Source organism: Benincasa hispida, chromosome 3, assembly GCF_009727055.1.
Source record: "Benincasa hispida cultivar B227 chromosome 3, ASM972705v1, whole genome shotgun sequence".
NCBI classification, from domain to species: domain Eukaryota; kingdom Viridiplantae; phylum Streptophyta; class Magnoliopsida; order Cucurbitales; family Cucurbitaceae; genus Benincasa; species Benincasa hispida.
In genome coordinates, this window is record NC_052351.1 from 51,192,676 (window position 1) to 51,264,764 (window position 72,089).

General features: G+C 32.6%; 4 protein-coding genes across 12 annotated transcripts; 3 read left to right on the forward strand and 1 right to left on the reverse strand.

The window, feature by feature from the left end:
• The first annotated feature begins 3,383 nt into the window (after window positions 1-3,383).
• Window positions 3,384-8,366, forward strand: LOC120074715 (plant cysteine oxidase 2-like). Its single transcript, XM_039027936.1, has 5 exons — window positions 3,384-4,179; window positions 6,059-6,180; window positions 6,794-6,950; window positions 7,049-7,252; window positions 7,949-8,366. Exons 1-5 carry the CDS (start codon window positions 3,948-3,950, stop codon window positions 8,071-8,073), a joined length of 840 nt encoding a protein of 279 aa, XP_038883864.1. The 5' UTR covers window positions 3,384-3,947; the 3' UTR covers window positions 8,074-8,366.
• Window positions 8,367-18,859: 10,493 nt separating this feature from the next.
• On the forward strand, window positions 18,860-25,120 carry LOC120073805 (probable inactive leucine-rich repeat receptor-like protein kinase At3g03770). 3 transcript variants are annotated; one of them, XM_039026656.1, is made up of 9 exons: window positions 18,860-19,285; window positions 19,516-19,925; window positions 20,203-21,694; window positions 22,404-22,537; window positions 23,278-23,518; window positions 23,652-23,851; window positions 23,949-24,001; window positions 24,248-24,359; window positions 24,549-25,120. In XM_039026656.1, exons 3-9 carry the CDS (start codon window positions 20,359-20,361, stop codon window positions 24,816-24,818), a joined length of 2,346 nt encoding a protein of 781 aa, XP_038882584.1. In that variant the 5' UTR covers window positions 18,860-19,285; window positions 19,516-19,925; window positions 20,203-20,358; the 3' UTR covers window positions 24,819-25,120. The 3 variants fall into 3 exon arrangements, with proteins under 3 accessions (XP_038882584.1, XP_038882583.1, XP_038882586.1); XM_039026655.1 differs by having other exon boundaries at window positions 18,860-19,925; XM_039026658.1 differs by having other exon boundaries at window positions 18,860-19,881.
• Window positions 25,121-28,127: 3,007 nt separating this feature from the next.
• On the forward strand, window positions 28,128-31,421 carry LOC120074039. Of its 2 annotated transcripts, XM_039027017.1 has the most exons (7): window positions 28,128-28,328; window positions 28,466-28,555; window positions 28,806-28,960; window positions 29,881-30,001; window positions 30,197-30,316; window positions 30,808-30,878; window positions 30,976-31,421. In XM_039027017.1, the coding sequence occupies exons 1-7, from the start codon at window positions 28,221-28,223 to the stop codon at window positions 31,211-31,213; spliced, it is 903 nt and encodes a 300-aa protein (XP_038882945.1). In that variant the 5' UTR covers window positions 28,128-28,220; the 3' UTR covers window positions 31,214-31,421. The 2 variants fall into 2 exon arrangements, with proteins under 2 accessions (XP_038882945.1, XP_038882946.1); XM_039027018.1 differs by lacking the exon at window positions 28,128-28,328 and having other exon boundaries at window positions 28,466-28,550.
• A 2,846-nt stretch (window positions 31,422-34,267) lies between these two features.
• Window positions 34,268-40,377, reverse strand: LOC120073312 (nuclear intron maturase 4, mitochondrial). 6 transcript variants are annotated; one of them, XM_039026076.1, is made up of 5 exons: window positions 40,080-40,217; window positions 39,043-39,136; window positions 37,928-38,046; window positions 34,785-37,647; window positions 34,268-34,664 (listed from the first exon to the last, which is right to left on the reverse strand). In XM_039026076.1, exons 3-4 carry the CDS (start codon window positions 38,034-38,036, stop codon window positions 35,348-35,350), a joined length of 2,409 nt encoding a protein of 802 aa, XP_038882004.1. In that variant the 5' UTR covers window positions 38,037-38,046; window positions 39,043-39,136; window positions 40,080-40,217; the 3' UTR covers window positions 34,268-34,664; window positions 34,785-35,347. The 6 variants fall into 6 exon arrangements, with proteins under 6 accessions (XP_038882004.1, XP_038882002.1, XP_038882001.1 ...); XM_039026074.1 differs by lacking the exon at window positions 39,043-39,136 and having other exon boundaries at window positions 34,893-37,647; window positions 40,080-40,377; XM_039026073.1 differs by lacking the exon at window positions 39,043-39,136 and having other exon boundaries at window positions 40,080-40,377.
• Window positions 40,378-72,089: the final 31,712 nt, after the last annotated feature.

The following is a 72,089-nucleotide window of genomic DNA, read 5'->3' on the forward strand; positions in this document are numbered from 1 at the left end:
GTCTAATTTTTTTATGAAAATGAGTCCTGTAGGATCCCATCCCGAACGGAACGAAAATTTCCCGATTAGATGGAGAATTGGAGAGAGTGGGAAAAAAAATTTCCCTTGAGCTAAACGGGAGCGGGCACGGGAAATGCATTCCCCGTTCCCACCCCGATTAACTTTTACATATTTATTTAGTATAGTTATCTAATATTGTGTTGTTATTATTATTATTATTATATAAATATTCATTTAAATTTCAAATTTGATTATTTATTGAGAAACATAATGAATATGTTTAAATTTAGATTATATATGTGAATAATTTGATTTATATTTATTTCTTTCTACTAAAAAAAATTAATTAGCTGTTTTAGACCAAAATTTGAGTAATTTATCTTTAAATTCAAATAGTATTTAATTAAAATTTACTCACATTAGTGATTTAAATTAATTGACTTTTTTTTTTTTTTTAAAAAAGAAAAGGTAACGAAAAAAAATTTCTTGCAAGGAATCCCCGCCCCGATCCCTGTGGGAAATTTCACGGGATGGGGAATGAAATGGGGAGCGGGGACGGGATGGAAAATAGCATCCCCGGCCCCGCTCCGCCTCGATCTATTCTCACTTCTATAAAAATATCGATGAAAATATTAATAAAATAACAAAATTTTGGATATTTTAAAAAAATTAGAGAGAAAAATAAAAAATACGAAATAATAAATAAACGTTTTGTATTCTTTTACCAATTAAAATATTTATTAATGTATTGTATTTATATTAAAAATTCTTTATTAATGAAATATTCAATTCACATGTCATAATTTATGAAAGGTAGAAATATTAATAAAAATATACCATAAAGTTTATATATATTTATTTATTTACTAAACCTTTTTGTTTCATTAACAATCATTTAAATCCTTTTTTTTCTAAACAAATGCTAACCCACTTTCTTTGCAAAATCATATAAAAAAGGATTTAAAAAGGATTCAACTATTGTCATATCAATATAAGATGACCAAAAAATAAAAACATTTTATCATTTATGTATATTGATGTAGCTAATAAATAATGAGTGACTGAATTAAGAGCGAGAAAAACCATTTCAAAGTATTTAAAAGAGTTTATGTAAGATATCAGGATCAAAAGGATTCCTTAATTTTGAGTCTATTACTTAGATTTCAAAATATTACATTTTTAGTTTTTAAATTTCGAGTTTAATTTCAATTTAGTTCATAAATTTTAAATGTTATCCTTAAAATTTGAATTTCGTTTCAATTTGGTTCTTAGGTTTCAAGATTTATACTTTTTTGATATCAATATTTTTTTCACTAAATATTCACTCCAATCCTTGGAATTAATGTTTATTAATCAATTTAAAATGATTTTAATGTGAAATTTCAAAATCAATTTCAATAGTGATGAAGAAATAGTAAAATTTAATTAATTATAATATTTTAAATTTCTTTAAATTAATTAATAAACATTAACCTTTAAAGCTAGTGAAAAATCGATATTAAAAATATAAATCTTAAAATTTAGAAATTAAACTAAAATCTAAAGAAAAAAATTATAGATTAATTTGAAATCAAATTTAAAATTTTAAGAACTACGAAGATAACATTTTGAAATATAGAGATCAAATATGGATGTCAAACAAATATTTTTTTTCAATATTTTAAAACTCTAGAATCAAAAAGAACTATTGTGAAGAGCAAGAAAAAAAAAGGTAATTATTCTTTTTTCTTTTCCTAAAAAAAAAAGATGAAGTTTATATTTTATTAAAAAACAAGAATCTTTTATTAAATTAAACTCAAGGCTACAACAATTATTTAGAATGTTGTGCTTTAAGAAATATCTTTTCCCATTAAACCAACACAAAACCACTAACTCAATAGATATGATTATAATAAGACACGTTTCACATTCTCTATCTTGCTTGTCCCAATAACAATCAACCTTTCTAAAGGAGAAAAAAATGTCTATGAAGTTAGTTTTTAACTTTTAGGTGTTTGTTTTATAATATCTTTGGCCATGTTAGGTAAACTATTTAAGATTTATTTAATATCTATTTACTTTTTTTTTATATTAATTTTTGAAAATTAAGCCTATAAAATTATTCATGTCATCTTTAAATTTATTATTTTGTTATCTATTTTTTACCAATGTTTTATAAAACAAAACAAAGTTTTGAAAATCATGACCTTATTTGAATACCATTTTGTTTTTTAAATTTAAATTTATGGATATTATTTCTATCTTCAAATTTCTTTATTTGATATATACTTTTCACCGATGGTTTATAAAAAAATCAATCCAAATTTTGAGAATTAAAAAAAAAAAAAGTAGTTTTTGTCTTTGGAATTTGACTAATAATTAGCTAAGAATTCAACCATTATATTAAAATAAAAAATTGGATGAAATAGGCTTAATTAAAAAAAAAAAAAAACTAAATGGTTACCAAACAGATCTTAGTTTTTTGTTTATAGTTTTTGGAAAAATTATGGTTGTATCCTCACAAATTTCATAGAATGATTTTTTATTTTTGTTAAATAAATACTTGAATTGTTAGTTTAATTCCGAATTCCAAAACAAAAATTTTGAAACTATTTTCTAGTTTTCAAAATTTGGCTTAAATTTAAAAAATACTCATAAAAAATTAAATAAAAAATTCAATAGATGAAAATAATGCTTATAAGCTTAATTTTATATATATAAAAAAACTAGTCCATTTTTAAAGCAAACCTAAAAAAAAAAAGTAGTTTTCAAATTATCTTTCAGAGTAGTTTTTATGTCTATAATATTGAAAATTTATGTATTTTTTTTATAAATGTGAAAAATTATTCCATAGTTAAAAGGAATTTGAGAGGAGATTTTTTATATTCCTATTTTATCCTTATAAATTTTCATACGATTCTTAATTTTTCTTTGTCATAACTATTCGAGATGAAGTGATCATATACGGAATGGTACATTTTTTATGCATGAGTGTGATCTATAACATAAGTTCTTAACATCACGATCGAACAGTAAAAATATATTTGATCGAAAATTACATTTTTCTCTATCTTTATAATTAACTCTAGATTTTCAACTATATTCGACATCTTTTATATTTATAATCAATCAAACAAATAAAAGACATATATATAGAGTCTTACCAATTATATCTATTTTATATTCATTAACCAAAGATTTTTAATAAACAAATAACAATAAAATTCCAAAACTAGAAAATGGTTATAAAACTAAGATCCATAGTAGCATTAAGCAATTTGTAAATTGGAGCTCGTTTCTTGATTCTTCATTCATCTTCAAAGGCGTTCACTTCTTCTTCTTTACCCCCAAAAAGAAAAAAAGAAAATAAAAGGAATCTTTGATTGCCGTTTGTGGAAATACTCTGTTCACACCCATGCAAGAAATCCGCCATTGTTAGGGCTATAAGAGTCAAATTTCACCAGTTGTTTCTAATCCCAAAACCAGGTTCTGATTACCGCCAGTTTATTCTCAATCTTAGGGGCGGCCACCCAACCCCTCGAAGCAGATTTCTCTCTTTCTTCGATTTTCTCTTTATTTTATCCACTTTTTTCTTTCTCCCCCCAGAATGAATAGTCATTCTATCGAAGCAATTCCTCCTGTTCCAAATGGCCCCTGGTTTTCCTTTCTTTCTCCTCTCTTCTTGTTTCTATATAATAATTTCTTATTCCACTTCCTTCTTCTGTTCCCACATCCTCATCTTCTTCTTCTTTCTGACTTGTTACCTTTTCCTAAGTTATTGTTACTTGTTTGTCTCTGATTTCTCTTTTTTCAACGAACCCCATTTCCATTTCTCTTCAATTTTTGATTCTTCTGCTTTATAAAGAGCGACCCAGATCGCTATTCTGCATCCTTCGATGTTTTTCGTATCTGGGTTTTTGATTTTGGGTTGAATCGTTCTGTTTTGAGGTTAATTTTTTTGAGTTCTGATGACGATGGAAAGGAGAGCGGTGAATCGAGGGAGTAAGAGAATTGGGCATGTGAAGAAGGTTCGATATGTTAAAAGGGATATTAAGAGGAGGAAATGTAGAAAGATCAAACGGTCTGTTCCAGTAGTTCCTATGGCGCTTCAGGAACTGTTTGTTTCTTGCAGGGAAGTCTTTAAAGGCCCTGGAACTGTTCCACTGCCTTGTGATGTTGAAAAGCTCTGCTGCATTCTTGGTATAATTCACAGATTGAATCTATTTTCATTTTTTTCATTCATCCTTTTGATTCTTGGACTGTTTGATTTGTCAATGTTCTAAAAATTTCTTGGAAATTAGCTTGGTTTGTTCCTGTTGATCCTTTGATTTCTTTTTTGTCTTTACATTTTTGGCTAAGTGACATGGTTTGGAAAGTTCTGAGGTTCTAGCAGCATTACTATTTCTGGCTACATGCTTATTTTATAGAGCAGCAGTGGATTTTTTTTCCATCATTCTGTTTCTTAAGCTATTTCATGATCTTCCCTTTACTGATTTGTGATATCACATCATGCTTATATGTTAATCTCACCCCTATGCTCTTGAATTGTTTATAGGATTCTTTAATTTTAGACCAGTGATGTTCAAAAAACCCAAAGAGTCAAAAAAATCGATTAACCCAACTCGCGGTTTGTGTCGGGTTATCAGTTCATTTGGATTGGTTCAAATAAATGAAAACTTTATGGGTTGGGTTGGTTCATGGTTAACCTAAATACCCAAGCCAACCCAAACTAATTTGAACTTATCATTAATTTTAAATTGTATAATTTTTTGTACTTATGGTACAATTATATACATATATTTATTTTATAGTTTCATTTCGATAATTTATTCTTTAATAACTCTTAAAAACAATTTTTTTTTAGCACCTTAGAAAGAGAAATTGAGTTGTTAGTTTTAGTTCAAAAAATAATTAAATCAAATTTTTATATATTAACATTTTACTTTTTTTTTTTTAGAACAAACATTTAAATAAATGACCCCGAGTAATCCGAATTAATCCAAATCAAATATTTTATAGTTGAGTTGGGTTCATTTTTAAATAAGAGTTATTTGAGTGAAGAAATTTACCTTATGAATAATTGGATTGAATCTAAAAAGTCATTGAAAGGGAAAAAAAAGGAAGGATTTCTTCTCTTGTGGAAGAGTGGATTATTTTATAAATTTATAGAGATAAACTTGTTAAAATTATCTTTCTGATGCATTACGTTTTTTTTTTTTTTTAAATTTTAATAATAATATCACACACTTCAATGCAGCAACATTTGATTGAGTGAACTTGAAATATTTGATCTTTTTTTTTTTCTTAGCCTCGTGGGACATATTTGAGCCACATAGTTTCTGTTTAACTAGCAGATTTGAAGTATTAAAAAACAAAGGGAATTTGGGGGAATCTATGGTCACCTCACGATTCTCAAATAGAGAATAATGAGATTATGGAATAATAATAAAAAAGCTAAATTATAATGATACTTGAACTTTGCCATTTTTTTCAAACATACCTGTATAATTTTCGAACAAATTTCTGTTTTTAGGTCGGTCACACATCATTTCAAGTCCTAATTTTTGTCTAAATTTTTAAAAGATTTAGTACTCTAATGATAGCTTTGAAACCTTTATTGAGAGGTCAAAGGCAATATTGCAATTTTTAAAAGTATAGGGGTAATTTTGAAGAAAAGGGAAAGCTCAAGGTTATTTTTTATAATTTGACCTAATAAAAAAAAGTAGCAGATTTGTAGGAATAGATTCATCTGCCTGATTAGTATAGTATTTGTTTGCTTACATCGTACACTCAACATACAGCTCTCTCTTTCTCTCTACAAATATTTGTTTATGTTGTGCTTTGTTGTGCCATGGGGGCACATGAGTGATAAGCATCCTTTGATAATTATAATTGTTTCCTTGCTGAAAAGATAACATAACACAATAGAATATGAGGGATTCTGCATCTAAGCACATGGTTTTTTGGGAGAAATTGTAGGGTCCAGGAACATTGGATTTAGAACTTCTGTACTCTGTATTGCTTAGCTTATACATAGTTAAATATTGACCAAATTCTTTTTCTTTTGTCAACGCTGCAGATAATATGAAGGCAGAAGATGTTGGACTTAGTAGTAATTTGCAGTTTTTCAAGCCCAATGTTCCAGTCAAAGGATCCCCTAGAGTAACATACACAACCATATACAAGTGCAACAATTTCTCGGTAAGCATAATGTAGTACCTCTCACTAGTTCCGGGCTGCTTTTCGTCTAAAGTGACCCTTGTTATATTTAAAAGGGCAAGCTTTAATAAACTAGAGATTAGTCAAATTAATATAAATCATGAAATTACTCAGGTGCATCCAAGTTGAATATAAGGAAAGCTTAAAGATCATAAGATACATTAGTCAAAGTGCACAGAATATATAGGGTTGTACTGAGGGCTAGTGGTCAAAGGAGCAAGTTAATAAATTGTGAGATTATTGTTAACTATCTGGTTAAAGCATATATCTTCAATCAAGAGGTCGGAGGTTCAAATCTTCCGTTGAAGTAAAATAAAAGAAAAATTATTGGACAATACCTATAGTGAGCAAGCTTGTGAACTACAATGAGGGGTAAGTTACAAATCCTGAAAAGCTAAATATGTACAGTCAAGAGTACACATTTATAAGCCGAGATCATACCACGAGCGAACTACAAATCTAGCTGAGCTGTGTGTATATTCATTCTCTATAGGATATGTAACACCTATTATTTCAATTTCCAAAATATGTTACAACATTTTATTGCTTGGTTCCAAATTTCTGATGGCTTATTTTTTTCCCCTCTTTATTACAGTTGTGCATCTTCTTCCTCCCAGCAACTGGTGTAATCCCTCTACACAACCATCCAGGAATGACGGTTTTCAGTAAGCTTCTGTTGGGGAAAATGCACATAAAATCTTATGATTGGGTTGATCTAACCAACAGTGATGATCCTGCCCAACCTTGTGAAAGTGAGCACTCTGAAGTTTCTTATTATAAAATATGAAATTGTTGGGAACAATTCTTGTTGTTGACTATGAAGTGATGGTGGGTTGTTTTTGTTCTGCAGAGAGATTGGCAAAGCTGAAAGCCGATGCTGTCTTCACTTCACCCTGCAGTACCTCTGTTTTGTACCCAACATCAGGAGGCAACATCCACTCATTCACTGCTATAACACCATGTGCGGTGCTTGATGTGATTGGACCACCTTATTCCATGGAGGACGGCCGAGATTGTTCTTATTATAAGGAACATCCCTATGCCTCTTTTACAAGTAAGTTTCAAATCATGTTCATTATTTAATTACTTAAGTTGACTTTATGGTACTTGAAATTATGCAAAAAGGGGCTGCTGTTTTGTTTGGTTGTGTATTCTGGAAATGACCTTATTTGAACAGATCTGTTCTATAGGTTATATAAATGTGTCATTAAGTTCTAAGATTGTGTGTTCTGGAAAACTTTGTTTGGATACTTGTTTTCACTAGGTTGTTTCGTGTTTGGAAGCGATTTTGAATGGGTAAAATCTATAGTAATCCTTGTAAAGTTGGAAAGAAAAAAAAAAAAACTGTTTTTGAAAGTGACCCTTTTTTTTGTCATGTGGACTTTTTCAGATAGTGAAATTTTGACAAGGTCATGAAAGAATACTTTGGTGGGACGTTGTTATTATTTTATTATTTTAAAGGGGACTGTAATTCTTATTTCAGACTTTTTCTCCCTAAAATAAAAACAAGAATTGTCTCTGAAAACCACCCTTTTTCCATACTTTATTATTTTTTTTTGTTGATGTCATGGGGATCACCGGTTAATACGTCTATATACTAGTTGAACTACGCTAGTTTCGGAAGGGAATTGTTTTTGTTAGGAGATTATGTTTAACGATAATTAATATGCACTTCTTCTCTTGAAGTCAAAATTTGCTGTTATTTTATGTGTTACGCTATTCTTATTGTGTTAAATGTTTTGTAATGCAGATGGTGAAATGGAACTGGGAGAAGAAGAGGGTGAGGGTTATGGATGGTTAGAAGAGATTGAGGTGCCAGAAAACTCTCAAATGGATGGAATAGAATACTTAGGCCCTCAGATTGCTGACATTTAAGCCTAGTTTTGTTTTGTTTAGTTTGCCTCACATTCGTTGCCTCCACTTCATAATCACCTTCTCCTTCTTTATTTCTTTCTTCTTTTTCATTACATTTTATTTTTTTGGGTTAATTTTTTTTTTAATCTTTTGACTGTAGAGAGTGCCTCCAAAAGCCAACTTCTTTTGGTTGTTGTATATAAAAATGGTACAAAGTTGTAACTTTCAAGTCTTCTCCTTTTCCCCCCTCCCATGGATGTTTGTTGAATTTTTCTTGTTTCAAGAATGAAAGAGTTTCTTCTTGTTCTATTTAATCATTTGATGTAGTTATGGTGTAAATTGTTTAATAAAATCTTGACAGAAGTGTATTCACTCAACGAGAATTATATTAAAAAGAGTTAACAAAAATATTAAATTAGTAAATAAAAATTTTATGTTTTTTAAAATGAGTTAAAATGTTTATTATTTATATTATATTCATATGGATTGGTATTAATTTTTCAATATCGCCTCCCACCCCACCTCACCCAGACTTACTCAAATAATTTTAAGTCGATTTTAAATCAAAATCACGTGGTAGTAGTTATAAGTCACTAACGAAATGTAAAAATTGATTCGTTTATAAAAATTTTAACGTTTAAATTTATATAAAACAATTATTAGTTTGAAATCTGAATTGATATGACAATAATATTTAGGGATATAAATTCATTTTTCCATGAATTTTATGTTGAACAAGGTTTTTCAAGGTAATAGTCAATATAATTATTTGAAGTAATGTTTCTATTGACATAATTGAGGGCATGTTTGGCTCATGTTGAGTTGAGTTGGTATGATAACTCATTTTTGGCCCAATATTAATGTTGGTGGAGTTGAGTTGTATATTTTACTAACGCACTCTAACTCTCTCATTTTCCCATGTTTTTAATAGTTCCACCCATTGGCCACTGTCACACTCCGAGAGCTAACTCTGGGTTCTAACAACCACCTTTGATGACAACTTCGGTGACTAACCTCAGACTTCGACAACCACCTCCAAGACAACTCCAATGGCTAACTCTGGGATCCGACAACCATCTCCAATGACAATTCCGACGACGAAAATCCAGATTCCTACAACCACCTCCGATGACAGCTCCGACGACCAATTCCAAGCTCTGACAACCTTCACGAGACCAACTCTGACAACCTTCACGCGACCAACTCTGACAACCAATTCTGGCCTCTGACAACCACATTCGGTGACTTAACTCCGACGACCACCTTCGCGCTACCAACTCCATCGACCAATTAGCTTCGATAACAAACTCCGATGACCAACTTCGATAACCACCGTTATAGACTCCGACAACCACCTCCGACTAGAAACTCCGATGAAAATCACCTTCGATGATCACCTTTGAGTGGGCAACTCCGACGGCCAACTCGAGGCTTCGACAACTACATTCGACGACAAACTTTGACAACCAACTCTAATATAACCTTCATGCAACTAACTTCGGATTTCGATAGTCACCTCTGACTACAATCTCCAGCGAAAATCATATTCAATGATCAATTTCAATGACCACTTTCGCCCGACCAACTCCGGAATTCGAAAACCACCTCCGATGACAAACTTCGACAACCAACTCTAATACACCTTCATGTGACCAACTTCATGCTTCGACAACCATCCCTGACTATAAACTCCAACAAAAATTATCTTCGATAATCAACTTCGACAATCACTTCCGACTACTATAAGACTGATGACTGTTAAAGTATGTTGTAGGGTTGTTGATTATATAAAATATATTATTTTGTCTACATTAAGTGCAATATTTATACGTAATGAATTCACATATCAAACAAGTGTTAAGAATATTTAGACAAAAAATATGTATGTATTTGAAAAGTATGTAACATATAACCAAAAAAAAACCATAAAATGAAAATTCTTTTCCTGAATCATTTTCAAGCAATAATTAGTGAAAAATAGAGATTTGTTCTATGATGATCCTCTAAATTTAGAGAAAATGAAAATGAAATTGTTGAAGAAATGTGAAATGTGGTGACATTCCATTGGTTGTTACGATGATGGGGGAGATTTAATTAAAAAAAAGTCATGACATAGTAAAAATATAGAGCAACAATTGGAAGAAGAAGAAAAAGAAGAAGATGATTGAAATTCATGGAGAAAAATTAGCTAGAATCAAAAGTTTTGATTTCGCTTTAGTTTCTCATTTTATTTAACCATATTTCTACAAGAAATGTAATGGGTTAATGGTTGTTCATAGCTAAAAAAAAAGGAAAGAAATAAATAAAAGTTATAAAAATTAAAAGAAAAAAAATTTGTAATCCATATTTTATTCAAACAAAGATGGGTAAAATTATTGAATACAAAAGTTTCAAAACAAAAATAGTAATCATAAACGCATATTATTTAGAGTTCAAAAAAATGCATTGGATATCCAGACATATGAACTCAACTTTGCCCCTCAAATGCAGACATATGAATTGCGAACATCCTCTCAACTTAGCGTCCCAAACAGTCCCTCAGATATCATCATTATCCTATGATTCATTACAATCTACAGATTTACCAATCTTGTTTTGACTTTTCCATAACATGAGAGTTAAGTCATTAAACTTTAGTATACATTTACTTAAAAGTTAAAAGCATGTTATCTAATAAATTAATAATCACCCCTATGCTAACTGTTTTTAGTTCATCTTTTGAGTTTTGATTACAAAAATCATACCCAACCAAAATAAAGGAGACATGAATACACCTTGGCCTTTTTATATAATGTATGGTATATTAGGTTTAATAGATAAGTGGACCCAATAAAAATTTTTATGCTATTAAAACTTACACCATATAAAAAAAAGTTAAAGGAATCATTAGGCTGCACCTAATCCTATAATCTCCATTTTTATACACACAAAGAAAAAACCGTCATGTGACAGTCTCTTATCGGACAACTTCCTGGACGACACAAAAAGAGGTGTAGCCCAGGAAGCACCCAAATATTTTCTAAAAAATTATAAGATATTGTATGCGATGTAGGTAAATTATTTTTCCAACAAAAACGTTTTATTTTCTTAGAGTTGAATATCGTTTACCTAATTCAAATTTTAAAAAAATTATTTCTTAAAAAAATTTTCCACAAACTTTGCCCAAGTTAGAAAATGTCCCCTCTTCAAATATTATCTCATTTGTCTTCTTCACTAACTTCTAGTTAAAATTTGCTAACATGAGTATAATTCAACGAATATAAAGTTTGTACTATCGACTTTAAAGTTAGAGATTCGAATTTTCACCTCACATATTGTTAAAAAAAAAAACTTGTTAAAAATTGGACTAAATTTTCTCAAGAATGATCACAATCCTTTATTCTTTTATCTCTCTTCATTTTTTTTTTCTTTCTTCAAAAGTCAAGTAATTTTCTTTTTAAATGAGACAGAGATACATATTTTGCAACTTTTTTTTTAAAGTTATATTAATATTAGTTGACAAATGAAAGTCATTATTAATATCTTTCATGTGCACTCACAATTTTGTTGCCAATGTTTAAATTAAAACCTAATGGAGATATAGATATTGGGTAACAATTAAACTTTTGTTCTTAAATAAAAAAAAAGTCCAATTGGATAAATTGGATTAAGTAGATCAAATAATAAAATATATTTTCATTTTATATAATCAAATTGATCTAAGTATTTGCATTTTTTTTTAAAAAAAAGTTTTTCTTTGGATCAATGATTTTTCTCAAATATAATTGAATTGAAAATATTTTGATTCCTAAAAGAAAGAAAAGGAAAATACATAATAGGAGAAGGGATTGAAAGGATAGGGAGTCTAAGAGTGACCATTAAAAGATGAATGGTAGTAGATGAAGATTGGATAACTAGTGAGATTGAAGAATGTTAAGCCTTTTTTTTTTTACTTCACTATTTAAGAGTATTAAAGTCCATAGTCTATGAAGAATATTAAAATTTGCAACTAAACAATTTAAACTTTATTAAAGTTGATATGTAATAAGAGATTTTAATTGTATTTTTCTTTAGAAAAAAAGATTTAAATAATATATTTGCTCCTAACTAGAGGTAAGAATTTAGGGACAATTGCAAATATAGCAATTAGACCCAAAGTTTTAGTAGATATAGCATAATGTAAAAAAAAATACAAATATGAAAAAAAATTAGATAATCTATTAGGGATAAATCATATCGTCGGTAGGAGTTTACCAATGATAGATTACAACGCTCGTAAAAGACTATTAATGATAGAAGTCTGTCACTGATAAACTTGACTGTATTTGTAATTTTTAAAAATGTTTTTATACACTTGGTTATTATCCCTAAAAATGCAATCCATTGCAATTACTCATGAATCTTATGTGTTTGAATTATAATATTTTTAAAGGGACGTTTTAGACCACAACTTGCCTTAGGTGGAATGGACTATTATAGCTCACTCAATATTTGGATCTCACATTATAATGGTTGAAGGACTTCTTTGAATTGATTAGTGAAAAAAATGTTTTTTTTTTAAAAAAAAGTCATTTTTATTTAAACTATTTTGATAAAAATTATTTAAAATATACTCTAAAAGTGTTTTAAAAACTATTATAGAAAAAAAAAGGAGTGTTTCAACAACTATTTTGAGTTGTTGTCAAACACTCCAATTTTTTATAAAATAACTTATTTTCAAAATTAAACACTTGAAAAGTCAAACCAAACACCTTGAAGTTTCTTTTTGTTGTATACAAGTATTTTTGTTAGAACGATGATATTGAAGAATAATAGAATAATTTTTTATTATAGTTCTCTAAAAAATTATAGATAATATAATCACGTTTTGTTATTTTTTTTCTTTTATTATAAGGTTATAAGAAATCTTTTGCCTTCTTTTATTATAGATAATTTTTTCATTTGACCGACCCCTAATTTAGAAATCTAATAAAATGGAAACGTTTGCGTAGAACTCATACTTAACTATTGTAAAACAATTTGAAAACTCTCTTTTATCTATTGTGCTTACTAATAACAATTCTCTCTCATAATTTGTAATCGAGGCTAAGTCTGACCCTACATATAGAATATTATAACCTACAACTAACTCAGTCAAACTATCAAAAATGTTTTTTTTTTTCTCATAATATGAATGAATAAAAAAATTGAATGATTCAATAGAATTGAGGCAATTAAAGATTTTGATGCTTCATTATTAATGAATCACTACTTTAAGTGTCTAAAGCAATAATATCACCACTTTAGGTCTAAAGCCAAATCTCAAAACAAAAAAGCAACTCTCTTCCACAAAACAAGTAGATTTGGACAACTTGGGAGTGGGTAGCATGGAGGGACACTTAGCACTTTGGCACAATATGAGGTCTCCATTAGTTGACAAAAATACCCTTTGTATCAAGCATGGGCCATGTCAAACAAAGGGGTATGCTTGTCTTTTCACACCCTTCAACTAGGTCATAAAGTCCCATCCATGGTTCATGTAGGGCATAGCCCTTTCATTGTATGGACCCTCCTAAAACAACATCAATATTCCAATCTTTCATCAAACTCTTCTATGGTACAAATATTTTTTTCTTGAATATCATTAATTTCTCTCCCCATATTCCTATAAAAATGTTTTCATTTGAAAGTGAAAGATGAGTAGAAATACAATCCCAATAGATTGATTATTTTTTAGGTTAAATTACAAAAATTATCCCTAAACTTTACACTTTGGGTAAAAAATGCTCTTGAAATTTCAAAAGTTAAAAAAATACCCTTAAACTTTCAAAAATAGTTCAAACAATATCCTTGTTGTTAGTTTTAGATGAAAACTGTTCAAGTTTTGTTTAAAAAATACCCTTAACTTTATAAAAGTTAAAAAATATCCTTAACTTAATAAAAATTAAAAAATACCTTCACCGTTAGTATCAAACAAAAATTGTTAATTAATTCTTCGTGACAAACAAAATGTTCTTACTAATCAATTTGTTTGAAGTTTTCTTAAGTTCGAAAAAGTTTGAAAAAGTTCAAAAAATTCAATTTAAAAATAAATTAAATAGATATCCTCACTTTTTTCATATAAGTACCCTTATATATATATTTTTTTTTAATTTTTCAATGTTTAGCTTATACCAATGTTCTCAACAACCAAAATAAAAACAAAAATTTTAAGTTAAAACATAAAATACCACAAAATTTTACAAAATTTCAAAATCAAAATCTCCTTCTGAAACATATCAAAACGATAAATAGTCAAATAAAAAAATATTTGACTATTTATCGTACATATAGGTACTCTCATATTTATTTTAATTTTTCAATTCTTAGCTTACACCAATTTTCTCAACAACCAAAACATACCAAAACGTTGTGACGTCGAAGGCCCCCCCATGAAGCGTCTTGGAGAGCAAATTGGAAGGAGTGTCTTTTCATGCATGCGTATCAAATGGAAAGTGATGCGGTGCTGTAGGGTAGGACTGCAACACTTGCCTAGCAGACTGTCTCTATGAATGACGTGGGGCACAAGTGTCGTAGCATTTGTGCAATGTTGTGCCTCCCTTTATTTGATTTTACCATTTTACCTCCCGTTGCTTGCTATTGCTCCATTTAAGCATGAATTGCATTTGAAACATCCCGACAACATATTTTGCTCGATAACCGATCTAAGAACTAAAATAAATATTAAATTCCTAAGAACCAACATGATTTAAGCTAATACTTTTTTTATTTGACTATTTATTATTTTGGTATGTTTCAAGAGGAGATGTTGATTTTGAAATTTTGTGAAATTTTGTGTTATTTTATGTTTTAACTTAAAATTTTGGCTTTTATTTTGCTTGTCGGAAAAATTGGTATAAGCTAAGAATTGAAAAATTAGGAGAAATATGAGAGTAGCTATATGAAAAAAATGAGGATATCTATATAATTTATTTTAAAATTGGTTCTTTTCGAGCTTAAAAAAACTTTAAACAAATTGATGGGGAGCATTTTTTAATATATATATATTTTTAATTTTTAAGGTCATTTTTGTCATGAGGAATTAATGGTTTTTGTTCAAATACTAACGGTGGGGTATTTTTGAACTTTTATTAAGTTAAGGATATTTTTTAAAGTTTTGAAAGTTCAAGGATATTTGTAAAACAAAACTTTAATGGTTTTCATCCAAAACTAACGGTATTTTTTTATTTTTTTTTTGAAGGGTTAAGGGTATTTATGAAACTTTTGGAACTTCATTTTTGACACAAAGTGTAAAGTTTAGGGGTATTTTTTATAATTTAATCCATTTTTTATTTTAATGTTAGTAAGTTTAATTAAGAATATTTGAAAGTGATTTTGAATGGGTTAAAATCATTTTTTTTTTTTTTTGGGTTCAAAATCACTCCCAAACATATATTTATTCATTTCAAAGTCAAAATTATAAATGTTTGGTTTGAACGAATAAAAGCAAGTTTGAGAATGATTTCGAATATGCTAACAAGTGATTCTAACTATTCAAAAATTACTCTAAATTATGTTCAAAATATATCGTATTTAAGAATGTAAAAGGAAAGCTATTCTTACCTACATCTAGATACCTTAATGTCATAAACATGTATATCACAAAGTAATTAACCATTTTTACTGAAACTCTTACCTTGATAGTAACAATTTATAATTGTCAGGAATTATTTATTATTGACAATAATATATTGTTACTAAAATTAATAATGACATTTTTTTACAGCATTGTTGATACTCTAACCTCGATGTGCAATTCAACGACTAAAAATATCCGTTAAGAAATCTCTTTTTATCTTTTGGTAGTTAACTTGCATAGTAGTAAACATGTATTGTTCAAGTTCATCAACTTAAGAAAAAAGGTAAAAAAAAGAACAAGGTCAAACAAATTAGAATTCAACTAATTAAAAGAAATCTAACTAAAGATAGTAATTGAAATTCAAAACCTAGTAAAAAAGGAAAATATTAATTGTTTAAATCTGTTTGGTAGATTCTAAAGTTTGAGATAATATATATTTATATAATTATGTCAATTAGGGGAGAATTATTGTCCAAATACCCTTAAAATAGGTGAAGTTTATTTATTTACTTATTAGTCTATTTAAACAAGTGGGTCATGTATTTCAATTGTTTTTAATAAAAAAACAGAAAGCTGGTTGAATGTCTTTTTTCAAGTCTGTTCATCTATCTTTTATTTCCATTAATTATCAAAAATTACAAAACCCAAACTTTACACTATTTTCATAAAGCCTTTTATTTTATTTTATTTATTTATTTTTTATATATATTTATATATATACTTTAAGATTTAAACACTACTTTAAATGTTCATTTTGATTCATATACTTTCAACTTTAGTTCATCTTGGTCTCTCTACTTTTAAAATGTTCATTTTGATCCTTATACTTTCGACTTTTGTTCATTTGGTCCTTGAACTTTAAAAAAAATAACCATTTTATTCCCTTGAAATAAAAATAGAAATAAAGGGATCGAAATAGGTAGAACCTCCTCAGGGAATATAAGGTTTTCATGAGGCTGATCTTGAGCCGCCATCCAAGCACGAATACCTTCGGGACTAAAATGAATATTTTTAAAGTACAGGATCATAATGAACCAAAGTTGAAGGTATAAAAATTAAAATAAATATTTTCAAAATATATAGACCAAAATATATTTAAATTGTTTTTAGTTATTATGACATATTTTCATACGTCTTGGTTGGATAACATATGCAATTTGATCTGTCACCGACACATTAAATCCATAATTATTGGTAGTGGTTTTTATTTTAGTTTTTCCTTTAAATGTTTATTCATATCACATGCATCTCTAACTTTTTTGTTTTTATTTTATTTTATTTTTTGCCAATTGCTCTTTCAAAAATATAATTTAACATTAGCTAACAAATTATAAGTTTAAATCTGGTTAAATTCTTTAATTTTATGTTTATTTCGTCTCTAAATTTTTAAAAAATATCTATTAACTTTTAATTTTGTATCTAGCAAATCTCTACATTCTTAAAATATTTAATAAGTGTATGAATTTTTATTTTTTATCCAATAGATCTGGGCCATGAAAAATTTAAAATTAATTGATCTATCATATCTAAATTTGATTTTTATGTCAAATAAAATCATAAACTTTTGATGTCTAATAGATTCATGAATGTTCAAAAATATCAAATAGTTTTTTTTTTTTGTCTATAAATATCGAGTAGGTTAAGGAATCTTATTACACACAAAATTAAAAATTTAGAAATATATTGAACACAAAATTAAAAGTTTAATGACATATTAGACACTTTTCACTAATGAAGGATCTATTAGACACAAATGGAAAGTTTAAAACCTCGTAAACTTCTAAAAGAAGTTAAAAATCACTTTTGATTTTTGAACTTTCATGATAATAACGATTGAGTTTGTATACAAACTCGTTACTCACCCAACCATTAGATTGAGATTTACATATCGGAATCTTCTCCATTTGAGTGTTCATTAAATCTTAATAGCATTTTTCACGATTGAAATTAAAATCGTTATAAATTATAAAGTTAAAGGACTAAATTAATATTTATTAAAGTACAATGATTAAATTGTTATAAATTTAGAATTACAATAAACAAATTATTATAAATTTATAAGTACAAAGACAAATCATTATAAATAATAGTTCAAGGATTAAATCATTACTCTGTAAAAATTTGATAAAAAAATTAGGTACAATATATGAAAACCACAACGTCTATTAATGAGAAAGATTTTAAATAGTAATAGATATATTAATTTTGTTATTGTTGTTATATCTCCATTCATAATTTTACAGATCATTGAATGTTATATTATTTTATTATAATTGTACATATGAAATCATCATTGAGCTATGTTCATGTTGTTATTTAATCGAACATTATTAATATAGTAAACAATGAAATGAAAATGTTATGAAAATATTTTCATATTATCGTAATACTAGAAGAATTTAGTAATCATCAACAATAGAGAGATTATACATTTGGTGTGAAAACTTCTTTCAATAACTTTTTAAGAGAGATTGATTAGGCATATGAGTATAAATAATTACAATCTATTAACCATTTTAGTCATAGGATCTCGTTTCACTTTAGTCTGTATACTTTTAAATATTCAAATTTAGTTCTCATATTTTTGATATAATTCTTAAAATTACTCCCTAGTATTAGTTTATTGCTAACTTTACAATATTAACAAAACAAAAAAAAACCCGTAAATCTTGGAAATATGATATTGTATCTTTTCTTGAATTGAAATAATTATCCTTATTTAATTTAATTCGATAAAAAAATAGCTTTGAACTAACACTAAGGACTAGTTTTAAAATATATAAAGAATACATAAATTAAATTTAGACATTTAAAACTACACAAACTAAAATGGGATGAGATTTGAAGTATAGGATAACTATTTCTTACCCTAGGTTGAAATTTATTTAAAAGAGATATATAGATAGACATAGAGAAAGATTTTACACGTGAATTTAAGAAAAGAGTCCCAACACATATCTTTGTTCAATCCACTTCAATCATAAAAAAAAAAAAAAACGATTCAAAATGCTAAAAAGAATAAAAGGTATAGTATATTTGTTTATTAATTAAAAAAAATTCTTTGGATATTTTGCTATCATAACTTTTCTAAAATCATATCATATTTTTATTAATATTTTGGTAAAATTATGATTTTACAATTTTATTTTGGGATTGAACCTTCAACCTTTGTCAAAGTGTTGAGATAGTTTAAACGTTGTGTAAAAGAGAAAAGAAATGGACAGTAACTGCAAAGTTGGAGTGCAACGACAATGGCAGAAGGAGAGCAAAAGAAAAGGCGGCAAAAGCAACAGACTTGGAAGCCAAGGGACCACTCTCTCCCCTTCTTCAGCCTCCCCTCCATTCCAAAATCTGACAAAAAAAAACCCACAGAATTCCAAAGTTTAATCACACCCATTACGAAATCAAAGCCTCTCTCATTGCTTTTCTTCTCTAATTTTAAATTCACTTCTCCAGTTTCTTCGATTATATTACACACAGATGGAATAAAGAAGACCTACTCTTTCTTTTTCTACGGGAATCTTTCATCCCCTTTTGCTTTTTCTTCCCAGTCAGAGCTCGCCTTTTGTCTTTAAGACCATCTGATGACTGCTGATAATGATGATAATTGATAAAGAACATCCATTATCGTCTTAATTAACTTAAAACTCTAACTGGGTAGGATCCATTTTGCTCTGAAATTTCTTTACTCCCCTACTTTTGTTTTCTTCATGTTTGAATGTGGGGAAAATGAACTAATGCTGTGTCTGTTTGTGTAATTTGTTGTTTTTGACATCTGGGTTTTGATGTATTTTTCTGTACCCATGTCACTAAATTGTCTTGGAGTGTATTATTAATAGTGAAAACTGATTTCTCTTTGAATGGTTTCTTCTGTAAAATCGTGTCAGTGAGATTTTGTAGCTTCTTCTGGGGTGTTCTGTGGATGTATGGCTCAAACTCTTTTGGTTTTACTCAAATGTGCTATCTGCAAAACCTGAGGTGTTTCGGCTTCAAGTGTACTTTCTGGGTCTTTTCATGAGCTTTTTGCTGGGTTTGAACATGGCAAAGTGTCAGATTGGTAATAGAAACTGTGGTTTTGCTTGTTGAGGATCTTGGAGTTTTGTGGTGAGTTACTTCATATTGAAGGCACAGTCGACTTCAGTTGGTTGCTTGTTCTTCATTTTCCATGAAGTGCTTGAGTGTTGATTTCAGTTAGCTGAACCTACATCTCTTGGCTGTTGGTGAGAAAATACAGTTCTCAAGATTGCATGTTGGTATGTTCAGATTCTGAAATTCACATTTTACCTTACTTGTCGAGGTAAATAGGTTCTTGTTTCTATCTGTTGCTTTTTTTCCTTTTATGCTTTTCTAGACATTTGAAATCACAGAATCATTTCCCTCATCATTCTACATTACTTTTCTCTCTCCCTATGGCCTTTGTTAGTTGGGAGGATTTTGGCATTTTTCTTCTGGACATATTGAGTTGTTCACATTTTTCTTTGGGAAATTTCTATTCTGTTTTCTGAGAATATTTTATGTTAATTCTGCTTGTTATTATATGCTTACTGGCACTCCTTGAATTTTTTTTGCTCCAGGGTATCTGCATTTAGTACTGAACGTCGGGTTTAGACGTTTTCGACTGAAACGACTTGACTAAAGAACAGTGTCGATGCGATACAAGCAACTCCAATTTACTGGCTTCTGAAATCTAGTTCACTGTCATCTTTCAACTGGTTCTGTTCGTAGGACCAATGGCTCAAGTACTTCATTATTCTGTGTATCTACTCATTCTCATCCTTTTTGTAAGAGTCAATCTTTCGCAGCAATTTCAATTGTCACAGACTCGGACACTTTTAAGAATACAGCAACTTCTGAACTTCCCAGCTGTATTGAGTAACTGGAATTATAGCACAGATTTTTGCAACTTAGAACCAGATTCCTCTGTGACTGTTGTATGCTATGAGGGAAACATGACTCAGTTGCATATAATTGGCAAGAAAGGAGCTCTTTTACTACCTCATAACTTCTCAATGAAGTCTTTCATTAATACCCTTGCTAAGCTTCCAGATTTGAAAGTCCTTACATTAGTTTCTCTTGGTTTATGGGGGTCAATACCTGGTAAAATTGCTCATTTATCATCACTGGAAATATTAAACATGAGCTCTAATTTCCTATATGGTGCCATCCCTCCGGAGATTTCGTTGCTGTCAGGCTTACGGACGCTTATACTTGATGATAACATGCTTGCAGGACAGCTTCCTGACTGGTTCCACGTGCTTCCGCTTCTAACTGTTTTGAGCTTGAAACACAACATTCTCAATGGATCATTGCCCAATTCACTGAATGAGTTGGAAAATCTTAGAGTTCTTTCACTTTCACATAACCATTTTTATGGAGAGTTGCCTGATCTCAGCACTTTGACCAACCTTCAAGTACTTGAATTGGAAGACAATGGTTTTGGACCTCAATTCCCTCAACTTGGCAATAAGTTGGTTACTCTGAAACTGAGTAAAAACAAGTTCAGATCTAGTATCCCTGCTGAAGTTAGCTCCTTTTACCAACTTCAACATTTCGACGTCTCTTTGAATTCTTTGGTTGGGCCATTGCCATCAGTATTCTTTTCTCTACCATCTCTTTCCTATCTCAATATATCAGGGAACAAGCTCACAGGAATGCTTATGGATAATATTTCTTGCAATGATGAACTTAAAGTTGTGGATTTATCCTCAAACCTCTTGACCGGAAATTTGCCGGAATGTCTTCTAGCAGATACGAGGAACAGGGTTGTCTTATATCCCAGAAATTGTTTTGTCACGGGAAAACAACAGCAGCATCCAGTTTCCTTTTGCCAAAATGAAGCACTAGCCGTGGGCATTGTACCTGAGGAAAAGAAAAAAGAACGAACACGTAAGGCAGTTCTTGCGCTGAGTATAGTTGGTGGCATTGTTGTAGTGGTCATTTTACTTGGTACAGTCTATTTACTAGTAAGAAGAAAGAATGAGAAGAATACAGCGAAGAAACCTCCAACAAATTTAATAGTAGAGAATCCATCTGCTGGGTACACCTCAAAGCTGCTCTCGGATGCAAGTAAGATCATTTTTCTCGTCCACCTTTCGTTTAGCTGTTCTTCAGGTTTCGAGAACAGGGTGTACTAGTTCTTGAAAGCAAAGACATTCTCTCTACTTGCACAGGCCTCCACAAACCCATGTGTGAAAAGAGAAAAATGCTATTTGGCAGTTTAAGCAGAAACTTTGAGATATTTGCACTAAGCTAACCATAGATAAAATTTGGGTTTAATAAACACTCAACCAATGCCTTGGAGCTTAAAACTAATCAAGCTTACCAAACCAAAAAGTGCAAAGGATATATTAAAGAGTCTGTCTTTTGCAGGACTCTTACCTTCTCACTTGGTCAAAATGTTCCCTCTTGACAGAGAAACTATCTGAATTGAGAGCAAAAACTTTGCAGGACTACTATTTTAAGCTTTGATATTTTGTTACTATTCTTATAGTATTCTACCCTATCAAAATTAGTTAAAAATCGGTCAGAAATGACTATAACATCTATAACTTTCTGCCCCTAGTTGACGACATAAGATCCCAATAATAAGCAATAATATATATAAGGTGTATAAAACAATAGCTTTGAGCTTCATGAGGATGCTTATTTATTTACTTTGTTAAGTACCATGACTAAGGTGAGAAATGTAGTAGCTAACAAGCCCCTATGCATTTTGATATATTAGCTTACAAAAATCTGACTCTGTGAACTTTGCTTCTTTCTTCTTCATCTTCAGGGTATATATCTCAAACAATGCAGTTTGCACCACTTGGCCTTTCAACTTATAGAGTGCTCTCGTATGAAGAGATTGAAGCTGCTACTAAAAATTTTGACTCTTCTGCTTTCATGGGTGAAGGTTCTCAAGGACAGGTATAACAAAATCTAAAATCTTAGACATCATTACACCACTCTTTCATTTTGAATAATACTCGACTTTGACTATTCTACTTTCTTGGACGAAGGCTCATAGTAAGGTTTTATTTATATAGTAGCTTTAATCTTTGTTCATTGTCAAATCACTGATTAACCCAAAAACTTAAACTGATGGGTGAAGGTAAATTTAATATTATATCATCCAATACTCCTTCTCACTTGTAGAATTTAATATTATATCATCCAATACTCCTTCTCACTTGTAGACTTGAAATATGTAGAAGTCCCAACAAGTGAAAATCAATATTATATAGGGAGGAAATAACATTGCAAGGTTTGAACGTAGAACCTCCTAAACCACCTCCTCTGATACCATGAGGTCTCCACTAATGGGTAATTATAGTACAAGAAAAGAACCAACTAAGGGAACTAAAATGGAAATATTAATAAAAAATACTAAAAAATAAAAGAGTAACAAAAAACAATTATTATATACAAATCTACATTCATTACACGCACTGTTTCTTCTATAACTGAATATGGGTTTGCAGTTTTTCTTCTTCACTCAATAAACAAACTGGGTTATCAGTTATTAAAATCATATACTCCTTTATGGTATGCAATTTTTTTTTTTTTTGTGGATGAAGTGCTCTTGTACACTTCGTCTCTTGCATTTTTGGTCGGTTTACTAAAAGCTGTATTCATCATAGACTTTGTCCTTCCTTTTTTGTCATCAGATGTACCGAGGTCAGCTGAAGGATGGCTCTTTTGTTGCCATTAGATGCCTTAAAATGAAAAGAAGATATAGCACACAAAACTTCGCGCATCATATAGACCTTATTTCGAAACTCAGACACCGCCATTTGGTTAGTGCTCTTGGACACTGCTTTGAGTTGTACTTGGAAGATTCAACTGTTAGCAGAATATTTCTCGTCTTTGAATACGTTCCTAATGGCACGCTGAGAAGTTGGATATCTGGTACTCTATGAAAACTGTTTGTTTGTTTCTCATAAATGGAGATGGAAATCACCAATGTTCATGCTGACTTCATTTCTACATTCTAACTATTCAAGCTTAATGCTACATATGTTTTGCACACAATGCATTGCAGGAAGACACTCGAGGCGATCGCTTACTTGGACACAACGTATAGCAGCAGCCATAGGAATAGCAAAAGGCATCCAGTTTTTGCACACAGTTGCGGGCGTATATTCGAATAACATTAAAATAACAGATGTACTACTGGATCAAAATCTTGTTGCAAAAATTAGCAGCTACAACCTTCCTCTAATGGCTGAGAGCATGGCAAAGGTACAACAAAGAAGTATTTTTTTCAGCTGTGCAGTCTATTCACCTCCTTGGCCCTTTTTGTTCTCTTTAGTTCGTAATGACCCAGTTAACTTCTCAGGTCAGTCGGGGAATTTCTTCCGGTGGATCCAAAGATTCCAGTGGCCATGAAAGGTTGTCTATGAATATATTTAATGTATATTCACCCTTAACTTAGAAGCAAATAAAAGTATTATATGCACAAAGTTTCTGAGACTGAAGCATCATAATTGGTGGTACACTAGCATATTACGGTTATATAAAAACATGGAATGAATTATCCAACAAAACAACTCTTTTTCATGTTTTTTCCCTTCCTCTGGTCCTCCCCCAATATTGCTCTATGAAATTGACTCCCAAATTTGACTTGATACTTCACAGGATCAATCAAGAAGCTCAATCTGATATCTATGACTTTGGAGTAATATTACTAGAAATCATCCGTGGGCGAGCATCCAAATTGAAAAATGAAATTAATGCTCTAAGAGAGAAGGTAGTAGAGATTACTTTGCATTTCAATACTTCAATGTGCGTGCTCGCGTGTTGCGTGTGTACATCACCTACACAACTTTCAGTTGGAGAGTAAAAGATTCCAACTCAATGAAATTTATTTATGAATATGTCAAAGTAGACATGTTTTTTTATGTTATATTCAGATTTTGATGTTTCTCAACGTATGCAGTTACAAGAAGCCATTTCATCGGATAGCGTTGCTCGAAAGAGCATAGTTGATCCGAGCATTCAAAACGAATGCTTAGATCAATCATTAAAGACAATGATGGAAGTTTGTGTCAGGTGTCTGCTCAAGGATTCAGTAACCAGACCTTCCCTTGAAGATGTCCTCTGGAATTTGCAGTTTGCTGCTCAGGTTCAAGATGCGTGGTGCGGAGAATACCGTAGCAGTGACGGGTCTCCCGTCTCCCCTTCTCTACCTAAACTCTCAATCTGCTAATTCCCACAAAGAGGTTCATTTATTTTATCCATCTCAGTTCTTGGATCTTCATAGACTCTTTCTGCTGGCATGAGCTTCACTCTGTTAAAACAACAGTTTGGTTGGTTTAGTCTTGGCATTGTTAATTACTCTTCAAAATTAACAAAGTTTAGTTTGAGCTTCAAAAAGGTGACAGGAGCAAACATTGTAGTTTAAGCTTTTAGTCCTTGAACTTCATATATATTTTGGTCCATGTAGTTTATTCAAGTCGTTGGATATAGTGTAAAAACAAAAATTTAGCTTATGCATATGTTTTATTCTTACTTGATGAGTAGATGAAGCCATTCTAGATGTTAGATTTCAGAAATAGAATTAGATCCATATTTTCGAGTTTTAGGAACCAAGAACATAAAACATTTTCGAGTTTTGAGATAGCGTTTTTTCTGCAAATTGTAGTAAATTTGTTGGTTAGAAAAAAATGAAAATATCTTTTTATACTTGAATGACGAGATAGATCGCTTTTGCGAGAGATAGAAACGATTGATTATAAAAGAATCTTAATAGATTTTTTTAAATTTTTTTTTAGTAGTGTTTGGTCGAATAGATTGTGATTAAAACAATTAAAGTCATTTTTAAAAACAAACTCGTTTCATACCTATATTAAAATAAATTTCTTACCGGCTTTGAGATTTTCTAAAATCATACACATTTTAGCTAATTTATTCAATTTTATCCTTCAAAATTTAGATTATTTTATATATCTATTTCTTAAAAAAAGAATGCTGATATTGTTTTTTTTTTTTTTTTAATTTTAAAATAAAGCTAAATGAAATATATATTTTAAATAATTATTTAAAAATTACAAATTATTTAAAAAAATACAAAATTTAATAATAACTCTAATTTAGCTATTATATCAAAATAAGATAATTTAGTATCTATTTATCAAACATTATAACTAACTTACTCAGATCTAAAAATGAAATTTATTAAATATATATATGTTTCATAAGTGATTTTACTAACATATAAACTCATGTATTTGTCCAAAAAGATAAAATCAAATGCTTCCACTAATATTATTTTCTTTCATTCAAACAACGTTCAATGCCTGCACTCTAACATTGCAACTGCATAGTGCTATTTTTTGTTTGAATCAAACTCTTGTTTTATGTCATATGGTCCAAAAAGTCCCAAATCACGCATAAACGTGACATCATCGCTAAGTTAAATCACAACAATTCACTTGATGAATGACGTGTTAAAATTTGCAAATTTCCCATTAATAAGGTGTACATTGGGTGCTACAATTACAAATATAGTAATCAAGTTCAAAGTATTAACAATTATAGCACAATACAAAAGAATTTGTAGATATAACAAAAATTACATTAAGCTCTCAGAGTTTATTAGTCATGGTAGTCTATCATTAATAGATTTTGTTATATTTGTAATTCTTTAAAATGTTGTCATAACTTAATTATTAACCCTAAAATTATTATCCAATATAATTATACTTAGGTGCTAGTCTTATATGAAGACCTAAGGTCCAAAGCCTTAGGCTTGGAGTTTGGGGTTTTTTCATTATAAAATAATAATAATAATAAAAAAAAAAAGATTTTCTTCTCATTTAATTATTTTGAAAATAAAATTTACTATGTCTAAATACAAATTCCTTATAAGGATTGTTTTCTTTTAATATTTTCACTTCAATTATGTTTTTTTTAATTAATCAATTAATTTATTTAGGACTTTTATATATAGTTCGCATCACAAGAAGACACATACCTGATTTTTTTTTTGTATTCGAGCTTTAAAAAAAAAATACTGAATATGGTTGAGGGACTTCTCGTTAAGAATATCCAACGTATTTAGCAACTATTATTGGGCAATAATTTTTTTTAGTAATACAAATCAAGAACAAAACTAACAAGATATCAAATCATTAGACAACGCAAAATCGTTCCATGTGGGATGATCTTCAAGCCAAACACTTGGTTCGTCGTGAATTACATGCCAGAATGTGAGTAATGTTATTACAAATTCCAAACATTTATTATGACATTAAAGCTTTTCATTATTGGGCAATACTTCTTCTTGTTCTTAAAAATACAGAGTTCTTTATGGTTCATTTCTACAACAATATATTAGTTTTAATTAATTGACAAGTTAGGTTTAGTATTTTAACGTTATGTTAGTGTTTGTACATAGCCTTTATGTATAAAAATTCTATTAGATTTTAGTATATTGAAGTTGTATTTGTATATATCAATATCGACTATGGTCTATTAATATATACACTATAGTGGATCATATATGTAGTTTATTATTATAAATTATATGACATGTAACGTGTACTCTTTCACTGTAGACCGCAATTGATGTTAGTTGAATATGATTTCGTAAAGTATGGTCTATTGGAATATACAACACCTAAAATTAGTCGTGGCCTATAGCTAAATATCATAACTAATGTCAATTTTGGTCTATAAAGACAATGAATCATGATCTATATTATGGACTATGACTAACTTCAATAGTTTTCCAAGGCAATATAAGCCACAACTAACGTTAGTTGTGGTCTACAAGTACATATCACAACTAAAGTCGGTCATGATTAGAATATAAACTGTATTGGAATGATCATAATCGAAAAATCGTAGTCTAACCAAATTAAACACGACTAAATGATTGTGGTCTATATCAATGCCTTAATCAACAACCAAAATTTAATTAGAATATTCAAATATAATTTAGGGAAGAAATAGTATTTCTCTATTGAAGTAGGACTTACAAACGCTACATATAACCATAGTATTAAATTTCTATCAACATGTCAATATTTCCACGTTTCCATGGGTTCGACATCGAAATAAGGAGTGAATCGATATTTTCATTATATCGTAAAAAATCCACGAAACATAATAATTAAGCAATAAAATACCAATAATAAAATTATAATATAAATAATAGGTATTTTAACTTTTAATAATCGTAAAATGTTTATTTACTAATTTAAGTTTATTTTTTGTTTTTATAATTTTTCCAAAAATATTCATAAAAATCGAAATTTTATTGATATTTTCATCAAAATTTATGTAAAATTAAGAGCTCAATAATTCTATCGATATCGACATTTTAAACCTTCCATACAATACTATTTATATTTATAAAATTTTAAATAGCATAATTCAAAATTTTTTTAGCTTATCGAATAATGAGTTAACGAGGTAGATTAACAGAAATTTATGCTCTGGAATAGAAGTTATGAACATTTAATTATAATAATTTAAATATAATTTTAAAATCATTTTTAAAAATTCATATTTCCTTCCTTGTCGCGTCAATTTGCTCTCGTTTTCGTTTTCGCTAAACGGAGGGAGAAAATTTTCACCGGCAAAATTTGGCGGGAAAGCCGAAATCATGAGCTCGTCGGCGGTGGATACGGAGGCGCCGGATCTAGTTTGCCACCTTGACAACGTCCAAGGCCTGGTGGATGCCTTCACTGCCGTTCGATGGAAGCGCCATCAGGTTATTCCCGTCCCATTTTTCCTTCCACTTCAGTTTCATTTCCCCTTTTTTTGAACTCTACAGATTTCCTCTCTGTTTTCTGGATTAATGCCCATATTTATTTTTTTATGATGTTAATTTGCTTGTTTATCACTCAGGACGCCGTAATCGAACTATCGGAACATGGCATCGTTTTGATCGTTGAAGAATCCGGCTGTCTTCAGGCCAAAGTGTATCTGCAGCGTGAGGTTTTGGATTTTGAGTTTAAAATTTTTATCTCCTAGTTATGTATTGATAGATTGATTTTAAACTGTTACTCTTGAGTTTGTGAAGTTGAAAATGAAGAATAATTATGATTCAATTTGTACGAAATCTTGAATTGGAATGCTCATCTTCACAATTTATGTTCGAAGAAGGAAATTTGATCTGATGCGTGTTTCCATCTCCGTTCCCGTTTTTAGAGTGACCGAAGTTTTGCTGCTTTTCTACATGTTACAGCTTTTCATTCGTTATGAATACAGTGCACAAGCTCGGCCCAGGTTTGGAGTGAGCTTAGGCATTTTTGTTGATAGTTTGAATACATTTTCTGTTCCTGGACGTTTAAGCACCATTGAAATCAAATACCCGGGACCTGACATGCAACTTCTTTTCAAGTATATTCACTTTGCCCTTCTTTGCATCACGTATCATCTCTATTGTAGACTCTATGTTTGGTTTTTTTTTTTTGGTAGGCAAACCAAGTACATAAAGCTTTCAACTATTCTGATGTTAATTTAATTTGATTGGTAAGATGAGAATTGAATTTGTTTCTGGTTTTTAGGCTCCGTTGGTATTGATTTTGGAGGCGTTAACAATGACAAAGTGACTCTGGAAATTTAATAGTTTTTGGTATTTGGTTAAACAAATTACCTTGATTGGCTTCCTAAAATATTTGACGGCTCTCACCAACATTTTATAAATAATAGCAATCTCAAACTAAGCCTGGACTTCCATTGACGAGCAATGTAACTCATCATCTTATATTCTATCTACTTGTTAAACCCTTTGATGGTAAATTTTTACGTCCCTTATAGACTCTTTTTCTTTTTTTCTTTTTTAAACAATATCTCTGAATTCTATCATGGAGAATTCTGAGGGTACTATTAGGGGTTTATGGGTGCGAGTGGTATTAGTAAGGGCATAAAGGTAATTAGTTAGAGAGTTAATTTGTTATAAGTAGAGGGAGAGTGATGGAGGGAAGACATACAATTGTTTTAGTAATTTTGGGCTTGGGTCACCATTCTCAAGAGGGTAGGCTCCAGGTACTTTATACTTGGTTTATCCTGTACTTCTTCATTCTCTATATTTCAATATATTTCAGATCTTGATTCCTCTCTTAAGTGGTACCCTCACAAGAATCTGTCAGTATCTTCATATTTTATGAAGTTAAATTCTGAAATTGGAGAAACCAATATAAGTGGACTAATTAGAAATTCTATTTAGTTTATTGTCCTTTGATGGAACATTTTTTTTGCTGAAATGAGATAAAAAATACAGTTCAAATGTAAGTAACTTACTCCGAGTTTGTTACCAGGTCAGTTGATTCATTAGATGCTTGCATTTATGCGGAGATCAGAACTAGAATCCCAGATACGATCTCATGGGATTACAATTTTGAACCTGCAGGAAGCAGCCCACTCAGTTTCACTGTCAAGGTATAAGTTTATATTGTAATTAACTTTGAAACCTTTTTATATATGCCAAAGATGATATCTGACGTAGTTCCTAGAAGATATAAATCTGAGAATACTTTGAAGGCAAGATAACAATATGAAATTTATGAATCTAAAGAGTATATTAATTACAGATCATCGAAGAAAAATAACTGAAGATTGTTGTTTGAATACCAGTCTGCAGCACTGAAGGAAGCTATTGATGATCTTGAATGGCCTGGATCAAGTGTCCTGATAGCTCTACAACCAGATCCCCCTTCTGTCACCTTCAAAGGTGAAGGCCATGGAGAATTGCAGGTATGGTTGTTCACTGTTTCAAAAAGCCCTCCCCTCTCAATTGTGTGCCTGTTTAAGTCTCAGGTCTAGCGCCTTTCCTTAGGTGAGCTTCACAAAATAAGACGTGCTTCAGTTGCATGCCTTTTGTGAAGCCTCATGGCTCAAAGCCCTGGGTCTTGGGACTTTTTCATTATTTTTAAATGGTAATATTTAGGATTTTTCTCCTTTATTAACAAAAAAATCAAATTTCCTAAGCTAAATGCAATTTTTCTTGTGTTGAGGTATTTTATTTTATTTCTCCATATTTTCACTTCAACTATGTTTTCTATTCTTTATATAGTACTTTTATCTATAGTGCGCCTCATAGAAAGAAAGTTCGCTCTTTTCTTTCTTTTTTTTTTTGTTCTACACTTGAGCTCTAGAAGACTATTTAAAAAACGAACAAGCTGAAATGTGAAATCACAGTACCATTGTAATAATATTAATACAACCCATTCTTACTTCCCACGTAGGTGGATTTCATGTATTATGCAAATACCGATCTTCTGATCTCATTCCACTGCGATCGACAAGTATCCTACAGGTAACACGGTTCCTTCACAAAGTTAAACATATCAAATCCTAACACATGCTTCACTTTGCTGCAATTATCTGTTTCTGTTTGATGTTCAATGAGTTAGGTACAAATACAAGTTTCTCCGTGCGACAACTTCGAACATTCCGAGCAGTGTTATAAGAGAAAACAGGGGAAGCAAATTGACTATTGGGAGAGGAGGAATGCTAAAAGTTCAACACCTTGTTTCTGTTGCAAAACCATCCACTTCACACCCTCATATAGATTCTGCTGGTTATCAGCAACCCAGTAGAATTGCTTTCATTGAGTTCTTTGTAAAACCAGAAGATGCCACAAATGATTAGTACACCTTTTTTCAATATTAATTTTTTGAAACATTACATCACATTTGGAGAGGAGAATTCGAACATGCAACTTACTAGAGGAAATAGAAATGTCTTAACTGTTAAACTATGTTTTAGGTTGGCGACTCTTTTCAAATATTTTGCCATCCGTCGGCTCTTTTTGGCCTTGGTAATGAAGTTTGCGTTCGTAGGGATGTCTGTGACATAATCATGTTATTAAATTTTTGTCAACATCTTGATATTTCCATCCATATTTTTACGTTTTCATGGATTCGATATCAACATGAGAGGTAAATCGACATTTCTATTTTATCGTGAAAAATTCATGAAAATGAAAAAAATAAGCATTAAAATGTAGTATAATATAAGTAATAAACATTCTAATTTTTTAAGAAGCATAAAAGGTTTATTTATTAATTTAAATAATTAATTTGAATTTTTTATTTTTTATAATTTTTCTTGAAATTTCTATTGATATTGACATTTTATTTATATTTTCATGGTCAAATTGAGATCTTGTTTTTTTTTTCTTGATGATTTTATTTTATTTTTATTTTTATTTTTTTTATTTTTAGATATCGACATTTTAAAGCTTAGACGTAATACTATTTAATGGTAGAATGCTACCAGATTTGTGCAAGCATGTGTATGTATGTACGTTCGAGAATGTTGCTTTGACTTGTAAGTTTGAGTTGATGCTTGATCAACTCATATTTCCCCAAGTGGATTTCTATGAACCAATAAAAAGAACATTGTCATTTTTTTTAGAAAAATATTCTTTTGGTCCTATATTTTAGGTCTAGTTTTTATTCCGTCTCTAAATTTCAAAATGTTATATTTTTATTCTTTTAAGTTTTGAATTTGGTTTCAATTTAATCCATAAGTTTAAAAATGTTATAAGTTTATCTCAAGATTAGTTTTGTTTCAATTTGTTCAATAAGTTTCAAGATTTATAATTTTAAACTCGATTTCCATCTTTAATGTTAATGTCTATTAATTAATTTAAAAGAAACTAAAAGTATTGTAATTAATTAAATTTCACTATTTTTTTTATCACAATTAAAATTAAATGTAAAATTTTACTTCATAAATTTTTAAATTAATTAGTATATACTAATGTCAGAAAGTGAATATTAATGAAAAATCGAAATTGAAAGTATAAGTTTACCTACAGACTAAATTTGAAACAAAATTCAAATTTCGAAGATATATTTGTAACATTTTAAAATATAGAGACTAAACTAAAATTAAACTCAAAACTTTACTAAATTGTAATATTTTAAGACCTAAAGACTAAATGGAAACTAAACTCAAAATCTAGAGACGAAAAGATATTTTCCTTTAGATTTTTCCACAATGACCCATCATACACAAAATGGAAGGCTTAGATAACTATCGGACACTTTTAAAATTTCAAAAATTCAATAGACACAAACCTCAAAGACCAAACTTATAATTTAACATCTACATTTTTACAAGAGTAATGTATCCTACTAAGTCGTGTTTAAAATTTCAAAAACTCAATAGCACAACATGCCTCTCCCTCGTTACAATTTTCTCATCTTGAAGCACATGGTGTAACCAATATTTAAAATGTCAATATCATTAGAAATATCGATATCTTGATTTTACGAAAATATCAATGAAGATATCAATAAAATGTTGATGTCGATAGATATTTCTGAAAAAAATTAAAAAAACTAAAAAATCAAATTTTAGAATTTTTAATCAATTTAACATATTTATGATTTATATGATATTACATTTTGTTGCTTAATTTGTTATATTTCATAGCTTATTCTATGATATAATGGAAATGTTAATTTATCCGATATCGAACTTGTGCTAATTTAAACCTATCAATGAAATTTATTACCATGAATATAACCACCAGCACTCCACCTTTGGTAATTTCTTTAATCTATATATGTCTTTGATGCACAACACAGTGCTTTGCTTTTATTTCACTGGGGATAATTGGTTGGCAAAACTACATATTCATTAGAAATTGGAAAAGTGAAAACAAAGCTTTGCATATATACTAAACCACAAATAACTAAACAAAGTAAAAATAAAAGTGTCGGTCTTTACATTACGACCCTGTTTATAATGAAAATTGGTGTAATCGTAATGAGATTTCATTGATAGATCAATCGTAATGTGCCACAATCGTAAACATAATTGGATTACTTTTTTTTTTAGAATATGTGATATTATTATACAACAACAAAGGGGATCCCATAGTTCGGGATAAGATAAACACACTAGATAAGACCAAGAAGGTCAACCTGCGTCATCTGTAAACACACTAAATAAGACCCAACCTGCGTCATCTGTAAACACATTAGATAAGACCAAGAATGCCCACAAAACACACTGTAACCGTTTAGGATCAAATAGTAACGGTAATAATAAATATGACATTTATAATTCTCATGTTATAATAGTAACAATAACGATAATTGTAACCGTAATAATATCGGCTAGTGGATACCACGTAATTTTGAAACACAATCAAATTAATCATGTTTCATGCCCCAATTGGATTGGGCTCTTCAATTACAAACTTGAAGTGAACCCTACATTTCATTAACACCGATGCACAATAAATATAATCAAATAGAGCTCACTTTTCATATTGTCATTGATTTGTTACATTTTTCTTGAGGTAAGCGTGACCTAAATTCTTCTGATTAATTTATGTTGCCAAAGCATCTTGCTCCATGACCAAATTATCACCAAAATTATTGAAGGAAGATGAGAAAAGACACAAGGTGAAAAAATTTATAGGGAAAGGCAAAAAGAAAATTGTTGTGTGACCTAAGATAGATAGCTTTAATGATATGGGAACAATTGAGTAATGAGTCCAAACATCTTGGTCTAAATAAAATTGTTTGTTAAATAAAAAATTCAAGCCTGACAAATGTTGAACTTAGAAAGTAAAAGGCAATGTCTTAAAATTGTTGGGAGAATATGTAACTTTTTTATAAGAAACATTTGATTGACCAATAAAATAGGGGAATTAATTCTATCTGGTAAGAATGCTCTTTCAACTTAACATTTTCAATAAATCAAACCTTCTCTTTCACAATACTGCATAACTTAACAACAAATTTATATGACATGTATTTCATTTGCCTTATTTAGCACATAAAATTTACAAATACAATGGTCTTCAAAGCTAAGAAATATTCATCAATCAATCAACAAGGGAGGAAAACAATACTCATGCTTGGCATATGCAGAGTTATGCTTGCATATGTGCCTTGCCAAAATCTCCCAAAGACTTCGAAAATTTGGTCCATATTACTCCTATTGATGCTCTTGATCCGCCCTAGTGACATGTCAAATACACTAACAAGATGCGTTGGGCTTTTGCAAATTAGGATGAGTTCAGGTTGAAGTAGATTTATTTCCACAGATCGAAGACTCTTCTAAATTTGTCGAACACCTACAAGACACAAAATTGAAAGTTCAATGACCCTTACAACACAAAATTGAAAGTTTAAATAACTATTAAACACTTTTAAAATTTCAGACTCAATGGACAAATCTCAAAGACTAAACTTACCTTTGCATTTTTACCAGAGGCATGTATCTAACTGAGTCATGTTTAATGAGAATCCTCTCAAGCTCTAACATAACGCAACATACCTCTACCTCATTCCAATTTTCTCACCTTGAAGCGCGCATTGCATATCCACCATCCTTCGTCTTTGATAATCTCTACGATCTATATAACAGTCAAAGTGAGCATAGATGATTGACATGTACTCCTTTGAGATAAGAAGTTCAAATCTCCGTACTAAAATTTTTCATCTGAACAATTGAGAAGGTTTCAAAGATATCAATATAAACATCACCCCTTCAACTGAATGTTGTTCTAACATGGTTCTCACATTGGGTTGTTCTAACATGGTCTTCAAATTGGTTATAACAATGTTCCATCAGTGCAACAATCCAATTAGGATTTCAGACACCATTGAGACCATAAAATCAGTATGCTGGCACAAATCAGGCACCATGAACAAATGAAAAATCAAAAACCGAATCAGTCATGGCGTTTCTCTCAGCAAATCTATCCCAGTAAGTGATCCAGAAGTAAAATGAGATCATACGCAGAATAAAAACCATTCACTTCCATGCACCAAAGTCAATAGATTGCAATGAAATGTGACCCAAATACAAATCCTCCAAATGTTTTTTGCATAATCCGAATCGTCGTTTGTTCAAGCTAGGATGGATGGAACTCGAGAATCCAGTTTTCCATCCCGGAAACTTTTGTCTCTCCATGACATGAAGAGTATAAACACTTGGTGCAGGAGCCAAACATCCAACGACAAAACAATTGCAAGGACGAGATTGGCTGACCATTCTGGCAAGAGATAGCAAACACAAACCACTATATGAAATTCCATACTTTAGTGCCTCATCATGGTCTAAACCATGGGTATCTGGTGACTTCTCTTCTTCTTGCTCGATTTCAGGAGAGGAGTACATCTTACTCAGTTCTGAGTCAAACTTCTTTTCTATTTCACTTTCGTGAATACGATGCTTTGCTGCTAGCGTTCGGATACAAGATTTCCTAACTAGATCGCAAATTAAGATCAACTCGCTGAAGTTAGAACAATTGTTGTACCATCTAAACCAACGACGAGATACTCCTAAAAACCAGTCAATAATTTGGGTGTTATCTTGTAAGATGAGGAAAGGAGAGGAGCATGGATGTCCTTTATTTGTGACTAACCTATACCGCAAAAGTCGTTTTCTGATAGAATTGACTGGTGCTATAATCTCAGTTATGAAAGTAGGTTTGACAGAAGGATCATAATTTGGTAAAAGAGCAACAGTAGAAGCTGTCTCAGCAGAAATATATTCTTGCACACACCTTTGGAACTCATAGAAGGAATCTCGAAGTTCCAGAGGAAGAGAAGGTTCCACTGCATGCTTAGATAAGATTTTTTCTTCACTCTCTGCAGCTCTTGCGTTTAGATCTTGCATCCAAATTTTCAATAGAACCTTGTACCAGTGATCAGTTTCCATTCCAGCTTTACGAAAACTGGAAATTTGATTCAAAGAGCTATTTTTAGCTAAATGCTTGATCTCTGACTCTTTAACCTTTTTCAAACCATGAGCAAGCCATTTCTTCCCTAACCACACTGTCCAAGCATTCCAAGTCTCCTGCTTTTGTAAAGCAAATAGCTCAACTTTTTTCTTCAACTTGTGGACAGATTTTACAGCAGGACTTTCTTGCACACTTCGTCTGACCAAACAACCAAGAAATCGAATTCCGTGAGTCTCCCCACATGATACCATCTCCTCTTGATGATTGACGTCCAAATGCAAAGTCTTCTGCAAGAAATAAAAAATCTCAGACCTAAAACTTAGAGCAACATCTTTAGAACCTGACACCGCCAAAAAGATTTCATCCATATAGCGACAACAGTATACTCGTATTTTGTCTTTCTGCTCACCTGGATAATCAGAACTATTTCCTTTCAATTGTCTCCTAAACCAGCTCCGCAGCCTTGATTGTGACCCATCTTGACCAGTATTACCATACTCATTAATAGCCTCATATTTCATAGATAATCTGAAAAATTCTTGGTCAAAGAGGTTTAGATAGATGTTTGTTAATATAGGAGACAAAATTCCCTCTTGTGGAAGACCGTGACCTTTTGGGAAACCCCCAAACTCCAAATTCAGTGCCCCAGCCACATATATACTTCTGATAACAGCAAACAGTTTGGGGTCTTCTATCTTGTCCTCCATTACTGTAATGAGTTTAGCCATCACAAGCTCATCCATCTTTTTGCTTAAGTCAATTGTGAACCACCAATCAGGATTTTTTATCTCTTTTCTGATGTACTTCAATGCCGTTGAGTGTCCTCTTCCACTTCGACAGCCATGAGATATCTTGGAAAAATGTGGCCTAAACACACACTCCAAAACTATCCTTATGGCTTCCTGAAGAACCTTCAACTCAATCTTCGGTAAAACGAGTACTTCTTTTCTCGAACTTAATATGGAGAAAGTATTGGCATTGACATCAAAATTACCATTAGAAAGCTCTTCAGCCATAGATTCAAATGAGATTAAACAGTCATTCGACATTATATCAACATTTGAGTTAATTCTAACACAGTCATAAGCATTCTGAAGAGTTGTGGGGCAGGCAATCACTTTCCCCATCAAGTCCAAAAACTTCCCATTCAAATATTGTGCCTTCACCCTCTCCTTAATCTGAATTTCAAGTGATCTCTTAAGTTCCATTTGAGTCTTTGATCTTTTCAGATCAACATCAAGAGATTCTTCAACAAGCGAGGCCAAGTTCATGGCCAGTTTCATTTTCTCCATTCCCTTGTCAATTTCATCATCAGCACAGGTGAGAGTTGAATAATTTTCAGAATTCTGAACTCTTTGAACAGACTTTCCTGCCATAAGTAATAAGGGTCCACAGGCAATCACACACAAGTCACATAACTATTCAGATGTTAGAATAAAAATTACAAAGGAAATGCTTGATTTAAAAAAATTTAAACGGATTATTCAACAAGAAAGTAAAGATCAACTGCAGAAAAGAGAAGGTTCCATCATTGCATTCTATCAAATTCGGAACACCACAAAGAAAAAAATCAAACATTTCATAACATGAACACTGAAAAAAGAAACTATAATACAACTAAGGAGCAGCTTAGTATATTGGATATTTACCAATGACGGAAACAACGGATGAATCGACTTTGCAAACATTTACACACAGCAAATTTGTAAGGTTCCGCATATTGATTCTGCAAAATCTTTGAAGCCCCCCAAATTGCATTTTTGCATAACTGTAAAGAACGTTGAGAAAAAAAAGCATCAATGTAATTAAGAACTTTGCCAAATGCGAGCAGATTAAACCATCGGAATTTGTCATTAACATCCATTGCTTCAGTTCTTGTCAACCAAGGGGATTGATGATCTCTCTCATAACAATACTACAAATTTTGATATAGATCACAGTCACTGTAAAGTTGGAATTCAACACATACTCCAATTTCTCAGCTCAAGACAGCATCGAGCTATCAAGTATTGCCTGATAATAGTAGCTAAATACTTCCCTTGTGGAGAATTTTCCTTTACAGCCAAGTTAGCTAGGAGACCTTGTAAGGTTTGGAGAAGCAATTTGGAAATCAATCTTGCCACTAAAAGGAGTAGGCATGGGCAAAAAAAATCTTTTAAGGTTACTAATTAAACGATAAAGTAATATGATATATGAAAGGTGTTGTTAGGACATGGGCAAGTTTAAAAGAGATCTGTGTGAATGAGGAGGATGTTTCCAGAATCATTAGTTTCCCTATATAAATAAAGAAAATATTCAACACAAATTATTAGGCCCCGATTTGTTGCATATCCCAAAAATGAAGTCCCCCATTTTCATGTAGAAAGCTACTTACCAATTACATAAATAGAAAAACGAAAGACATCCATTTTTATGCTAACGAGGATTCGACTTAGGAAAAATATTAAGAACAAGAACTTTGATTGACATATACTCCAATCTTTTAGTTATAGAGCAAATCATAATTTCATTCTCCAGTTATGAATTCAAATATCTATCCTAGAGAGTTAAAATGTAAAAACTGTCATGATTTTAAAAATTACCAAATTAGGACTTTACATGAAGCCTAAAGTTAACCTAAATCTCATACCTAAGTCACTGAGATGATATCTAGAGCCTAGAGAAATGCACCTTGGATGAACTACACTTCTCAGCCATATTCTAAACCTTTTTCACTGAGAGTTATACATGTATGCCAGGGACTAAAGTGAGTCTCAAAACAAACCTTGTAATCTTGCATGAACTCGTAATAAAGAACTGTCTCTGGTTCCGTATTTGCAGCCTTCAGAAATTCAACAGTCCTTGACTTCCATTAACCACTATTGAAATAATAAAAAACTGAATTTTCTAAGTGAAATATAATAATGCAAAGAGTTAACACAATTAGTGCCTAGTACATCTCCATATTTAAATGTTGCTCCAAAGATCTTAGGCTCCACAACGTAGTAATCTTTATCTAATAACTTTAATCTAGATGATTCATATCCAAAGAAAAACTTTAAAACAATTCTAAAAATAAAAACAGAAAGTTATATTCAACACAATTCTGAAACAAGCTCTAAATTTGAAGTTAAATGCACAAGGTCCAAGTATAACAGTTCTCATCTTAGAAGGTTGATCGTGCACAATGTACTAACTAGATCGGGACGGAAGTGAGTTGTAGAAACATGTATCCATTATCCTTGTTCCACTTGGTAAGTGGAATTTATCTGGTTATCTTATACCAACCAAAATGTTTAAATTCAGAAAACGTGGACATTTGTAGAACTAGAGAATCCCAAAACTTCAATCAATCTTGTAGACTAAAGAGAGCACCACCTTGCCTAAAGCTCTTAATTTTCTCTAATAAAAGCAGTTTTTTTCATAATAATAACAACTTTCATTGAGAAAATTCAATTCTACAATAAGGGAGTCCAACTAAAAGAAAGGGCACCAGCTATGTAAAATAGAACTTACAAGTACCACAATTATATAAAATAGAACATACAAGAGCAATTAGAAGTTCTCTTTTATTCTGAAGACAAAATTACACATTGTATAAAATGTTGTAGATAATATCAACATGTAATTTAAAATCCGTACAAGTGCAAACTTGTTCAGACTGAAGTTTAGAGGGGTTTCTTCTATTTTCACACTTTAACATTACAACTTTTTATCATTGTATAGATTCCATAGCAAAGGAAACGAACAAACCTTTAACACAGGATGGATTATCTTAACTTCTTAAAAAAGAATGCATTATCTTGAAAAAAAAAAACGTACCCACAAACAGCGCTGAAAAAGCAATACCACCAACGGCAGTTGCCTACGGTGAAGAGAACCCACAAACGGCACAGCTCAAGCATCCACGACGGTGGGGAAAGACTCACGGCGAAAAGAACCCACGACGGCGGCGAAGAGACCACAGCGGCGTCGTCTCTGGCGAAGGGGCGCGGTGGTTGGAGACGCAGAGTAGTGGCATGGAGAAGAAAAGAAAACTGAGGGGGATTCATGGAAAAAAAAACGAGAGAAAAGGAGAAATGACCCAAGAAAGGGGGAAATTTGTACGGAGGCCTCCTGAATTTTGGCCCATGATTCAAAATCAAATGAAAAAGGTTGTTTTGCTTGCATCACACTGTGAAGTTACCAAATTGACCTTGGATGTGTGTGAGAAGGCCAATAGTTGGAACTTATTCTCGTTTCTCGCTCTCGTGCCTCACTACTATATCTCGCTTCTCACCACGTCAGACAATCAAAACCATTGATTTTTTATTTTTATTTTTTTAAATTCTACATCATGCTTCTCACTATTATCTCTCGCTTCTCGTTCTCGTTCTCGTTCGACGTCAGACACACCTAGAAGTTCCTGCAAGTCTGCTTTCTGTTGCTAATTAATGATCATGTACAAATTTCCTTCAAAATACAAAAAAGAAAAAAATTGTCGAAGGCTATAATTCTTTCAAATCAATTTAAGTATAAGGCTATTGAATGTTTATTTAAAATAAAGAACACAAAATGAAGGAATCCTTGCTTGGCTATAGAAAACCCATTTTCTATTCAGCTGCTAAGTATCAAACAGCAAAGGAGCCAACATTGGTAATGATGTAAAGGCTATTGAATCATCATAAACATTCATTACACAACCCAAGTAAGTAAAAGCTAAGTGTTCATTGTGTCTATTACTATTTACTATATTTAATGAATACAACAACGACATGAGAGTGTCTCAGAGTTTATGGCGCCGTTGCTGGGGAACTAGTAATAGGGACATGGACTTGAACCTTGCTTGCATTATTGTATAGCTTATGCCTATCAGATATCATCAACATAAAGGACTAAGAAAGCTACAGTCTTGTTGACTATCTTCTTATAAACACATCGTCAACATTCTATTCAAAGCCATAATATTTGATCTCAGTATCAAACCTTATATTCCAGGATCGAGATGCCTGTTTCAATCCATAAATGGATCTATTAAGCTCGCAAACCTTTTGCTCCTGACCATGTTTAATAAACCCTTTTGGTTGAAACATGTAAATACTTTCGTCAAGATGACTATTCAAAAAAGCTGTCTTGACATCCATTTTCCAAATTTCATAATCATAGAAAACAACAATGGATAAAAGTATTCTTATAGATTTAATCATGGCAACAGGAGAGAAGGTTTCTTCATAGTTTACCCTCTCTCTTTGGGTAAAATATTTTGCCACGACCCTAGCTTTATAGGTTTGCACCTTACCAGTTTGGTCTCGTTTTCTCTTGTAGATCCACTTGCAACCAATAGGTTTTACCCCATATGGTTGATCTACAAATTTCCAAACAGAATTGAAGTACATCGACTTCATTTCTAGGTCCACGACTTCAGTCCATTGATCTCTATCTACATCTTCTATTATCTTTTTAAAGGTTAATCGATCCTCGAAATCATCATCAGGTATGATGACATGAGATTCTACTAAACCTATATAGCGATCAGGCCATTGAACAACCCTCCCACTACATTGAGGCATTCTCATCTCATGAGAAGGATGTGATGGAGCAACAACTCTTGTTGAAGGACCAGCTTGATCAATAACTCTTGTTGATTTATCTTTAGATTCTTTAGACATCTTATCTAATACTAGTTTACTGCGAGGTTGATGATTTCTTATGTGATCATCTTCTAAGAATGTAGCATTTGTCAATACAAATATCTTATCTTCTTGAGGATCATAAAATAACTCTCCTTTTGTTTCTTTAAGGTATTCCTACAAATAGGCATATTTTTTAACGTTGTTCCAACTTCATAGAGTTTTGCACCAACACGTGTGTCAGGCATCCCCAAATTCTGAAATGACGTAAACTACCTTTACGTCCTCTTCATAGCTCATACGATGTTTCTAAAACACTTTTTGAGGGAACCATGTTCAGTATATGTACAACAGCTTGTACTGCATACCCCCAAAAGAACTGAGGTAACTAGACATAACTTATTATTGAACGAACCATGTCTAACAAGGTTCGATTTCTACTTTCTACTACACCATTCTACTATGGTGTACCAAGTGTTGTGAGTTGGAATTGAATTCCATGTTCTATTAAATAGTTCTGGAATTGTAAATCCATATACTCATCACTACGATTTGATTGAAGTGATTTTATCCTTTTACCTGATAGGTTCCCAAACTCAGGCTTATATTCTTTGAACTTTTCAAGAGTCTCAAACTTTTGATGCATTAGGTAAACATAACCATATCTAGAATAATCATCAACAAAACTAACATAACATTCAGATCCTCTTTGAGCTTTGACATTACATCGAACCACAAAAGTCTGAATGTATAAGTTCTAAAGGTTCTTTGGCTTTAAAACCTTTTTCTGAAAACGATATTTTAGTCATTTTTCCCTCAAGGCATGATTCACATGGAGGTAAAGATCTATTTTCTAATTGATTTAGATGACCATTTTTAACCAATCTCTCAATCCTATTAAGATTTATGTGACAAAGTCTTAAGTGCAAAAGATAGGCATTAGGAGAAATCTTTCTTTTCTTATTTTGAGTTTTTGCCATTTTAAATATCTCTATATTCAAGATGGATTTTTCCTCGATTGGTTTTAACACATACAAGTTATTTTCAAGTTTAGCTGTACACATTTAAACGCCTTTTGAACTAATGAACACTTCATTTATATCAAAAGTGACTTTATACATATGTTCCAGCAAATAAGATACAGAGAGTCAGTTCCTTTTCATTTTAGGTACATAATATAAATTTTCAAGTAAATTGTAAGAATCTCCAAAAAAAATAACTTGGTATCTCCCACTACTTCTACTGAAATGACTTCACCTGTTCCCACCTTAAAAGTCATTTCATTTTCTGATAGCTGCTTCCAAGAACTAGTTTCCTATAATAAAGTGCAAATATGATTAGCGACGCCTGAATCCAATATCCAGGTTAAGTGAGAACTTTCCATTAAACATGTTTCTATTACAAGTAAATTGAATTTACCTTGATTTTCCTTCTCAACTTTCTTTTCCGCAAGATACTTAGGGAAATTGTGTTTCCGATGCCAGTCAACGTTGTAATGGAAACATTTTCCTTTTGCAACTTTCATCTTGCTTTTATCGGCATGAGACTATTTCTTCCTTTTTCCCTTTTTCTTCATATGGATACTTTTATCCTTCGAAGATCTAGACTTCTTTTCAGAGGGCCTTGAACTAGATGGAGCACCCTTCTTAAATTTCCTTTGGGAAACAACATTTGCTTCCCCTTCCTTATTTTTCATTAAAGATTGGTATTTGGAGTTCATTGAGAAGAGTTCTCAAGTTGTAATCAATCTTATTATTTACAACATTCGTACGAAAAGTTAGAAAACTCTTCAGAAGAAATTTCATTATCATCCTAACTTGGCTCTTCTCATCTATGACAGCCTTGTTTGTCTCTGCTATATTGAAGTGGACTATCATGTCCTCGACATGTTCTCTAACAGAGATCCTTTCCTTCATATGTGAATTATAAACGTATTTAATAGCATCGTCGTGCCGATGAGGACAGTTTTCCAAACATCCCTTGCAACAACTACATGATCTCCCTCGCAGTGACTATGGTTTCATGCTTTTTGGTAAGCACATCAGATATGTTTGCCAAAATATAGGCTCTGACTTTTTCGTTTACTCAGACCCATCTGTCATAGATATCCTGAACATTTCGGATTGCATTAGGATTGGGAAAAGGAGGATGTTCCTCTGTTAAAACAAATCTCAAATCATTTGAAGGAAATCAAACATGAGGATTTTCATGAGCAGCGGAAGGGATCGTTCAAAATTCCATTCGAATGAATATAAACAATTACAGTCTAAACGGAAACTAACACATTATGCATATATAGAAATTACAGCATGCTATACGATGATACAAGGGATAAAGGATGCATACCTTTGAATAACCATTCTTCAAGAATCCCTCGAATAGTGTCCAATGTGTCCACACCACTCGAACGCAATGAATAGAAACTTTAACGACACGAACACGATCACAACGAACGGCCAATAGCTCCTCGAACCCAATCGAGCCCCACTCAATTCACGAACTGAGTAAGGACACCACCACAATGGTTACCTTGATATTCTCGGTGTGAGAATCCCAGAGTTGTGGGCTTTATATGATCTTAGCTTGAGGAAGAGACTGGAGGTCTACGATTCAGTAGACGATTGAGCAAGTGGGAGATAAGAAGCTGGTCTATCGTATAGAAGATGTGCTTGATCATTTAGTAAATGGCAGCCTATCGTATAGACTTAGCCACTCGATCGTGTAGCAACGATCAACTGAATGACTATCGTATAGTCAACTCTAAGTGATCGCTTAGCTGATTCTCTCAATGTTATCGCTTAGTAAAACACTTTTACTTGTTAGCTTATTTTCGTGAGTACTTTCCGACAACTCCTAAATTTATGAAAACAATTTTCCTTTTATTTCACGGTTACCATAAAACTTTCAATAACCTCCCACTCAATCGGTTATTAGAGAAAAATAAATTAATTATCATATAATTAATATATTATAAATAAATATGATAACCAACTTAACATATTATATTTATAACCTATAGTTTTAATATTTCATCATATGAAACATATAAACCATAGTTCTTTTTCTATTTTATGGTACTTAATGTAAATCATATTTACATTAATTCCTCCATTTGATGTATCTCATACATCACACCAATTATATCACATATAATTGAATTTCCTCTTATTAATTTTAACACTTCAAATCAACCCCAAAATCTGATTCTCAACTTGAATCCATTGAGCAACCAAGGAGACCTTATGGACCTATAGCTTGAAGCTCCAACGGTACGTGAATAGCTGACTAAACTCTTTAGTCACAAGATTCACCATCCATTAACTGTGGAACACTCCACTAATGACTGACAACTGCATTCTTCTCACTACAGATATATTTCTGTGTCCGTATTAACCAATCAATAATACGATAACCCTTCACAAATCGCTCGTAAGTATAGCTGGTCCAATTTACCGTTTTGCCCCTGTAGTTACATCTAACTCCTTAAGTACCACTGATTCCTCTAATGAACAATAAGTTATAGTCCTACTATGACTGGGTCCTCTCTTCCAAAGAGAGGATGTGGCCACTATGTTCAAAACCCGAAATCAGCCCTTAAGGGAGTAATTTATCTACTTAGCCCTGCTTCGGGGAAGAAGTGAATCCTTTCTTGTGTAACTAAGTTCCCAGCTCTCCAATTAGAAAAATCCCCAAAAAGTAGGCTTGTTGAGTTAGCAATCTGGCCACTCTCACCCATACTAATCAAAGGACCACCCTCATAGGTAGGAGTTCCCAAAACACTCGGGATTAAGGTCATGTCACCTATGGTTGTTTTGGTGAGATGTAAGTATCAATTATCAACGGTGTTATATAAAGAAACGAATCATCTCATGGTCCAGTCTCATACAAACTTTTTGTATAGGACACCCCCACTCGCATGTCCTCACATGAATGGTTAGGATCAGACCATCTGTAGTAGTTCACAAGACTTGTAAACTTCTACAACGCGGGCCATCTCCGTAGTGTCACCAAGATAAGGTATCCCTCCTTTATTCTTATACTACAAACCATTTAGGTTATTACTTAAGGCATGATCCACTTGTATATCTCATATACATGCATAAGTTTACATAAAATAAACACGGATCTTTGTTTATTAGATATGAGTAAATGCAAATAAAATAACTCTTATTTTATTAATAACAATGTGAACAATCTGTTTACAAACTACGAGACTCCGAGAGAATTAGGACACCAAACCCAACAATCTCCCACTTATTCTAATGCCTCAGGAGACTGATATACAATACATGAAAAATAAGTACAATCTACAATAAACTATGGCATACTCTATACCCTAATATCATCTCCCTCTTGTCCTAGACAAGATGTCGCATGTCCCGTAGACCTAGACTTTCTAGATGACCCTCGAACACTTTAGCCATGAGAGCCTTTATAAACGGATCAACAACGTTGTGCTCTGACGCAATCTTCGTGACTAGCACATCACCGCGATGCACAATCTCCTTGATCAAATGATATTTTCGTTTGATATGTTTGCCTCTACGATGACTTCAAGGTTCCTTAGAATTTGCCACAGCCCCACTGTTATCACAATAGAGTGTGATCGGCAAAGACATATTTGGAACAACTTCTAAATCTATAAGGAACTTTATAAGCCAAACAGCCTCTTTAGCAGCTTCACAAGCGGCTTTATATTTGGTTTCCATAGTGGAGTTTGTGATGCATCCTTGCTTGATGCTTCGCCAAACTATAGCCCCTCCATTCAGAGTGAACACTGACCCTGATGTCAATTTTTTAGAATCTCTATCAGTCTAAAAGCCAAAGTCTGTGTATCCTATAAGGATTAAATCCTTATCTTCATATACAAGCATGTAGTCTCTCATTCTCCGAAGATACTAAATAATCGTTTTGACTGCCGTCCAGTGATCTAGTCCTGGATTGGATTGATAATGACTAACAATCCCTCCTGTATAGCAAATGTCAGGTCTAGTATATAACATTGCATACATTAAGCTTCCAACAACTGAAGCATAGGGAATCCGTCTCATTTCTTCAACCTCTTGAGCTATCTTAGGAAATTGCTCCTTAGACAATACAATTCCATGCCTGAAGGGTAATAAACCCCTCTTGGAATCCTGCATCCTGTACCTGATCAACATTTGATCAATGTATGATGCATGAGACAAGGCTAACCTCTTGTTCTTACGATCCCGAATAATTTGGATCCTTAGAACATACTACGCCTCTCTCAAATCTTTCATTTGGAATTTGGTGGCTATCCACTTTTTAATGTCGGTCAGAAAACCTACATTATTCCCAATGAGTAGGATATCATCCACATATAGTACCAGGAAAGCTATTGAGCTGTTGATGATTTTCTTGTAAACACAAGGCTCATCAACGTTCTGATCAAAGCCAAATGATTTGATCACACTTTCAAATCTAATGTTCCACGATCTAGATGTCTATTTGTTGCAAACACTTTGCTCTTGATCTGGAACAATAAACCCCTCTGGTTGAGCCATGTAGATGGTCTTCTCAAGATTACCATTCAGAAAGGCAGTATTAACGTCCATTTTTCATATCTCATAATCATAAAATGTGGCTATGGACAGGAGTATCCTAATAGACTTCAACATGACAACAGGTGAGAAAGTTTCCTCATAGTCCACTCCCTCGACTTGGGTATAATCCTTTGCCACGAGTCTAGCCTTAAAGGTCTGCACCTTTCCATCTACACCTTGTTTTTTTCTTGTAGATCCATTTACACCCTATAGGTTTTACCTCATTAGACTGATCCACAAGTTCCCAAACATTATTGAAGTACATAGACTCCATCTCCTGGTTCATGGCTTTAATCCACCCATCTTTGTCAACATCCTTCATTGCTTGCTTATAAGACAATGGATCCTTGACCCCATCATCAGACATGATGTTTTGGGCTTCAGCCAAACCCATGTAGCGTTCCGGTGAGTTCATAACCCTCCCAATACGTCGAGGCAGTCTCAACTCTTCAGATGGTTGACTAGATGAACCGAAATCAACAACTCTTGTTGATCTATCAGTCTGTTCAACAACCTTTGTTGAACTCTCAGTAGTCTCACTAGAAATCTCATGTAAAACAAGCTTACTTCGTGGATTATAATCCCTGATGTGGTCTTCTTCCAAGAAGATAGCATTTGTCGACACAAACACCTTATTCTCACTTGGATCATAGAAGTATCCACCCCTTGTTTCCTTGGGGTAGCCTACAAAGAGACAAACTTTCGAATGCGATTCCAACTTTTTAGGGTTAGCAACAAGCACGTGGGCTAGACATCCCCAAATCCTGAAGTGGTGTAACCTACCTTTGCGGACTCTTCACAACTCAAAAGGTGTTTCAAAATTTTTTTCAAGGGAATGTTGTTCAAAATATAACATGCAGTCTCCACTGCAAATCCCCAAAGCGATTCTGGAAGATTAGCATAACTCATCATAGACCGAACTATGTCCAACAAGGTTCTGTTTCTCCTTTCTGATAAACCATTCTGCTGAGGTATACCTGGGGCCGAGAGTTGGGACATGATTCCATGTTCTATCATATAGTTCTGGAATTTGAGGTCCATATACTCTCCACCACGATCAAATCGTAGTGTTTTTATCTTTTTACCTAACAAGTTTTCAACTTCAGCCTTATACTTCTTGAACTTGTCAAGGGCTTCAGACTTACGTTGCATTAGGTATAGATACCCATATCTTGAATAATCATCTATGAAAGAGATGAAATATTCATACCCACCTCGAGCTCTAACATTCATCGGACCATAGAGGTCTAAATGTATAAGCTCCAAGGTTTCCTTGGCTATATAACCTTTTCCAGTAAAAGGTCGTTTGGTCATTTTGCCTACAAGGCATGATTCACATACCGGCAATGAGTTTTCTTCTAAACTCTTTAGAAGTCCACATTTCACCAACTTCTCAATCCCATTGGGGTTGATATGACGTAACCTTAGATGCCAAAGATGGGTGTTTTCTTTAGGAGAAACCTTTGGTCTTTTTGCAATTGTCGCCGTACTGAACATTTCAATATTAAGCAAGGCTTTTATGACTAACATCCTTAGTACATATAAGTTATTTTTCATTAAACTAAAACCAATCTCCATACCATTCTTGAAAATAAACACTATACTCTCAGAAAAGAAGATGGTATAACCTTGTTTAATGAGACAAGAAGCCGAGATTAACTTTCTTATGTGAGGAACTACAAAAACATTATCCAGTAACAGATAACGTTTCTTGTCCAAAAATAACATCAGCCTACCTATAACAACAGCTGAAACCTCACCAATACCGACTTGAAGAGTTAACTCTCCATCTTCCAATGTTTGCCAGGAACTAAATCCTTGGTAGGAAGAACTAACGTGGTTAGTAGCACCTGAATCAAGTATCCAGGCAGAATCATCATTCTCTACCAAACACATTTCCAAGATTAATAAATCACATTTACTGTCTTTAGACTTCTTACTCTTTTGGAGAGTAGTGGGATCAGTATCATAACCTAAATAAGCTCCAAGTTTCATGTTAGGAAACAATTCTCGTCGATGAACCTCATCAGAGTCAGCAACAATTGATTTCTCTTTTAGTCCCTTGACATTCAAGAAAGACTGAAGGTTATTTTGGGAACTGACACTACTAGTATCTTTGTCATCCATCCCTCTGTACTCAAAAAGTGAGAACTGGCGTTCAAACAATTCGTGCAACGAGTCCATGATCTTAGGTGCAATGACCATATTCTCAACCCTTTTGGCCAATGCATCAGGTATGCTAGCAAAAATGTGAAGTCGGGCCAACGAGTTAGCCTTCATCCACACCTCATATGCATTACGAACACTTCGCGGTGCATTAAGGTTCGGGACTTGAGGACACTCGTCAACCATGACAAACTCGAGTTTGTTTACAACAAAATATGTTTTAATGGACTCTTTCCAATATATGTAATCGGTCAAAGTAAAAGAGGCAACTAACGGAAAATCATTCATGTTGCTGAAAAAACAAACACATTGATCTACATTAGATTTTAGCAAATACTCTTTGAAAAAACAACATCCAATACAGTTTAGCAAAACCGAAATGAACCCCATGTGACATCTAGTTTCACAATGACGCTTCAAAGGTTTAGGATAAAAGGCACCAAAGGGTAGTCAATTTATCCCTCTTCTGAATTGAGACACTCTCAACCAGCCATTAATACCAGAACAACTCTTGTTTCTATAACGACTAGCTATCATTGATTTGGTCAAGAAATTATTAACTTGTTTAACAATTTTCCGTAAGTATGACCCTTCATTTTAGATCCTAGAGTTCCGCCCTAAGCAGCCAATCTGAAGGTAAAAAAATTCGATTGGGGCAAAAACTAAAGCAACCCTATCCATTTCTAGAGTTCACCTTGATATTGACCAACCGGACAAAACCTACCGAAGGGGGATGCTCCTGAGGTGTCATAAGGTAGTGTAAGAAGATCTCACAGTGCAAACCAATGAAGGAGACCACAAACATGTTGACACACACCCTTCACCCACTTACTCTAAACACTCTCTCTGTCCACCTTGATATTGACTCATGCAAACACCATCCGAAGGGGGATACTCCTAGGGCACCACGAGGCCAAACATGAATCTCACGACGTGAACATTCAGGGAGAAACGTGAGTGGAATCATTGATATATCATATATATCCCTTCCTCCCACTGAGTATTTTATAACCTAGGGTTTAGTTTACTTAGAAAAAACACGGCTAAGAATTTTAACTAAGTGACTTTTTAGGTTTGCCCAAAAGTAACTCTTACTTTGGAAAATTAAACAACTTTTTATCATCATTCATTAAACTCTTTAACGAAGTCTTTGATCAACTGTCGCATACTTGTAGCAAATCTATCTAATTCACCTTTCCAGGTAGGTTCCCAGATAGGGGTGTTCCATTTCTATCAACTTAAATACCCCAGCCTAGACAGAACCCGCCTTAGACAAAAGGTCCCTTATAGATAGATTTAATACAAATTTAATCTTTTATGCCAATCGATTTAATCCTATTCTATGAAATGCGATAAGTGCCAACGCACTGGACAATTTTAGAGAAAAATACGATGTCGATGAACATCATATTGGAATTGGAACTTTTCGACATTTGGGGCATAGACTTCATGGGACCATTTCCACTATCAAATGGTCACAAATATATTCTGTTGGTTGTCGATTATGTCTCCAAGTGAATTAAAGTGGTATCATGCGTCCCAAACGATGCAACAACAATCTCCAAATTCTTGTAGAGAAACATCTTCACTCGTTTTGGCATCCCATGTGCCATAATAAGTGATGAAGGAACCCACTTTGTCAATCGTATCATTAGCAAACTGTTGCTCAAATACAATGTCCATCACAAGATCACCACTGCTTATCACCCCCAGACAAACGAACAAGCCGAGGTTTCTAATAGAGAAATCAAGCTGATTTTAGAAAAGATGGTGAATCCCTCACGAAATGACTTGGCCATGAAGCTTGGTGATGCCTTGTGGGCATATAGAACTGCCTATAAAACACCCATAGGCATGTCCTTGGATGTGTTGGTGTTTGGGAAGGCATGTCATCTGCTGCTGGAATTAGAGCATAAGGCGCTTTGGGCAGTAAAGAAGTTTAACTTTGATTTGAAGACCACAGGGGAGGAGAGGAAACTTCAGTTACTCAAGTTGGATGAATGGAGACTTCAGGCATATGAAAATGCTAAGATTTACAAAGAACGTACAAAGCGTTGGCATGACAAGCGACTGTATGAAAAGAATCTCTACGTTGGTCAGAAGGTCTTGTTATTCAACTCTAGGCTACGAATCTTTCCGGGAAAATTGAAATCACGCTGGTCCGGACCATTCATAATTAAAGAAGTGTTCCCGCACGGTGCGGTCGAATTAACAAATGAAGAATGCACCAACGCATTTAAGGTAAATGGACAAAGAGTCAAGATGTATCATGGAGGAGATTTTCAACGCGAGAAAACCTCTGTGGACCTGAGGAATCCAGAATGAAGAAAAAACGAGTAGTCCCTGCGTTGATAAGCGACATACACTCATCAGGGATGAATCTTTTTTTTAATATCCTTTTGATATTTTTCTTTCATGAATTTATCTTACTTTTTACATAACCACTACTCTTTAGTATTACCAACTCTTTCTTTCATACTTTTTATCCTCTCGATATTTAGCACTAATTATAGCGAATGATTGCGATGAAGCAATGCAATAACCTCAAACACGCGACCGGTTCAATCAGCCCATCATAATCAAGGAATCAGCCCACCGCAAGAAAGGATGCGATCAGAAATGATGCAGGCAACAGAGCAAATTTGGGGGTTGTGTTTTTCCTTGACTCATTTTATTTCAATTTTGCACTTCTTGCATCTCATTTTAATATTGCTAAATATTACTATTGCATCCTCTTTAGTTTGACTCAATCTTGAAATTATGATTACTTTATTTAGTCACTGCATTCGCCCCATACCAATTATGACTTCAATGATGAAATTCACTCCTTTATTTCTTACTGCATGTAGTAGAGTCAAATTAATTTCAGAACAATCAATTCATGAAATATTTCTAAAATTTAGCAGTCCACCAGCTTTCCTTCAAAAGGATTTTAATGGAATTTCCTAAGTTCATCGCATGAGTTATTTCGTCTCTCAGTAATGGGGACATTGTTGTGCGTAAATTTGGGGGTGCTAGCATTTTTAGCCTTGTTACTTTTAGAAATTCAATCTAAAAGAAATTTTTTTAAATTATTATATAACTTTGAGATCAGATCCTACTCGTAGTTGGATGTCCGCATGACACCCGTGGGAGCAAACCAAAACGAAGGTAGGAATCGTGATCAACGCATAAACCAAGTGATCGCAACTCCGCTGCTAAATAAAGAAATGGGCATGAGTTTTGACTGAGAAAGAGCGCCTTTCTCGTAGTTGGATGTCCGCATGACACCCATGGGGGCAAGCCAAAACGAAGGCTGGGCACTCGAATCAGCGCAAGGTCATAAAAAGAATATCTGAATCGTAGAAGGGTAAAAATCACTTGGAACACCCCGGTTGGAGAAAGTTGGAAATAAATCATGCGATGCCTTGGAAATGAGTAAAGTTTTTTTTTTTTTTTTAAGGTAAACTTGCGTTCTTTAAAGAATAGAAATATTTTAAGAAAAGAACAAGATAGAAATTAAGAAGGCATTGGTTCATGAAATTTGAATAAGACATCTTGAGAAGTCTAGGTAGGGTAAAAGAGGTTGACTTTTTTTAAAAGAAAATCTTTAGTTTATGTTTGAGGATAAGCATTGTTTTAAATTTGGGGGTGTGATAGCTGATAGAAATACAAGTTATTATAGCTCAAATAAGTAAAAAAAAAAAAAAATTAGAGAATGCAATGGTAAAATAATCAATATCATGTCCAAAAATGCTAAACTGAAATGAATTGCGATTGCAAGCGCTCATCGCATAAAAGTAGTTAATTTACCTATTTTGTGCAGGAACAATGTGATGGCGCATATGAAATTGCGATCCAAAGGCACAATGCATCAGCACAATTTAAGATTGCTATCGCAAGTCATGCGACTGTGAGAAGATTCTTAAAAAGGTGGCCGCATAAAGACCTCGCATCAAGGTGACAACATAATAAATCATGATGGGACAAAAAGTTGATAACGGTTGATTCCGAATTTAGTTGACAAGCCGTTAAAAGCCACATTATAGCAAGTACACTCAACTTTCGGTGAGCATTAATCGGCACATCAGAGCAGGGGAATTAATTTTCCCATCATTGCAATCATTAGCAAGGAAGGTTGCTTCACCTTGAAATCTATAAATACCGAAGGCCACTAGTGTAAAAAAGAGCTGGTCAGCGAGAACAAGTTAGTTAGTTAGTCTGTTCACGCACATACTCATATATATACCTAGAGGACGAAGAAGAGTAAGGAGACAAGGAAGTCGATAGATTATTCTCGGACAGATCGAGAGATTGCCAAAAAGCAACACAAAGCAAAGAGGGCCAACACTTTCGAGAGCAAGAATACACATCTAAAACAAAGTTGGAGTGAAAAAGAGCAATGAAAAGGCCACAGAAAGCAAGACATTGCTTACCGAGCTTCTTATATCTCAAATTCATTTGATATTTTGTATTTAGTACTTTATTTACAGAAAATGGAAATCTCATTTCAATCTATGTTCAATCTCTCCATACCACGCATGAGTAGCTAAATTTCTGAATGGGTTGAGAAGGACTTAGCTAGCATGATTTAAGATTTACATTTTATGCGATCATCTTATCTTATGTATGCATCATTCATCATTTGGACATACTTGAGAGAGTAGTCTAAAGGTAGAATCTAGGCTTGAAAGAGTCAGATTAGAATCTAGGCTTGAGAGAGTTGGATTAGAATCGTACAAGCAAGAAATAGAAACTTAGACATAAGTTCTATTGCTATTAACATATCGCATGCGCCCTAGAAATAAGAGTGATTGTATGCGGTCACCTTATTGTATGTGTGCATCATTTATCATCGCATAGGCAAGAGTAGAGGCTTAGAAATAAGTCATATCGACTGTTTCGCATACACATCGCATGTGTCCTAGAAATAGAAATTATGGCATTTTGCATTGAGAAACGTAGTACTAATATTTGTGTGTAGTATGATCACATAACTTGTGCACAATCTTAGGAAATGTTAGCTAAACCCCTTTTCAACCCCTTCATCACACACTCATTGTAACTGTAAGCTTTCATCAACTCTGCATTCAACTCCGTCACATAGGAAAAACCTTAATCAAAACACCATCCACTTCATTTGTTTTTACTACCGCAATAGAATCAAAGTGTTTGTCGCATATCTACTTAGTAGTCCCTGTGTTCGACCCTGAACTTACCAGGAAACCTAAGAAGGCTTATACTTGGGCCTTGTTAGGAAAACTTGCATGATCACCACATAACACATATCACCGCAAACTCACACCATAACACATCACAATTTACACGCATCACTACACATACAAGGCATTCATAACTCTTATAAATAGGCCTAAGTGTCATACTCCATGCATTATTCATTCATTGCTACTTTTATATGACACTTATATAAAAAAGCAATGAACCAAGCATACATGCTTCCATACACCCTTATACTATAACTCTTATAATATAAAGATGATGCATGAATATGCTTAATGCATGCATAAATATAACTCTTATATTTCATAATACATGTGCATACTTTCTTGTAATTTCATCATGCCAAAAGCTAACTATTACAAAGCACAATAAATCTCTGATTCAAACAAGCGAACTGGGTCTTGAACTATCCAGGCGAAGAAACACGTCTCCTTGATCGTGTACCAAATCCTTGTGATCGCCTACACGAAAGAGTAAACTCTTTACTCAATCGTTTACCAACGCTATATGAGCATAAATGATCGTTTACCTTTGACTATGCGATGAAGCATGAAGGCACGCGATCGTGCAGTGCACATCGTGCAACACAAGCCTTAAACGATCAACAAAACGACAACGATGCGGTGAAGCATAATCGTCTAAACGATTGTTGAGCAAGCTTAAGGTATCATATACCGCGTGATTGTGTAGTCAGTGACTATGCGAGGAGACATGCTGAAGTACACGATCGTTTAGTGCACACGTCTTTTATTAAATGATGAGTGTCAAAAACTCTATGCGATCGTTTACCTCTAGAGTCCACGCGATCGAGCAACCAATGCTACGCGATAGAGTAAACTCTTTACCCCATCGTTTAGCATTAGCTAAATGATCGTTTAGTAAATACTACATGATCAGGCAAAACATTTCTACACAATCGTTTAGCTAAATCTCAACGATCGTTTACCTTAGGCTACACGATACGACCAACCTTTGGTCTTATTCCTCGATGAGAACCGTATTTCTGTGCTTCGAAACTTCATCACGAACGACTCAACAAACTTCAAACACTTTGAATTACAGCCTCGATTGCTTATTAATTATGCCCAAAAACACAGGGGCCCTTACAAATTAACACTTTGTAAACTTAAATAAAGCTTTAAACAGAGGCAACCATCCCGTAAACATTCATCAACACATCCACAAACGCATTTAACTCTTAAAAACAATGCAGAAAACTTAAAACCCATCACGATTGTAAAAGAAGTTCAAAATAGAAATGGTATTTGGAATATCAGAACAACCTAGCTCTGATACCAATTGAAGGAATTCAAACACGAGGATTTCCATGAGCAACAGAAGGGATAGTTCCAAATTCCATTCGAATGAACATAAACAATTGCAGCCTAAACAAAAACTAATATGTTATGCATATATAGAAATTAAAACATGCTATACGATGACACAAGGGATAGAGGATGCATACCTTTGAAGAACCATTCTTCAATAATCCCTCGAACAGTGTCCAATGCGTCTACAGCACTCAAACGCAATGAACAGAAACTCCAACAACACGAACACGATCACACGGTACGTGAATAGCTGACTAAACTCTTTAGTCACAAGATCCACCATCCGTTAACTGCCGGGCACTCCACTAAAGACTAACAGCTGCACTCTTCTCACTATAGATATATTTCTGTGTCCATATTAACTAACCAACAGTGCGATAACCCTTCACAAATCGCTCGTAAGTACAACTGGGCCAATTTATCATTTTGCCCCTGTAGTTTCATTTAGCTCCTTAAGTACCACTGATTCTTCTAATGAACAATAAGTTATAGTCCTACTATGAATGGGTCCTCTCTTCTAAAGAGAGGATGTGGCCATTATGTTCAAGACCCGGAATCACCATTAAGGGAGCAATTTATCTACTTACCCCTACTTCGGGGAAGGAGTGAATTCTGTCTTGTGTAACTGAGTTCCCAACTCCCCAATCAGACAAATTCCCAAAAAGGTAGGCTTGTTGAGTTGGCAATGTGGCCATTCTCACCCATTTTAATTAAAGGACCGTCCTCATAGGCAGAAGTTTCCAAAACACTCAGGATTAAGGTCATGTCACCTATGGTCATTTTGGTGAGATGTAAGTATCAATTATCAACGGTGTTATATAAGACAAATCATCTCGTGGTCTGATCTTATACAAACTCTTTGTATAAGACACCCTGCTTGCATGTCTCCACATGAATGGTCGGGATCAGACCATCTGTAGTAGTTCACAACAGTTGTAAACCTCTACAAAGCGGGTCGTATCTATAGTATCACCAGGATAAGGTATCCCTCATTTATCCTTATACTACATACCATTTAGGTTATTACTTAAGGCATGATCCACTTGTATATCTCATATACATGCTTAAGTTTATATAAAATAACCATAGATCTTTGTTTATTAGATATGAGTAAATGCAAATAAAATAACTCTTATTTTATTAATAACAATGTGTACAAACTGTTTACAAACTACGAGACTCTAGGAGAATTAGGACACCAACCCAACATCATCAACTACTAGTATTGTGTTTATGTTTGACTTCCAATTCGAATAACCCTCTCCATTGAATTTGTTGGAAGCTAAGAGTTGTATAATCGTGCTTGACATGCTGAAACATAAACAAATTCTATAAGTAAATTGCATTTAAATCCAATTTTAGAAAAGTAATAAAGAACCCGTATTTCTTTATTTATTTGCAGCGATACTATAGTGAGTTAGAATAGATGCTACCGATGGGTAGTCAAATACTTCTTCACTTAAGCAAGACAATCTTGATCAAATACTATATCCAGAATAACTCTTATTTCTATAGTCATTTAGTTACCGTTTTCGGTTAAGAACTTACTACACTTAGTAATTCTTGAATGTGTGACCCTCTATTTTCAGATTTCATATAATGGTATGAATATTCTCTTGAATAGAAAGACCATGTTCAAACCAAAACTAAGAAACCCTACATTTCTGAAGTTTGGATTGTTCCGAATCCTATGTTACAACCCTTTGAGGGGATCGTCGTAGAAACGACTAGCTAGTACCGCCTAAAAACGACAGCTGGTGCAACATAGAAATCTCACAGTTTAAACTAATGCAAAAGACTGTAGGATATGTTGACATATTTCCTGCACCCACTTACTATAAACTACTTCCCCTATTCACCTTGATATTGACAAATGCAAACACTTTCTAAATGGAGCAATCACGGTAAAAACGACATGAAGTCAAGTATGGATCTCACGGTGTGAACTCTTAGGGACGCGGGAGCTAAAAATATATATCATATATACTATTAATCCCCCACTGAAGTGTTCTATTTATTTTGGTATCTCTTGTACTTAGGCGTATTTCGGCTAAAACAAATCCTAAGTTTATGTGGTTTTATCCAAGTATAACGTTTATATTTGAATTTTAACCTACGATATCTAAGTGATAAAACCATTTTATTACCTCACACTACTCACGCATGCTCATAAAATCGGTCAACAACGCTCAGTAATTCGGCTAAAATCCCTAAGTAGGAGGTGTTACGTAAACCGTCAACTTAAGTACCTCCAGCCTTAGACAGGATTATAGACCGATTGAGTTTGTAATCATATTTTATAAGATAACGACCTATTTAACTATTAAAACAAGTTGTTGTTAAACCTAAGTGAACATACATCTTATCTTTGTTTTAGATTTTAAATGTCTAACCCATTTTATAACTCTTATAAAACCATAGACATGCTATAACATTCACATAAGTATTTCATACATTAATATAACAATTATATTAAACTTATGAAACTCTAATCATGCATTCTATATATTATAACTAATTTATAACTATATCAATGCATAAAACATGTTTTCCTATGGTGGGATTTTCAATCTACATGGCATACAATATGCATATACATGTTTAATTTAAATATAACATACATCACTTGCATAAAATATATAATCAACACTGATATGGACCAACTTTGGCATTCTAAGCAAGTAATAAAATAATTTATTATAAAAATAATTTAAAAACAACTTGAGAAAGCCTCTGAACCGCTCGAACCGACCCGAACTAGACCAAACCACCCGAATCGGCCCTCCAAAGCTCTATTTAAGACTGAACCGATCCAAAGTAGGCTGAACCAGACCCCATACCACCGAACCGGTTAAACCGGACCGCTCCTGCGAACCAATTCATGAATGCGCGTATTTCTAGGCTACGATGAGCAGCGTCGCAATGCTCCATCCCAGCATTGCAACGTCTCGGGTTCATCAAGAACAGCGTTGCAACGCTATCTAGGCAACGTAGCAGTGGCTGCTTCTCCAGTTTTTCCAGCTAAGCTTGCTTGCTTCTATCTTCAATTACAACCTAGTTTCAACTTTGTTGACTCCAATAAAATTACAGACTCTCAAGCACATGTTAAAGCTTATCAACCAAGAGCCACTTACAATTTTAGCAACTGAATCAAAGAGAATTCTAATGTCAAAGTTGAATTATAAATCATATCAGTCACCAAACATGAAATGCTAGAAATTCACCCACCAAACTCAAATTAACGTTAATTGAGTGCTTAAAATCATTCTCTGATACGAACTGGTAGGATAAACATGCATAAAAAGGAAGCTAACATAAATCATTAAGCACTCTAATTACACTTAATTTGAGTTTAAAGCATGCTAAAAAATAGTTTTACAAAGAAGAGGGTTTCATAAATATATACCTTTATAGAATCACTTCAATTCCTTGCTGAATTCCATGAAGTGTTCTCCAAAACTCTAGTAAACTACTAAGAGAGTCTTCTCTACTATCCCTAGTCTTGGATTGAGTGGTGGAAACTTAAGATTGAGATAGATTGGACAAGGGATTGGAGAGAGTTGAAGAGTTGAAGAGTTTTCTGTAGAAATTTCTCAAATTTTAGCATGCATAATCTATATTCATAGAAGTTTGAGGCTTTTTTTAAGTTAATACATGCAAGCACTCACTCAATCAGCTAATTGACACTTCAATTAGCACTAAGTGAGTGGCCTAGGTGTCAAAAAATGGAAAACTCCACTAAAACTCTCAATGTTGGATTTTTCCACTAAAAATCCAATTTCTCCAATTTTATTATATTTAATTTAAAATTAAATTAAATATAATTTAAATTCAATTTTCCAAAAATTGAATTTCTTAAGAAATTGAAATTGAAATTAATTTTAATTAATTAATTAATTAATAATTTTGGTATCAAATATTAAATTAATAAAACAGCTAAATTAAACATGAATCCCTATTCATATAAATTATATTTAAATCAATATTAAATATTTTAAACTCCAATTTACATTTGATTTCAATAAATTAAAATCGTTTAATTATATCGAATATAATTATCCAAAACCCTAAATTGAATTTAAGCATTTCAAATTTAAATCCTAATTCCAAATTTGCTCAATTTTCTATCCCAAGGTGTAATATTTTACATGCTAGTAGAGTGGCCTTATGGACCTACAGATCATGGACTCCAACGATTTGAGATTAATTGACTAAACTCTTTAAACCGAATTAATCAATATTCGTTAAACACCAAGACATACCACTATAGCTCGATGGTGGCACTCTCCTCACTGTAGATATATTTCTATCCACTTGATTTAACCATAATCAATAAGTCAATCCTTCACAAATCGTTCATATTTATAGCTAGGTCAAAATTATCGTTTTATCCCTGTAAATACATCTTGCTCCTTAAGCTCTCCCTCTCGGTCATGAGAGCGTGGGGCCCTTTTGTTCAAGACCAAGAATCAGTACTTAAGGGAACAACCTATCTACTAACCCTCAAACGGGTAGAAGCGAATTCCATCTTGCAGAACTATGTCCCTAGCTATCTATCCGATCTTATCCCCAAAATGGGAGGCTTGTTGAGCAGTGTTGTTGAACTACTCTCACCTATGCAGATCAAAGGATAACCTCAAATAAACTAGAGTTCATAGTTAGCTCAGGATTAAGATTGAGTTACCCTAGGTCATCGAATTGAAATAGTCAGTTCTAATAGTAAACGATCGCTATAAAGAAAAAGTGATTATTTCGTGGTCTGGTCTTATGCAAAACTCTTTTGCATAAGATGCCCCTACTCGCATGTCTTCAGATGAACAATTTTGGAATCACGTCGTTTGTATCAATGTACAATGTAGGCCGCATCCATAGTGTCCCCAGGATGAGGTACCCAATCTTATCCAAATACTTATAGAAAGTTTTGGCTATATACTATAACTTGATCTTGTCTCTACATAAATTTAGTAGTCATAATATACCCATGGATGCATTTATTGAATTTTTATTACAAAATGCAATTTCAATAACACTTTTATTTAATAAATTCTTCGATAATACTTTTATTGATAAATAGAATTTGTGTCCATGATTACGAACTGCGAGTTTTAGGACATTCCCAACACTCTTCTTGAATCTTTTTGTTTCTTATTGATTTCCTCTATTTGATTCAATTTCTAGAATGAGCATATAGGTTGATTGGATTGACAATTAATCTCTTGTATATTCATTTTCCCTAGCTATGCATGATGTTGATATTCGTAATTGCATTGAAAACATGTTTAATTCAGTAGCAATAGGTTTTAGTTTGAATTATAGTTTGATTTCTAGGCTTCTAGGATCACCTAAATGATAATAAAACCTAAAAGATAGGAAATGTATTAGGTTAGATTTGGCCAATCTTACGTAATGGCCTAATTAATCCAAGAACTTGATGCAATTAACTAAGTAATTTGCCTTTATTATGATCTTAGTTAATTTAGGGATTGATGGCATGTTTATTCTCATTAGAGAGTTTGTTAGGGCTTTCCCTACATTCGATTAGGCTTAAGAAATAGTTAATTCAAGAATGTTTGCATAATTAATCAATGATAGATTCATAGAAATCCTAACAATCTCTAGACCAACGAAGGTAATCTTGTGCTCAATCTCTCTCTTTCTCAATCTATTTTACTTTTCTACAACTTAATTTCCACATTTAGTTTTTCCTGTCAACCAACACAAAACTCCCCTTTTTTATTACTTTTCAAAGGCGAATTTATCTTGGATAAGATTCAATCTTAGGCTCCCTGAAGTTTGACCCCAGACTAGCCGCTTGTACTACCTTATAGTATAAGTAGTATGTTCGGTGAATTATAAATATTATTTGAATTTCGGGGAGAGGTTTACGATGCCAATTATCCGGTTTATCAAATTGGCACCATTGTCGAGGAGCCAATAATCTCTTATAGTTAAATTTGTCTTGTAAATTTTAAAAACCCCAAAAAAATTCCTTTTTCTTATGTCTACTTGTTTTATCATGGCAAGCGATTTAAACATCTATTATGCACTTCTGACGAGGCAAGGGCTCAACGAAAAAAAAAAAGAGAAGAAGAGGTAAGAGAAATTAGTGAGCTTCAAAGTCAAATATTTGAACTAACCTCGCTTGTTCAAATTTTGGCTACTAAGCAAATGTAGGAGTTTGAGACATACCGAGTGTGCTTGCTTCAAGGTTATCCATCTAAAGCATGTCCTCAGCTTTTGCGTGGTCCTGTGCGCGATACACATCCCCCTTGGGAAATGTCTAGCCCAAACTCAATGTCGATGCATGCTTCTTCTGCCAGTTCAGGTATGTCATAATAAGAATGGGTTAGGGAGCTTTCTAACAACTCTTGTAATTTTGTGTAGGAACCCTCCTTTAGAAAACAAGAATTCTTGAGTTTCCAACATGATAGCTTCTATTCCAGATCCAAAGTTAGAACTGATCTTCAGAGTCTGAGTGGCCTCGTTGCTCAGATTACTGAATCAGTTCAGCAACTAGATGAGTCCTTGTTGCAACCATCCTCTAATCTTATCGAGTTAAACAACATTGAGGTGATTGGCATTGACTGCCATGTTGAGGAGCTGATTCCTCAAACATCAGGTCAAGGTATGAAATTGAATTCTTTAATGTATGAACTTGTTAATTGTTCTTCTCGGTGTGACTAGAGTCTATTTAGTCTCACCTAAAATTCAAGTCCCCTTGCTAGTTGAGAACGATCCAGTTCCTGAGCTTGTAAATTTCATGTCGACACTAGAGAGAAAACCAAATCTACACAACATTTATACTACTGAGGCCGAGTTTATTGAGGAGTTTTATCCTTTCATCGATGATGAAGATTACGTATATCCATTGTCATGCCAAGAACAAGTATGTAAGGTTAAGAATGAGCCCAAACTTCATTTCGAGGAGCCCCAAGTGCTAGAGTTAGAGGCTATCAAGCCTCTTTCTGTTCTTCCCTCTGGCATTTCATTTATTTTCATATATTGCTCATCTTTCCCTCATGAGATCGAGTCTTTATTTTCAGTTGAGTTAGTCGAGTCTACATTTTATTTTCCAAAAAAGAAAAAACGAAAAAATATTTTGTCTCTAGAGCCCTCGAATGCTTCAAAAGCTCGCTTCAATTAAGCAGCTTCGGGATTCAAGGAAGAAAAAGCCCGAGAAATATGAGAATTTTTTCGTGTCATGACAAGAAAACAACATCGAACAACCAACGTTAAAAATTTGCACTTCCGTGAGGCAACTAGGTGTCAAATTTTTACTTGCTTTCTTTTATTCCTTTCCTTTCTTAGCTTTTCTTTTTGTTTTTCTTTTGTAGGTTCCTCTCCTTGGTCTCAAAAAAAAAAAAAAAAGGAAAGAAGATCAAATCAAGTTGCGCCCTCTTACCGACATCCCGTGCACGTGAATGTTATCAAGGGAGTTTTTCGGTTACTTTGATTCTTTTATTTCATAGAGCATAGATCAGATATACGTTGATGAACAATGTATCATTTTAAGTTGGGGGTGGGGTACCTGTGATAGCTTGGGGTCCTTGAGCGCTATGCTCAGACTATGTTTGTATGCTTAACATATTTGCTTGCTCTTTTTCTCGGTTTAATATGATGAATAGTTGATGGCACACTCTCTATATGATTAGATTTGTATGAGATAATGTTTGAAGAGCATGAACATGATTTTTAGCCCATTTTTTTTATATATACAAAAAATCTTATCTCTCGTACATCTTTAAGTCCTTGGTGTTATGAACTTAGGTCTTACATACTTAGAATTGTATTATTTGGTTTAGATTTTTGTTGTCACCTTGAAAGGCCTACCTTTGGCTTAAGAGTAACCTTTCTTGTTTTAGAGTAATGCTAGACAAAGTGGATAAAAGCAACCTATGTGTATGAAATAAAAAAATTAGTCGCGTTAAAAAAAGTATGTTTAAATAGTTTGTAAACAAAAAAAAAAAAAAAGAAAAGAAAAATGTTTGTGTGTGGTGTGGATAGCCGTAAAAGAGCTACCCTATTGTGATTAGTTAGGACATCACGAGAAAAGAGTGGAATGAGTCCCTACAATAGGTGTGAAAAAGTTAGCCCTCTAGGTAAAAGAAATGCTCTCTACTTTTTATGGTGTATGAGTTAGGCACCCTTGTCTTAGTGTTGTCCTCTCTTTTGGAAGTTTGGTATGTCTTAATTTAATAACCGAGTCATAATAGGGGAAAAATAGATTGAGAGCCATGTAAAACCGTTCCGAGTTGTGCTAGTTTAATTAGTGGGGCCTTGGACTCATTCATGCATGAATAGATTAAGAATCATTATTAAAAATGTGCTTCATTGATTGATTTTAATCGGATTCATTCTTGATTACAAATCTTATCCTAATTGACTGTTGAGATTAGAGTAACAATCCTTGTGCATTGAGCAAGCATAAGCATAAGTACATGAAAATATAATATTTTGCATGAATGTATGATTTTATCTTGCTCGGGACGAGCAAGAATTAAGTTGAAAATGTCTAACATGCTTATTAGAACATTTTGAAGGAGTCAAATTCCTCGCATAAGCGTGTGAACACCATGCACTTGACAATCAACTTTGAAAAGCAAATAAATCAGAGAAAAACATATAGTAAGATGCACAAAAACCCTTGAAAACACTAACACGACAAAAAAACTGCACAAAAACCCCTCAGGAAAATGCGTCAAGTCGTTTTTCTTGGCGTTGTCCTATTTTTTCACATCTTCATGCTTTCTTCTATGTTTTCTTCCCTCTTGATGCTTATTTAGGTCCTTTTTTTTTTTTTACTCATTTTGACATTTAGTCTCTACGCGAAACATGACCCTAAAAACACTAACAAACACCATCAAATCTAACAATAATCATGTAAAAACTATCCTAAATCAAGGGCAAATAAAGCACAATTTAGGTGCGTTTCACTGAACGACCCAACTTCTTTACCCACACCCCTATGGAATTCTCCTGGATTTGCCTCTAGCCATTTTCAAGTCCGTTTGAGATGAGATAACTCTTCTAATTTTGCTTTTTTTTATAATTTTTTTATTGATCTAAAATTACCCATAATAATGGTTTGTTAGCATATTTTAAAACTATTTCAATTAACACTACAAGAAATAACATATATGATAGCCAACAAAAAAAGTTATAATAGACTTTTTGTAGTCTTTTTCGAAAGTCCTGACAACCCATGTTATTAAAAGTCTGGGACTTTTTATAGCACTTTTCTAAAGCTATAATGGATACTATTATAGAGTATGAAGATATAGCTTATTTACGTTGCTATAAAAATATTTTATTTTGTTTTTATTAAAGCTATAATATGTTTATTAGCTAAAATAACATGCTATCTTTAACATATAATAGCCTTTTTTTTCAACACTAGAATATAGTATTTATAGCTTTAATTGTATGCTATAGTAATGTTATTTAATCATTTTCAATTATTATAATTATTATAATAACCTTTTGATAGCATTTCGTTTTGCTATATAAATCTTTCTATAGCTTTAAATCATAGCTATAAAAGAGGTAACTTTTTTCTCTAAAATATTTTTTGAATTAATTAGAGTTTGATAACTTTTAGTTCAAGTACTCAATTTTAGTTAAAATCGACACACATAAAATATTTCATAGCAAAATAAATACTAATAACTTCCATTCATAATCTATTAACATTACAAAATAAAATATTCAATAACTTCCTAGAATAAAGTTGTCATCTAAATGATACAAGCTAGATAAAGTAGTTAGTGAATGTACCAAAAACATTAATTAGCCCTCAAAATACAAAATTCACCAAGTATTCAAGATTATATTATTATGTAATTGAGTTGTCATCATTGGTTCTTTTTTCCTCTGGTAAGGCATCATTTCATTCACCTACATAAATTTGTAAAATATATATCAATGTATGATTTTGTACACACCAATAATAATGTATATTAAGCAAATATAGAAAATCTTTAATAAACGTAGATAAATAAGCTTGTAAAAATAACATACCAATGATCACTTGCAGTAGTATTTGAAAGTTCCTCACTTGGTTCAACCTATGATAATTTCATATGAAACAAGAAAAGTTAACTAACAAAAAAAGTTAACCAATAATAAGAAATATGTAGTGGAATAAGTATATAAAAAACGAGTACTAGAAACAACACCACAAACTTCTTCTAGACAAACCACTAACTATTCATAAAATAGTATAATTGATTCATAAATAAAAGATAGAAGCTCCTATCCTATTCATAATTCAATGGTATATCATTATTGAGATATTACAGGAAATACATTGTCCCTAATAATTGAATTAAAAAGGGATGGTTTCTGTCTTTTGTCTCGTGAAGTTAAACTTCATGAGATGTCTCGTTGTGAAGTTTCTCTTCACGAGACAAAAGTCAAAATCGACAATTTTTCTTAGTAATCCTAATCTAGACTAGTATGAGAGCTAAGTATGAAAAATTTTATGATCAAGCAGTATGCAACAACGAGGATACATCAAAATACTGATACTGCAATTCTGATCATCAGGCAGTATAACAACTAGATAAATAGATAGAAAATTTTAATAGGGATGAAAAATTATATGACCAAGCAATAAAATAGTAACTATTAACTGCTCACAAATAGAAATACATACATACATACATACATACATACATACATACATACATACATACATACATACATACATATATATATATATTAGTTGGCACTTCGAACAACCAAGTACGGGGCCAACTCAAAGAACCATTTTATATATCATTGACTGACCGATGCGTCAAGTCCAATTCATTTATTTTGTTTTTGTACTTCAACATATTTGATTTTAAACTTTGAGCTTTCATAGTTACATCATTCAAAATTTCATTGCATTTAACAAAATCTCAATTCACTGTTTTTAGATTCAAATTTGGTACATATAGCCTAAAACATAAGTATTACATACCACATTAACATTTGAAACTACATCGATCTAAAAACAAAAATTAAACTAAACCTTTCCAACCCAATGGGAACTAAATCCATTGCTAACATGTTATGAGTTACAAGTAAACATGTTATGAGTTGCAACTAAATCCATTGCTAACCCAAATAAACTAAACCTTTCCAACACTAGAAATAAACTTAAAACAGGGATGGAATGATAAACATAAGTTCAGTACTATTGCTAACATGTTATGAGTTGCAAGTAAACATTAGCTATGACAAATAAAAATGACTACATAACAATACCAGACAAGTACAATGATAAATGTTTTCTGCAACACTTACCAAAAATTTAAAGTCTATATCTATATGCTTGTTGTAGCACTTACCAGACAAGTACAAAGATGAATGCTTTTTGCAAGTATCTATATGTTCCTCTCCACAAACAAAAGGCTATTCACCATACAAAGAACTTTGCCATATAATAGTTCCTCTTTAATAGCCCAAATAAACATCAACATAAGACAAAACAACCTACTATAATATATATATATGTATATGGCCTTTTGTTGGTTTAAAAAATTAATTACATAGAAATGTAGTGCTCAATGAATGATAGGAACAAGGAAAAAAAGTATAGGAATGTAGGAAATAGATTTACACCATAACTTTTCATAAGTTTCACAACTTGAAGTATACAACTAAGCATAGTTTAATTTTAGTCCTCAACTAGAAGTATACAACTAAGCATGATACCCAATCTATGTTTTCTTCAAAATTTTGAGCTTACCTTTCAACTAGATATATGAAGAGTTTTTTAGAATAGCCATAATAGGGAACGTAAGCCTCAACCTCTCCCAATGAGTCTATAAACAACTTGATTCCTATCTCTAGATCATTCTTTTAAAAGAAACAAAAAACCAGTTCACAAAAAATGGAAAACCAATGAAGAAAAGGCTCTAGTCATCCTACAAAATCCTTTGACATTTATCCCTCACTTAAAATTTGAAAATACAAAGACAATAAAAAGAAAAAAAGTTTCAAAATTTCAAATGACCCCTCATTTTCCATTTACAAGTTTCTCTTAATTTATTTTACAATTCTCGACAATAAATTAATATGGTATATCCTACTCGGAAGACCATGGTATAACGAGTAGGGCAACCTACGTAGGGAGAACACCGATTGACTTTTAACGGCAAACATGGTTATTGCCATCATCATATTTTGGTTGGTTAAGGAAAAAACGTGTTGGCATACCATTTTTGGACATGGTGAAAGAGTCCATAGAATTATGCCTTTGATTCTTCCTAAACCAAAAAGCAAGTAGCGAAATTAGAATACAGAAAATCCATCAAACATAAATCTAGTGCATTCTTCATTACAAATACAGAGGCTTGCAATAATGGGGATTACAATGCTAACAAAAACCTAATACAAATAAAATTCATGACCTCGTGGAAGCTAAGAGAATCAAAATTAAACAAAAAAAAAACAAAAATTCAAAAAACAAAAATTAAAATCAAAATAAAACTCACATTACTACATATGGACAACCTCAAGCTGACAACAGACGAATGAAAACTTTGCTATCGATGAAATGCAAATATCCTTTGAACCCTAACGAACTTCTTAAATACAAAAAAGGAAGGTTGAGTTTCTTAAATACGAACCTCTAAACCCTAAAATATCGAACGAACCTTTGAAATACAAAAAGCTAAAGCTTGGGTGAAACGTTTCACGCAAGAAAACGAAACATTGAGATGAAGATGAAACGAAGTTGTGACAGCAAGAAAGCTTGAGATGAAATGAAAGCTTAGGCAACAGGGAGAACACGGTGGTGGTAGTGTGAACGCTTCCACAAGAGGGAGCTGGTCGAGTTCGTTTGAGAGGGAAGCTAAGCCGGCAACAAAGCGGGAGAACAAAGATGGTTGGGTTCATTTGAGAGGGAGAATGAAAATTAACTCGTCACACGAACTGTATCAGCATGAAATAAAAGAGAAAACGTAAGGGGATAGCGCTAATTAATTCTAAAAATTTTCTCTCAACTCGCGTGCGTCCAAAAGTTTTTCATTTCCCTCTTTTTCTAATGTCATTTTCCTTTTTTTTATTTCATTTCATAACTTATTTTGAAAAGAGTTATCCTCAAAGGCTATAATTGTTGGACCGGTATGGCAACTCTAGAGAGAAGGTGAATATGGTTTAATTAAATTTTTTCTTAAAGTATGCTTAATTCGATCTAATTATATATTTTTGAATTAAATTGATAAAAACTCTAATTTATGCTAAATAACAAGATTAATAAAAGTTATGTAACAATATACTCAATCAATCTCAACCAACAAAATCAAGCAATTAAAATTAAATGCAAGAATAAATAGGGAAGAGATAAAGAAGAAGACATCGGGGTTTTTATAATGATTTGGTCAAACACGACCTACATCTACTTTCCCAAGTGCCTCTTGGGACTTTGATTAAAAAATCTTGTTTTGACTCTTTCCACGGATGAGAGTCAAACCACTACCTTGCTCCTTTTACTGGTTCAAGAGCAAACCCGATCCTTTCCATGAGCTAGGATCCGACCGTTATAATGTTTTGAAACTTTAAATCACACAATGAAACTCTCTAAAAAGAGTGGATATACAAGATTGAACTCAAACACTTTAATCCTCACGATACAATAGAAATTTCTCTCAAGAATAAGATGAAAAGAAAGAAAATAGAAGCTTGTAGAGAGAGTAACAATTTTTTTTTTTTTTTTTTTTTTTTTTCTAATTTTGAGGATTGTAAAATGTGAAAAGTTATTATAGAAATTTGGAGAAGAAGATGTGTTTAAATAGAGAGGAAAAATTTTTAGAAACCACATTTAATCTAAAAAATTAATGGTGGAGATTTTAAACTAAACTAGTCATTAAACACAAACAAAATATAATATTAAATTCTTTTTCTCTTGAAATTCATTTCCTTTTTAAAATCAATCTAAAAATAAAAAACATATCATGTGTAAAAAAAAAATTAGCCGTTAGACACAAACATAAAATAATATTAAATTCATTTTCCTTTTAAATTCATTTTCTTTTTTAAAAATTTATTTTCTTTTTAAAACCAATCGAAAAAAAAAAAAATATATCATGTGTCAAAAACTAGTCGTTAGACACAAACATAATATAATCTTAAATTCATTTTCCTTTTAAATTCATTTTCTTTTTAAAATCAATAAAAAAATCAAAAGTCCACCATGTGTCACTCTCTTAATGATCCACCATTCAACCAATATGTTGCCACATGTCTACATGCAAATAGTCAAATTATGCCACGTCATCCACTAGATATTTTCCATTAAACTTGTTTTGGTCATAACTGAGTGATTCAAATTGTGTTAGAACTGTTATTCCGAGCTCTACGCAATAGGCCCTTCAAAACACTTAAATTGTTAATAAATAAAAACAGATTTATTATCATCAAAACATTAATTAATTAATTTAGTATTAAGGACCAGAAAGTCAACAATAAAAAGATCTTTTTCTTGTAATGTAAAAAAGTTGTCCAAACATGTAGATGATAGTATATCTATATTTATTAAACCAAAAACAATTTCAAAAAATTGTATATTGCAAATCACATGCCACATAGCCTTTTAATTTGTTTATCAGCTAACTCAACAATAAGTAGTTGAGCAGTTGTTGTGACAGTTACTTTTAGCACCATAGTTTTAGTACAAATAATTGTGAAAATAAAGAATACAACCTTGAGAATAAATACATATCAATTACAACTAAATTACGCATATCCAGACTTACATTAATGAACATTTTGATTACTGGTATTTTTCATTTGGGTAATGAATTTTATATCAAGTTGTAATCATTAAGGCTCATTTGATAATGTTCCAGTCTACCGTTTTCTATTTCTGTTTCTCATTTTTTAAGAAACAGACTCCCATTTTTTGTTTCTAAATTTTAAGAAATGTTTCTAAAAAATGGACCAAATTTGAGAAACAACAACAAAAAGTAGTTTCTCTGTTATTGTTTTGTTTCTAATAGTATTTTACCGTTCCAACAAAATAATTATTCCCAGCTTGCCCATGGAAACCAGTTTCCTTCCGCTAGTCATGGCTTTGAATCCGGACCTTTAATATTAATATTGTTGTTTTCAAAACTTATTAGAGAAATATTGTTGTTTTGGGAGTTCGAGGCTAGAGATTGAACGTTGAGAACTCGACTAATGTGGAGGTCGAACGTTGAGAACTCGACAAACAAAGAAAAACTTGGAAACAATACATAGGCCGAAACTTTAATCCTCGACAAGGGAAATCTCGCGAATCTCGCTTAGGTTGTCGAAGGTTGAAGTTTCGACACACATCCACCCTCGAGATTGCAGGTTTATTACTTTTCTTTTTCCCTCATAGAGGAAATAAAGTAATGAGATGGTATACTATATGCACTGTCTCTTATACACATCTAGATGTGTATAAGGATGTAAGACGGGCATATTAGAGTGCGTGATCCAGTAATCTTCATGCGGTACAGGTTGAAATTGAGAAGAGTAACATTCAGCATACGTTGACAACTTGTAGTAGTCCTCAATAAAATCTTCGTAGTTCATGTTAAAATGTGAGCAAACGGCCATAAAATGCGAGCATGGAATGTCGAATGCTTGCCACTTGTTACATGAACAGTACACTATCACTCCACAAGACATAGAAGTGTACACTATCACTCTACAAATTGTCAACGTATGCTGAATGTTACTCTCCTCAATCATCTGATCGCAGCCTTGGTCGAGAGATGGAGGTTCGAGATGCATATATTCCATATGTTTGTTGGAGAGTGCACTATCACTCTACAAGACATAGAAGTGGTGTTGGGTTACCTGTTGACGGTGAGCAGGTCACCGGAGTGATGTACGATGATTGGTTAGAAGTTTGTCAACTGTACCTCGGTGCGACCCCACCTACCGACAAGATTAAAGGATCGAGGTTAAGTTTAATATGGT

Coding starts and splice junctions, on each gene's coding strand:
- LOC120073312 (XM_039026074.1), bottom strand. CDS start 40,309: ATGAATCCCCCTCAGTTTTCTTTTCTTCTCCATGCCACTACTCTGCGT. Junction 38,047..40,079: donor TTTTTCAGCGCTGTTTGTGG/GTACGTTTTTTT, acceptor CGTTCTTTACAG/TTATGCAAAAATGCAATTTG. Junction 37,648..37,927: donor ATCCGTTGTTTCCGTCATTG/GTAAATATCCAA, acceptor TACTTATGGCAG/GAAAGTCTGTTCAAAGAGTT.
- LOC120073805 (XM_039026655.1), top strand. CDS start 20,359: ATGGCTCAAGTACTTCATTATTCTGTGTATCTACTCATTCTCATCCTT. Junction 22,538..23,277: donor GTGAAGGTTCTCAAGGACAG/GTATAACAAAAT, acceptor TTTTGTCATCAG/ATGTACCGAGGTCAGCTGAA. Junction 23,519..23,651: donor GCTGAGAAGTTGGATATCTG/GTACTCTATGAA, acceptor AATGCATTGCAG/GAAGACACTCGAGGCGATCG.
- LOC120074715 (XM_039027936.1), top strand. CDS start 3,948: ATGACGATGGAAAGGAGAGCGGTGAATCGAGGGAGTAAGAGAATTGGG. Junction 6,951..7,048: donor TCCTGCCCAACCTTGTGAAA/GTGAGCACTCTG, acceptor TTTGTTCTGCAG/AGAGATTGGCAAAGCTGAAA. Junction 7,253..7,948: donor TCCCTATGCCTCTTTTACAA/GTAAGTTTCAAA, acceptor TTTGTAATGCAG/ATGGTGAAATGGAACTGGGA.
- LOC120074039 (XM_039027017.1), top strand. CDS start 28,221: ATGAGCTCGTCGGCGGTGGATACGGAGGCGCCGGATCTAGTTTGCCAC. Junction 28,556..28,805: donor AAGTGTATCTGCAGCGTGAG/GTTTTGGATTTT, acceptor TACATGTTACAG/CTTTTCATTCGTTATGAATA. Junction 30,879..30,975: donor GATCGACAAGTATCCTACAG/GTAACACGGTTC, acceptor TCAATGAGTTAG/GTACAAATACAAGTTTCTCC.